This window comes from Eublepharis macularius, chromosome 6 (genome assembly GCF_028583425.1).
Source record: "Eublepharis macularius isolate TG4126 chromosome 6, MPM_Emac_v1.0, whole genome shotgun sequence".
NCBI classification, from domain to species: Eukaryota; Metazoa; Chordata; class Lepidosauria; order Squamata; family Eublepharidae; genus Eublepharis; species Eublepharis macularius.
The window spans coordinates 35,012,720-35,073,667 of NC_072795.1; the positions used below are offsets into that span (position 1 = coordinate 35,012,720).

Genomic DNA, 60,948 nt, shown 5'->3' on the forward strand with positions numbered 1-60,948 from the left:
ACATGCAAAATTCCTCATCCTCAAGTTTAGAACAGGCCAAGATGGAAAAGGAGATTGAAGATCCTGTATAGCATCACCCTAACATGGCTCATGTTGTGACACGAGCAGACTGTACTTTTCATGTAAGGAAGCCACAGGGGGAAAATGATTATGTATGATTTACAAAAGGGAGCATATGGAACGAACAGTAAAAGATAAGGATGGAAAGCTGTATTAAAGATTGGGGATGTGCTGGTTTACCACATAGGAACTTGCCCATAGTCAAAGCTATTTGAATCTAGCAAGCTTATACTCCCCAAACTCTCATTGGTCTCTGAAGTGCCACCGGACTCAACTCCTGCCGTTCTACTGCAGACCAACATGGCTACCAACCTCTGTTCTTTCACAAGGACTATCCTTCTGCCCACTAAATCTACACAGGCCTTTTTCACTATCTCCATCTGAAAGAGTACTTTCATTAAACCTCAGAACCGAACTTGGATGGACAGGCAGCATCTTCACAACGCAATTTATAATCTATTGCTGACCAACTGCCACCTGTCCAACCCTCCAATGGACAACACATTGACCACCAATTAGTATTATTATTATTATTAACAACAACAACATTCAATTTATATATCGCCCTTCAGGACAACTTAACACCCACTCAGAGTGGTTTACAAAGTATGTTATTATTATTCCCCCCCCCCACCAACAATCACCCTGTGAGTTGGGTGGGACTGAGAGAGCTCTGTAAAAGTTGTGACTGATCCAAGGTCACCCAGCTGTCTACAAGTGGAGGAGTGGGGAATCAAATCCAGCTCTCCAGATTAGAGTCCCGCTGCTCTTAACCACTACACCAAACTGACTCTCCCACCCAACGATATAGGAAGAAAGGCTCTGTATGGAACCTGCCTCCCAATAGTTTCAATGTCACATTAGATCTTTGCACAGAATTTTTTTGCCACCAAACCCAAACTGACATGATCAAGAAACATCATCTCCCACAACATAAGCTCACCCACATGGAAAGAATTGCAATAAACAGCCTTAGAAATAATCTAGACGTCATGAGTAAACAAGCTCACAACGAATGAGCAGTTGTCATCATGGACAAATCTGACTACACTCAGGAAGCCGAAAGACAACTCTCCAGTACTACTTTCTACAAACATCTAACCTCAGACCCCAAACAGGATTTTAAAGGAATTGCGTACACACCTGTATCTGAAGAAGGGATCTTTGACTCTTGCAAGTCTATACCCCCAATATCTTGGTCTCTAAGTTGCCACTAGACTCAAGTCCTGCCATCTAGTGCAAATATACTTATATCTATCTATATGTGTATATTTATATTTGTATAGAAAGTATAAATATATACAAAAGAATAAATGGACATAAATATGGCAATAAAAATCATAACTCTCAAAAGCCAGTGGGAAGACAAGTTTAATCTTACAGGATGGTCCATTGCTGACTTAAGAGTGGTGGTCCTCAAACAGAGAAGCTTCAATGGAAAATAACAATGTGAGATTGCTGAAACTGGGTTCATGCACAAATTCAGAACAATGGACTCCCAGGGCTGATAGGGACATCAAATTCTTCTCTCACTACAGATGCTTATTTTCTGCATTTCCTCCCCTGCTCTAATCAAGGTAACTACATTGCATATTGTAACTCCACATCCCATCTTACTTCTTTGCAACACCCCTCATAACTTCTGACTGGGATAAAAAGACTCAGAGATCTCCATTCCTACTCGAATCTGATGAAGAGAGCTTTACTCTTGAAAGCTTATATCCCGGCAACTCTTTGTTGGTCTTTAAGTTCCTACTGGGCTCGAACCTTGTGCTCCTGAAAGGGAAAATTATTAGTCCCTAATCCAAAGGAAAACTTGCATAAAGAGTATCAGCAAACTATTTCTGCATCTGTAGCTTGCTAAATAGTCTTGTCTTTGCAGTTGCCTGTTACAGACGCCTGCTTTAGCACTCTTTATCTCTTTTATAGTGATTCTTCATCATGCCATGTAGGCATTTGCCCTGAAAGATATTTCTATTCTATTCTCTCAAAATATAAGAGGATTTACTGTTTCATATCGCAAGAGCCACATTTTGGGGTCTTTCTTCTTTATACTTGAGACTTGAACATTTTGCACATACTTTACTTTTAACTTTGATATGCTTAGACTGAAAAGGAAAGCCCTAAACCCACACAACATTTAGAAGCACTTTTCACATGAGATTCTTTGTGCCTGCAGTTATTATAGAATCCTGTGGTTTGTTTCTTGATAGAACAGGAGTTATTTTTATTGAAGCACAAAGGTGCTAAGTTGTCCTAAGGGGGTGGACCATACAGTCTTTAGGCACCACTGCCTTGCTTATTTTATCGGCAGTCAACAGAAAGATCCTTCTTGGCACTAAACATGGTAGATATGCCACCTGCTAGCACCACACTGTCCACTAGATGGCATAAAAATAACACACAACTCTGTAATATCAATACCAGTAGAAAGTGCTGGGGTTTCTTTAGCCACCACATCTGATTAAATGAAAAGAACAAAAGCTAGAACAGGAATGACTTGTTCATAACGACACAGCATGAGTTCACGTTATCCATGGCTGAAGCAGATAAAAAGTATAGCCTGATCAAAAGTATAATAGCGATGTGGGAAAGTATCAGTTATGATCAATAAAATGAAAAAAAGATCATATTTCAGAAAGTACTAAATAAGGAACCTGAAAATGAGAAGACGTCTTGCAAGAAAGTTTCTAGTAGTTAATTAAAATAGTATTTAATACGTATGAGCATGAAATGATGCTGATAGTGCCTATAATAAAAAAATTAAGCACCATTATTTGCAATATGCTTGCTGAGAGATAGTTCATCTTAATTGACTGTGGACAGAATCTGAAGTTTCTCTTACTACTTTTGGCCAGTGTCAAATCATGGCTGATTTTATGCAATTGCATTTTGGTCACTTGCTTCGCAATTATCATTAGAGGCTGCTACGCAGAATGCAAGTTTTTGCTGATAAAAAACATCGTATTTAAATTGTTCACCTTGCGCCATTTTTGTTATGCTTACATCCCCCTTCACAAGATTGTTATTTTTCTTCTGTTCACATTCTCTTTTATTTTATTTCCTTTTCTTAAGGTTGGTTGCTAAATGCTGAAATAGTTCTATATGTTAAAGCTCAAAGTTAAAATAAAAAGTTATATTAAAAGGGGGATACTTTCCCAGTTCCACTCTTAAACAACAGTAATGCCAGCAGTAACTTCAACAATCATACATTTCACTTTAAAAATCATTCAACTTTATTCAAGCTTGATCATTAGATCACACAGGAAAAAAATCTTTTTAACAGACATTTCAATCCACTTTATGACTTCCTTCCCACTTCACCCATTCTGTAATGTACCTGTTCTCCCATTTCAAATTTCCAGTGTAGCTGTTATCTCATTCCCTCCTCCAGCCCATAAAGGTTTAAAAAGTGCCTGAACTAAGTTTTGATTGTAGCATAACTTTTTCAAACAAGGCTAATGTACAAGACCCCTATCACCTATTGGATCAATACTTTATACAGTACCAAGTTAGACTACTGGTCCATCAATCTCAGTACTGTCTACATAGTTTGCAATGGTTCAATTTGGTACGTACTCTGCCACTGAGCCCATCCCATAGGGCTTTTTCAGAACACTGAAATAATTATCTTAGCTAACATGATATGACTAACTTGAATGGTAGGTGAGCAAAGACATCTGACCTATAGGTCCAATACATAAATTTGACACCTGGAATAACCAGAAAATATAATTTCTTTGATTTAATTTTTTAAAGAAAAAATTCAATTAACTACACATTGTTGAAGCTTTTTTTAAAAAAAATCACCCAAACAGAAGAAGAAAGGTATTCTGTAATTTCCAAACAATTACAATGTCAACATTATTCACAGAAAAAGTAATTTCTTTCTCTGGAAAACAGCATAAAACCTAGCCCAAATAAATCAGAGCGGAAGTCGTTCCATCCATCTGGTTTCCTTCATAAGTTCTCATTCAGCCACTCAATGTAATTGTTTTCTATCCTCTGTCCCGCAGTTAGGATGAATGGGCTCTCAGTGAACGCCATGGCCCCATGAACAGTATCCTCTGCGTGTTCGTGTATCACTGGAACTCCTGCCTTCTTAAGTCGAGAGACATACATAATCCCATCATTTCGCAAAACGTCGTACTGACACGTGACGATGTATGTGAGAGGTAAGCCTCGCAATTTGACGTCATCAACCAAGAGTGGTGCTGCTCTGGGATCCAGGAACCCTGGGTATTTCTGCCCAACCTTGGAACTTCCATGAGATGGTGTGGTATAAATATGGCCCCTTTTAAACCTTTCAGGTAGCCAGTTACTCCAGTTTACAAACTTAAACAAATCACTCGACTCTGCAGGAACATGTTGGTTGGTCTCCATTGCTATTTTCAGAGATGTGTCAGTTGTAAAATATTCACTCCAGAATCTGACCACTAAAGACTTAGGCAGAAATGACAGGTGTCCATTCTCTTTATAGGATGGCAGATTCAGATCAAGGGTCTGAAGGGCAGGGTAAATTAAAACTTGGATCTTGAGTTTAACTTTGACTTCAGGGTCATGGAGAAGCTATAAAAGTATAGAAAATGTTGTGAACACAGGTATTTACCCATTGGTGGAGGAGATAGCTAGCCAGAAAATGTGTTTTAATATATTGCAATGCATATAAAATCAAAGAAATAAAAAAATCCAGGTTTATAGACTAAATACTTATTTTATTTAAAAATAGTTTTGAAGGAAATGCTGATCACCATTGTTTATACTATTTTACAATGATTGTAAAATCAGTTCTACAATAATAAATATTTTCAATTTAATAGTTGATCTTAAATATCTATTAATTTGGTCTCGCTCAGGGATGCATGATCAAAGAAGGTTCAAATGCTCTCCAACCTTCTTCCCAGAATAACTTTTACAACCAAACTGAAGCATCAGAAGATTTCCAAGCTTGTAACTTTAGGCGTTCAGCAACTGTTGAATGTGAGGTTTCCTAATTTTCCCAGTAAAACCCAGGTTGAGGGAGGAGCATGCTCCTTTGCCACCACTTTCCTTTTGATCTTTAAGCCCAGGTCAAGAGAAACCATGATGAAAGCTAGTTGAGCTTGTAATGGTAGGTAATGTCATTGCAATGACTTATACTAATAAAAAAGGTTACTCTCTCGGAGCACACACAGAATGCCTTTCCCTCATGCCTAAGTAACTGCAACTAGTCTCTGGTGCAACTGAGAGTGGGAAGGAGTCTAGGGCAAACTATACAACTGGCATTTGCACAACTCCATTCCTTCTCACACAGAAATCCACTGCAATCTTGTTGTTACCCCCTTCCAATGTTTCTTGATCACCAGAGGCTGCCTCTCATCCAGGCCTCTCTTTAGGTAAGAGAACCTCACTGGCATTTTTGCATTCTTTGGTAATAAAGGTAATAATTAATTTCACCTTTACTAGTGAAAGCAATCCCTTCCCTGGAAGCGGGCTGTTCCTGTAAGACCTGAACTTGAAGCTTCATCCAGCCTTGATCTTCAGAAACTGTGGGTGGGAGAACTCAAAGCTGAAGGAGGGAAGGAACTTAACTGTGCCAGGAGTGCCTGCAGATTCTTCAGCTCCCCTCCCCCAGACAAACAGAAGCCCACAGAATTTTGTACCTCTAGTCCCCCGTCTCCTGGGAGCCATGTCTATCCCCCAACTTCTGCTCTAAAAATTGGACTCTTCTCCACCCCTTTACATACCTGATGGGTCCAGATTTTAGTAGGGTTTATGTTAGATCTAGCCTCACTTCATTTCCTGATTCACCCTCTTGGATGTGTAAACAGGAGGAGCTAGCCCAAGATAAAGATGTCTGCATTGAAGGGGATGCTGGTGTTTCATTTTGGCTCTGCTTTCAAATGTCTGCCACTCACCTGCTGTGCCACAGCCGCAGCTAAATTTCCTCCTGCACTGTCTCCTGAAACACACACTCTGCTTGGCTCGACGTTGTATCGTTCAAGAACTTTGCTTTGCAGGAAGTACTTCACAACTGCATACGAGTCCTCAAACTGAACTGGGAAACGGTATTTAGGTGCCAGTCTGTAACTATGGGGAACAATGAAGAGCACACTTTTAAGCACACTTGCTGCTTATGCAAAGCAAACCAAAACATCTTATGAAATTTGACACTGGTGAGTATTTTTCCATTGGCCAAACTGACTTGCTTATAATACATTATAATCTCTTACAGGACATGCCTGACCTTCTTTACCTTCAGTAGATATCCCCCTTTTCCCTCACTGAACTACAAGACTCACCACAGTTTAATTATCTCTGTGTTAAATGTCAGAACTTTTTTACATATTATATACTACAGAGTGCCTGCCTCTGCTCACTCTCCAACCGAGAGGCTGGGTAGCCTCTGGTAGCATGTGTGGGTAGAACTTAAAGAGTTCTTTTAGCCCCATTCTTAAAGAAAATGTATACATATCCCAGCCCAGATATTTAGTAGGGGGAAATCAAAAACCCATGTCTTCTCCTAATATAATGGCACTAGAGGCTAAGTAAAGTTCAGAAAGATAACAGCAGGTTTATTTAACAGGCAGGGTTAGAAATAAAAAGGCAAGGAAATAAAAGGCAAGGAAATAAAAGCGGAGGTGAATTTTTGCTGAACAGAATACTTCAAAAGCATGAAGCACAATAGCCTTCTTAAAGCTTAGTTGCACTATTTACAGATTTGACAAGTGAGAGGTGGTTTCAGACTTTAGCTACTTAAACAAGGTTCCTTTATATATATTACATTACAGTTTAGGTATTTTGAACTCAACACAGCACTCTCTTCCTTATACCCAAGACCCAGGGTACTCCACCAGAGCCCAAACCCCCTTTTCAGACACTGGGCAGGAATTCTTCTTCTTCTAAAGATGTAACCTTGTTCTCTGGAGAGTCTCCTCAACACTACCTCCTTCCTCTGCCAACAACAAGCTCCCCAAATTAGTGTTGGTCTTCCCCCTTGAGTTCAACAACTAAAATCTTTTCCACAACCTTAAGCTGTTCCTGTTAAGGCAAACTTTCCCCTTTTTCTCCTCACTCAGAGGATTCCCAGTCTGACCCTCTCTGATCAGACTCCAAGCTTAAACTCTCTCTGACAATCCCGTCAGCCCCAATATGTTGCTTTTTCTCTGGCCAATCACAGAGAGGGGGGAGCAGCCTGTCAATCATTATCCAGGCAGTTGCTTTCAACCGTTTCCCTTTCTTGGTGGAGCATAGCAATCCTTCCTTTTAAAACCCATTCCATCACATATACACATATGGAGAAGTGGGTTTAATTTGACATTTAACAATTTCGCCATTAATGGAACGTCATTCTATCAAGATAATGCTGCCCTACTAACTAAATAGAAATCCAGTTGCACCTTAAGGGGCCACTGCATTTTTGTACAGTTTGGACGCAGCAAACCTACACAGCTATCCCTTGGAAATTATCATTGCAGGTTGATAATCTGATGGAAGCAAGGGAGGAAAGCTCTGCAATAATCCTTAGGGTGTGCCACTCCTAGGATAAAGGCAGCCATAAAAGACTTGTGGCAGGCTTCCATTCAGTGTTACAGGTAAAAAAAAACCCTGACTGGAATACAAGATAATTAAACATGGACTTTGCCCTGACCTGCACTGCCCAGGCAGTTAACCCTGATTAGTACTCGGATGGGACACAACCAGGGAAGTCCAGGTCACTAGGCAGAGGTAGGCAATGGCAAACCACTTGTGTTTCTCTTGCCTTGAAAACTCTATTGGGTCCCCATAAGATGGCTGTGTTTTGATGGCACTTTATACACACAAACATGGGCTGAGTTATCAGCTTAGACCACTCTATATTCACTCACCCTTGCTACTCGTCATACATCAAGGGGAAAGTAACAGCCATGCCCACCTCATTTTCCCACCCCCCAGCCTCTGCTACACAGGGGAGGGGGAGGGCCAGCAACACTGTTACTTCATGATTAGTTTTTTTTAAAATGGAGAAGTCTTCTCTCCCTTCTCTTTCCCCTTTTCCAGGAGTGGAACATGACGTTCCATCAGACGAAAGCTACTGGGCACTTTAGCAGAGGCTGCTGGGTACCTTTTGTGCCACTGAAAACCTGAGGAGGCATTCAGAGAAGTAGTCAAGCATTCTCTGCCACCCAGCAGCAGACATGGCCCACCCACCCTTCCCCCTTAATGGTAATAGAGTGCTAACTACTCACTGACATCAGAGAAGCGTATGGTATTGCTGCCATTTCTACCTGCTTCAAACTTTTAGAAAGGGGAGCAGTGACTGGTAAGGCCCCCTAACTAGAGTCACAGAGACAGTGCAGATTTTGGTCCAAAGCAAAAGAAAATTGACAAGCATCAAAACTTGGATTAAGGGACTGGCTTCACCCTAAATCTCATAACCAAATGGCCAGAGGAACTCCATGAAGGTACCCTATTGGGACTTGGCAGCATCACTTGAACCTTAATGCTGATGAGCGTGGCAGAATGAAGACAAAGTAGGGTAGCTGGGCAACCAATGGAAGAGTTGTGGGGGGGGCAGCATCAAAGGAGAAATGTTTTTAAAATTGCAGTCTCATGAACTTATCAAAAGTTCTTAGTGGAAGTGACAAAGGGTAACTCTAGGAATTGTCAGAAATTCTAGACCATGGGAACAAAGGTAGCTTTAGGAATCCTACAGCTACCCTTTGTCACTTCCAGTAAGAACTTCCAGTATGTACATAAGGCAGATCTAAGGCGAAGCTGGGCCTCTCTCAGCAAGTTTGATATATAGGCAATGAGAAATATGACTGTGGTGAGGTTTGCACCAGGATGAGGTTGCCCTGACAAACCAAGGGTCAACACTGAATTGGCAATGAAATCAGTAAAATGGTGTTACTGATCAACTATGGTGTTGCCAAGGAGCCCCCCTCTCCTATTCTAAGGCCTGCAATGAACTGGGTCAGTTTCCTGCGTTGCTGTTTAAAGATACACTAAAGACCTGTCTCCTGATTACCCTGCACATGTGAACTCTACTACGCGTGTCTGTTTCCTGCCTATTATCTACAGACTATGCCCATTTCCTGTATCTGCTATGGACTATGTTGTTTACTATTCCCTGCCTCTATGGACATCTGCCTCACCTGGGCCCAGAGCCATGCTGTTAGCAGCACGGTGCCAGCCAGGGAAAGCCCTCAGCGAGCTTGGCCAGGCACCCCCTGGTCAGTTCCTGCTGGGAGCCTCCCGCGGGCCAGTTACCAAGTCTGCCCTCGCTACCGGGCAACCTGCTAGCAAGCCCAAGCCATGCCAAGGGAGAAGCCATGCTTCCCAGGCAAAGAAGAACCACTATGGACTGTGTGCTCTGCGGCAGCCATTTCCAGACCAGGCTCCTGTCACATCCACGGAGCCCAGCCTCACCCTGATATGCATATCTCTGGAAGCCGCCCTGAGATGGAAGCTAAGTGCCAACTGTCCAGAACAGCTAATGGACGCATCTCAATGCAGCCACCGCATCCCAGGACTGATAACATCAAGACAACACCAGCTTCCTGGAAGATCCAATCAACCCGCCCAGCACTCCCCTCCCCTCCTTTGTCCCCACTTCCCAAGGGGTCACAATAACAATCAGATTCTAAAGTGGCCCATTAGCGATAGTTATAGGACCATCAAGCTTTTGTTCCCCCTCTTGAGAACCACATGGAAGGCCCCCACCCCAGGGTACATGTTTGGCTATTTAAGCAGGCTCTGCCTGACACTAGGTGCTCGGTGCTGGGCGCCATGCCCAGTGCCTGGCACATGCTCGGCCAGGCGCTGTGCCCCACCCCCAACCCAGATGGCACTGTACATCGCCCCCCAACCTCGCTGCTGGAATCACTGCTTCTCACCGTGATCCGGTAATGTATTGCCTCTATTCCATCGATCTCAAGTGGGTTCTTGCTCATGCAAATGTCTCTGTAACACTTTCCAACCTTTATTTCTGAGTTCTTGTATGCCTGCTGTATGTAAGTGCTATGTCAGGCATATGCCACACTTTTAGTAAACATTATTTATTTGAATATTAGCCTCCTCTTTCTTGTCTGAGTAATCTGATAGACTGACTCTGGTATAGTTGGCTAAAGATCCGCGCTAGCTCAAACCCAGACTGCTAAGCTAATTCCCCATTCAAATAGAGCAGTTCTGGTAACAATGGTGTAGCGGCAACAGAATTCTGGACATTTTTTAAAGTATTCTCCCAAGAAGTTATCTTTGGATGATGGGTTGTTTGCCAATTATTATCCAGTTTATCAGTCAGTTTTCCAAACAGTGGACCATAGGAAAACTACCGCAGATAGCTGGTGGAAAATTGTGTGATTGAATGCCCGTCAAGTCACTGCTGATTTATGGTGACCCGTTAGGGTTTTCAAGGCAAGAAACATTCTTCAAAAGTGGTTTGCCATGGCCTGCCTCTGCATAACAACCCTAGACCTCCCACCCAACTACTAATCAGGGCTGTCCCTGCATAGCTTCTGGGATCTGATAGTCATGTATGCCTGATTGCATACCTGCCATTAGTGTGTGTTTCCTTTTCTATGCTAATCTATATTGTACATCATACTGTGGTTTTGAGTGTGTGTAAAATGTTGAACTGCAATGTACTCAGCCAAATCGGGGGGGGGGGGGATTGTCTCCTATCTGCTAAAGGTATTTACTTTCACTTCTACAGCAAGTGTCCTTGACGGCGAGCTACAGCCAGCTCAGAATGTATCTTTTCCCAGAGAATGAAATAATTTCATCCTGTACTATGTCTAGTCTAAACTAATCAGTTCTCATGTAACTCTTTGGGGTTTCATGCCAGAATGCCAATGGACACTACCCTGAGGGCGGGAAGGTTCCCTATAATTAACACTATGCTTTTTTTTTTAATAGTCACTTCTACCAATGCATTCGTATAGATCACTTGGACTGTATAGATGTCTAATAAAAGTTACTTCAACCAATGCACCTGAGTGCTTGCCATGAGGGACTTTGGGATCTACCTGCCAAGGACTGACATTGATGAGATCAGGCTAGCCTGGGCTAGTACACAGTAATACAGAATACAAGATGCTTTAACAGCAGAGCTAAGTGACTGCTGGGGATGGAATAATCCATTGGCAGTTTGAGTCATACCTATGAGACTGAAGCCTGTCTGACTGTAGGTAGTCTGTGCATCATCCACAGTTGCATACCTGCCTTTCCATAGCAATCCAAAGCTTCCTTGCTTTCCAAAAGCATTTTAAGACATTCTTGTTTGGGCTGGCTATTAACACCGAGTATTAAGCTGTAGTGGGATCAGTTTCATTATATAGCTGCCTTAAACCAGCAAAGAAATATAGGGTAGGTCAGTCGTCTTTGGTTACCATTCAGAATAGAGTTTAGAGCTCTTACACAATTAAATCAGTGGGCTTTAACATCTCCATGAATTCACTGGATTGTACCCTTTTCAATTATTTTCCTGTTTGCGAGCAAACACTATTAATAACAGTCAAAAAGGCTATAAAGGAAGCAGTTATAGAAAAAAAGTTAAGTTTCCACCATCCTCCCTTACTCGACTGATACAACCACAGCATTCAACCGTTCTGAAGTCCTTCTTGACAGGTGGTCATAAGATTTCATGCCTGCAACAAATTAAGTGATAATGTGTTTTATTTCCAACAGAAATAAACAATCCAATGTTTCTCTTGGCAGTGGGCTTTTGGAACATTTCCCATGACTTTGTGCAACTTGGTGCTTCCTTGGAGGAATAATCCATTTTCTACACAGATGCTCTATTCAGCACTGACTCAACATCCCACTGTCTTCTCCCTGTCCCCTTGCATCAACGTTATCTTAATAGTATTCATACTTCAGGGAATAATCTTATTCTGCATTACATACCTCCCAGAAAGGGACATTTTGCAATCTGCATTTTAGTTTCACAAAGAATAGCTTACGAAATAGCTACCATACCATACCATACCATACCATACCATACCATACCATACCATACCATACCATTCATGTCTGCATATGCAAACAAAGCAGGGAATAAAAAGCAAAATGTGATGCTGGAAAGCAAAAACTTACCCAAGCAATGTTGTACACTTGCCAACTCAGGAGGATTGGAAAATTCCTGGAGATTTGGGGGCAGTGCTTGGGGAGAATGAAATTTGGGTAAGGAACGGTGATTAGGAGGGATGCGATGCTTTAGAGTCTGGCCTCTGGAAGTTCAATTTCCTCTGGGAAAATGGACCTTTGTAGTATAGAGATCAACTATAATTCCAGGAGAGCACCAGACCCCATCTGGAAGTGAGGAATCAATCACTGCATGTGCAGTGATAGTACAGCTGTGATCCGAAGCCTGGGCTGGCATTGCATCGATGTGCAGGAGTGAGGAGTAGAGATGGGCACGAACCAGAGAAACCCAAACCATGTAGTTCGTGGTTCATCAAATTTCATGAACCATGAACTTTCATGAACCTGCCCCTGGTTCACAAACCGGTTCGTTTGGTTCATGAAAACGGCACATCCAGGTCAGAAAATCATCATTTCCGGGCCAGCAGAAGTTCACTTCTGGGTCAGCAGAAGGTCTGCAGGAAGTCCATCCCCTGTTGCCTAAGAAACTCATTGATTGGCACCAGGCTGTCTGCAGTGACAAACCAAAAAATGAACCAAACGAACCAGCCTAAAGTTTGTGGCAGTTTGTCAGAAATGGGATCTGACGAACCGCTGGTTCGCAAACCACGAACCAGCCTGGTTCGTGCTGAATTTTGGTTCATATTTCAGTTCGTGCCCATCTCTAGTGAGTTCTTGCTTGCCATCCTCATGATTAAATTGGGCTTAAGGCACTGTATTTATAAGTAAACCTGAGCCAATAATTCCCACCATTCTAGCAGCATTGGAATTTGCCCAGCACAAAACATAATTCCATCTGTTAGATTTTGGGGGAACCAGAGGACAATATCTTCTCTTTTGCTGCTTTCTATTATTTGAACAGAATAGAAGTTCACATTACAAGTCTTGAATCTTCTTTTGCTAAAGTGGGGAGGATTGTATTATACATCATATTTTAATGTTAAACATATGACCAATAACAAGACATATTTTTCACTGATAACTCACACCAGTAAGTTTTGCTTACTTGATGCTCCTAGACACCATCCACCTCCATGAAGGAAAATCACTGCTCTTTTCAAGGAATCAGGTTGCCCTTTAGGGACATACAAGCGAACTGGAACATTATTGAATCTGGTGTCTGTCACAATGACTTTTTCGTCTGATACTGGTGGGGTATAGTCCATAGCTGTAATCTTCATAATAATATCCATGTAGTGTGCAAAGCCCAGTTTCTCAGCAATTGTAGCCTAGAAAATTAAGGATATTCATATCAATGTACTATGCAGAGCTCAGACTGTATAATACTCAGTGCCTGTTTTCTTTTACATAAAAATCCTTAAGGATGCATTATTATCATCCCCATTCATAATTTAAACTCTTATGTGTTCCCCTTTTTGCCCAAGAAATGAAGTTGATTAGCAGCAATACATGTTTTATTCTTCACTAGAATGGCTGTAGTAAAAATGATAGTAAAGAGTTAACTGGAACTTGATTATGCGATGGTGATAAACTCCACCCCCTATACTGTTTTCTTACTTACTTTTTTTTTCTGTGTTAGTACGTTATCAGTTGAAATAAAGCATAGAGCTATGTTCAGCAACTCCCATGAGTACAGTGATTAATCGCATTACCACGGTGCAATTACAAAATTGGCAATGCAGGTGGGATACTACGCATGATCTTGTATAGAAAAATTGGGGAATTTAATCTAGCAGAGGAGGATTGCCAGCAATATATTGAAAGACTGGGCCACTAGTTTCAGGCAAATGAGATCACAGATGAAGCTGAACAGAAAGCAATATTTCTTACTGTCTGTGGTAGCAAAACCTATGCACACTTGCAAGGCTTATTGCATCCCGAGAAACCTGGAGACAGAAGTTTTACAGATTTGTAAAAAGTTTTGACTGAACATTACATTTCTAAACCTAATGTCATTGTGGAACATTTTAAAATCCATAATCGAATGAGGAAAGATGGAGAATCTATATTAGACTGTATAGCGGAGCTCAAAAAACTTACAGAATGCTGCTCATTTGTCAATGTTTTGGAAGATATGTTGAGATAGATTTGTGTGTGGAGTACAAGATGAAAAAATTCAAAGACATTTATTGTCAGACAGGAACCTGACTTGGGCCAAAACTGTAGAAGTAGTGAAAACCATGGAGGCAGCAGTGGAAAATGTTAAGAATTTACACCTAGACAGCAAGGACATTCAGGTGAACCCCTTAACTAAAATACAAAACCAGAAGCAAATGATTCCAGCTCTAGAAGAACATTTCAGGTGTGGAGGAAGTCACTCAACCTTGGTTTGTCGAGTGACTTCCTCCTTGGTTTCAACATAAAGGATCCCAGTGCCATAAATACTCAAAACTGGTATATTTAGCCAGAAAATATAGAGGCAGTTTCAAAGAGTGCAAAAAGGCCCAGAGAGAGAGAGATTCTTCTAAAGACAAAGGAATGAAGCTGGAAGCTTGCTGTTTGGAAAAGACAGATTGGGAAGAAGGCCTTGTCCACACAATGTATAAAGGCAAAAAGAGTAGAACCCTATACAGTCACTGTGGAACTGAATAATGAACCTATACACATGGAGATAACTACAGGGGCTTTAGTGACTGTGATTAATGAAAAGGCTTACCAACAGAGTAAAGTAGGCCCTAAGGCCCTGGAAAATGTGAAAGTAAAATTGCAAACATACACTGGGGAATATATTCCAATGGTAGGAGCAGTGTGGATTCCTGTGAATTATAAAGGGCAACGGTGAGATCTACAAGCTGTAGTAATAAAAGGTGATTGTTACTGGGCAGGAACTGGTTAAAAGAACTAAGATTGGGAAAAAATATGTCACTTGGACTTGAAGGAAATGCCAGAAGTACAAAAAGTTCTGAGCACTCATCTGGTAGTGTTCCAAGAAGGCCTGGGGACCTTAAAGGGTGATAAAGCTGTCAGATCCAGTGTATATCTAAACTGTGCTGACTCCATTTTCTAATGCTTCTAGTGTTTAAGCGCTTTCTTCCCAGGTGCACCAGTTCCCAGGCAGCGTTCCCACCGGAGGCGACTGTTTTGTCTAACACCGTTCCACCAAGCATTGGCCTTGAAGGAGAGCAGCTTCCCAGGACTGAGAGATGTTGTTTTGAGAACTGTGGGGGGAGGCAAATACAGATGGGTATTGTCACTCTGTACCTAATACTTTGCCCTTCATTGGTAACAATGATCATGTACCATCCTGAGTCTCCTATTCAAGACAGTGGACTATAATGGACCTTTTCTGCAGTAAAGTTTCCTTTTCCAAACAATGGACTTGTGTTTGCTTCTAAAGGGAACCCTGTAGTGAGAGCCTTATTTAGCCACAGTCTGACAAAAGCAAGGATATATATAAAGAAGGGGACTCAGCCAAAATATTTTTAACCTAGACCTGTTCCATATGCTATTCAGGAGAAGATGGGAGGGGGGACTGGATAGGCTGGAGAAAGAAGGCCTGTGCAGGTTTCAGAGTGAGCAATTCCCATTGTCCCTGTAGCCAAACCCGATAAACCCTTCTTAATCCCTGAACCTCATTAATTAACAAACTGACGACTCTTCACTTGCCAATAATATGGGCAAACAAGCACCTGAGAAACCTAAATCGCATCCTAAACCTTCTAAATAAATTCAGGACTTCTTTTCACCATCACAGATATCCAAAAATCAAGGCAGGAAAGAGGAAAAAGAAACAAAATGGCGATTGAGGAAAACAAGGTAGGCCTGAAGACGACTTCCCTATCTGACACAGAATTAGCCTCGTTATTAACAAATACGGAGCAAAGAATTCTAGAAAACATGTCTGCTCTTATTAAACCTTTAATTGAGCAATTAATCTCCCTGAATACTGTCAGTCAAAAAGCTGACTGTGAGTTAGAATTAGGAATGACCTTACAAAAAGAGCTATGCACACTTCAAAAAGAAAATGACTACCTTCAAAACAGAGTAATGAATTTAGTGGCAAACCAATTTAAAATGTAGGGGCTTTGATGAACAACTAACTGCCAGTGTGGACTTATCAATCTTCCTTGCAAATTGGCTGGCACAAGAGCAACACTTAGAAGATAAAGTGGTCCCCTTAATAACTAAAGCTTTTCATCTAGGACCCATAAATCAGCCAAAGTGGAGGGGTCCCAGAGATATTCTAGCAACTTTCCCTAACCTGAGAACTCAAAAGAAAATATTAGAAACAGCCAGGTCCCAAGGCTCATTTTACTTTAAAGGCAAACAGATCTTGGTATTTCTTGACTTTTCCCCACAGGTCTTGTACAGGTGGTGAGAGATAAGAACAGTCATGGAGGCACTAAGACAAGCATATATAGAATATAAGTGGATAAACCTAATGGAAGTAAGATACAAGGACAAATTCTACTATGTGATAGATCAAAACCTGAGACTTCCATTACTGCAAAATATTCATGTCAACTTACCCACACATCTCATCAAAACTTCTCACAAAAGAAAGATGATGCAACCTTCAATCGCTCTGAAAGGTAGTAAAATACCTGTCCTTCATGCCTGATTGCTCCATTATTTCATAAACACTCATTTCTAGTTGCTTTTGAGTTTTCACTAACGTAGTTATGGTCAATATTAGTATTGTTCATTTTACTTTGCTGTTTGAGGTTTGGGGAGGGGAGGGGGGAGAGTTTATCTAGTTCTGTTTCCCTGTTTCCCTAATTAGCCAGGCGGTAAACTCTGAAATTGGCAACATCGTATGGTCCGATCACACCTGGGTAAATTACCTATTTTCAATGGACTCCATATCTACAGCTGACAGACACTGGTCATTGAACAGATCGCTCATATATAATGAAGAATATGCTAAGGAAACTGAACGCCGTATTCAGCAATATCTGAAAGACAGTTGTTCCAATATGACCTCCCCATCCACGAAATGGGATGCACTGAAGGCGGTGCTCAGAAGCCATTTAATCTTTATGTTGTTATACTTGAAAAAGTGTAGAAACGCTACAAATCAGAATTACTGGAAAAAATTCACCATCTACACAGACTACACAAGAAAGAGGAAGCAAAAAAAGTCTATCATAAACTTCTAACCAAACACAAGCTGTTAGAAACTCTGGAAAACAACCAAATACAAAATAATCTTTTATTTCTGAAACAAAAGTATTGGATTAATTCACCTAAATTGCTCAGAATGCCCTCTTGGAAGTTGAAAGACAAGAAATCATTTAGAACAGTAAATGCAATTTGTGACATCAAAGGCTGATTAACCACCAAATCAAAGGATATAGCTCAACTATTTGCTAATTATTATCAATCATTATACTCATCCAAAAATATGAACTCTAAACTCACAGAGGAATATCTGCACTCAAATAAACATATTAGAAGACTAGAAAACTTTCCGGTTTGGGATCCATGGAGGTCTAACGCAGCTCCAATAGTGGAGCTGACCGGGCTGCCGTTTCCAGCGGCCGGTGGGGCAAATTCAGCCTGCGGCCACCTGCTCCCAGGCGGGGAACAGGCAAAGAACGCTCAAGTACCTCAGGGCGCGTCGATCTCGGGCGAGGGGGGGTTCTGCGCTAAGGATTCTCTCTCGTCCCTTGAGGTCCCACCCTAAGACAGGTCGGCATAAATCTCTGCGGCAGATCCGGGGCCAGTGCGACTGGCATAAGATCTTCATACCCAAGCTTCAGCAGGGGAAATTAATTTCGGAAGAAAATTTGGAATCGAAGCAGTGATTACAACCCAGAAAGACGTGTGAAAAGGTAAAGATCACTATCTCTCAAACCGGGACAGACTGTTTAAAGTAATGAGGCTTTAAAGTGAACTTTTAAACTGCAACAGTTGGACTATATTGAGAAAAAGATCCGGCAAGAATTTGATTAGAAAAAGGACTAAGTTAAAGAAAGTTATTGAAGAAAATAGATAATTGTTTACCATACCTGTGGTTATAAAGTGATAGCAAGCTGTGAGAAAACTTCTACCATCGCGAGAGCTGCAGTGGAGAGTCAGCAAACAGGAAGTGCGTAACAGCGATAGAGGTGCCTGTGAGAGAAGGTCCCCATCGAAGGACAGGAAGAAGGGAATCGCCATTTTTGAAAAGGGAAGGGCATTGACTTCAACAGGAGCGGAAGTAGGACATCTTGGATTATAAAAAGACTATAGAAAAACCATAGAGAAAAGTCGCTCGACATTTTGGATCTTGTAAGTGTCTCTTGTTTATTTTAAGAACCGGGACATTTAAATTATTTCAAAGGGACATCAATTTAGACGCCACGGAGCTAAGGAAACGTGCAGACTCGTGGGAGCGAGGTAAATCAAGCCCCACGATGTCGAAGAAAGAGTGGCAAACAGCTATTGAGAATTTGGACAAAAAATTCCTGGAAATGTTAAAGGAACTGAAGGAGACAAAACAGGAGTTGGTGAGAGAAGTTAAAGATGTTAAAGAGACAGTAAAAAACGAATTGGCAGAGGTGAAGAAGGGAATGGAAACAATACAAACCGATTTACAGGCAGCGCAGCAGAAAGTTAATGTTGTGGAAAAAGCGATGGAGAATCTTACAGAGACGCAACGAACAGATATGAGAGTGATAAGGGGGAGAATGGCGGAGAATGGCGGAGAGTAAATATATGGAGAAACAGCTGAGGTTTCGAGGTCTGCCGGAAATAGAGACAAAGACAGCACAAGAACAGGTGACTGAAGTGTTAGCTGAATACCTGGGAAAGGAGGAGGAGGAAGTTGTGGCTATCCTGGATGTTGTGTACCGAATAAACTCCAGATTCGCGGCCCAGAGGAAATTACCAAGGGACGTGATTGTGCAATTCACGACAAGGAATATAAGAGAAATGATAGTGAGTAAACAGTTTCAAGATCCATTGGTAGTCGATGGCAAGACGATTATCATCATGAAGGAGCTACCCAGATCGGTGTTGCTTGATCGGAAAAAATATAAAGTGCTTGTGCAGAATTTGAAGGATATGAAAATAAGATATAGATGGGAATTACCGGAAGGGATATCTTTTGAATTTGGAGGAATGAAAAAGCGCATCAGATCTGAATTTGAGATGGAAAAGTTTATGAGGGACAATGAAAAGGACTTACCAACAACAAGGCTATGAATATGGAGTGCAAAGTTTTATCTTGGAATGTAAATGGACTTAATTCACCCAAAAAGAGAAAAAGTACTTTCCACTGGCTAGTAAAACAAAAATGTGACATTGTATGTTTGCAAGAGACCCATATCAGAAATCAGGATGTAAAATATCTCAAAGTGAGTAAGTTGGGCATTGATTTTGTAGCGGCCTCAAAAAAGAAAAAAAAGGGAGTGGTACTATATATTAAAGAGGAGCTACAGCCAAAATTAATGATTAGAGATGTGGAAGCCAGATTTATAGCAGTGGAATGTACATGGAATTTAAAAAAAGTGTTGGTTATCGGAATTTATGCACCAAATGGTGCTAAAGAAAGCTTCTTTGAGGATTTAAGGAAGCAACTAGATGAACTTACGTATGATCAGATAATCCTTGCAGGAGACTTCAATGGAATTACAAATTTGGAACAGGACAAAAAATCAGTAACTGCACAAAAGAAAAGAGGATTTCTGCCAAAGACATTCTTTGCATTAGTGCAGCAGGAAACTTTGGAAGATGTATGGAGAACGCGGAATCCCACAAGTAGACAGTATACATTTTTCTCCGCAAGACACTCTACTCTATCACGTATTGATATGATCTGGGCCTCAAAGGATTTAGTGCTTTGGACTAAGGATGTTGAAATAATGCCCATGGTAGGCTCAGATCATAATCCAATTATGTGGAAGTTCGGGAAAAGAAATAAAAGGAAAGGATGGAGAATAAATGAGGATTTGCTACAGGAGGGAGAAAATATGGAGATGCTGAGAAGGGAAACTAAGTTCTTCATACAACATAATATGAATCGAGAAGTACCAACCAATAAGGTCTGGGATGCATATAAAGCAGTGATTAGAGGCATACTAATGGATTTAAATGGAAGAGCACGAAAGAAACGAGAGGAGAAGAGACAGGAGATTATGGAGAAAACAAAAGCCAAAGAAATACAACTAAAGAAAAGACCAGGTAAGAAGAAAATTTATCAGGATATTAAAATTTTACAAGAGCAGTTGACAGCAATGAACAATAGAGAATTGGAATGGAATTTGAAAAGAATGAATCAAAAGTCGTTTGAAGGTGCAAATAAACCTAGGAAATATTTGGCATGGCAACTGAAGAAGAGAAAAGAAAAAAAGATAATAAATAAAATATGTGAGGACAATAAAGTGCATCTGGAACAGACTGCCATTAGTAGAGCCTTTTACAAATTTTACGCCAAATTGTATGGGAAAAAAGAAGTGAAAAAAGACTCAATAGCGACATATTTGGGAAAAGTAAAACTCCCAATAATCTCGGAAGACTGGAGAGTTAAATTAAATAGTGAAATAACAGAGGAAGAAATAAAGAAAGCAATACAGTCAACAAATTTGGGGAAAGCGCCAGGGCCTGATGGACTTACAGCAAAATTTTATAAGGTAATGGCCAATGAGCTGGCGCCATTTCTAAAAGAGGTGATCAATGGGGTCTTGAGAGACCAAAGAACTCCAGATACTTGGAGTGAAGCTAATATATCATTGATCCCTAAAGAGGGACAGGACTTGACAAATGTTAAAAATTACAGACCTATTTCTTTACTTAATAATGATTACAAGATCTTTGCGAAGATCTTGGCAGAGAGACTAAAGGGATGGCTAGCTGAGGCTACTGGGGAAGAACAAGCAGGTTTTCTTCCAAACAGACAAATTAGAGACAACTTAAGGACAGTTATAAATGCTATTGAATACTATGACAGGCGTTGTGATAAAGAGGTTGGGTTCTTCTTTGTAGATGCTGAAAAAGCGTTTGACAATTTGAACTGGGACTTTATGTTTGCAACTATGGAACAGCTACAAATGGGAGAAAGATTCATAAGATCAGTTAAAGAAATTTACAGAGACCAAAGTGCAGCAATTGTGGTGAATGATGAGGTGACTAAGAAACTGACTATAGGGAAAGGTACAAGACAAGGTTGTCCGTTGTCTCCACTGTTGTTTATTTTGGTATTGGAAATTCTGATGATACAGATCCGAGAAGATGATGCAATCCGTGGAATAAAGATAAAGGACTTTTCTTATAAGGTCAGAGCATTTGCAGATGACATAATGTTAATTGTGGAAGATCCAATTGAAAACATGCCTAAGGTAATAGATAAAATCAAAGAGTTTGGAGACTTGGCAGGTTTTTTTGTAAACAAAAAGAAGTCAAAGATATTGTGTAAAAATATGACTAAACAAAAACAACAGCAACTTATGGAAATAACAGACTGTGAAGTAACAAGCAAGGTAAAATATTTGGGAATCGAACTGACTGCAAAAACATAGATCTATTTAAGAATAATTATGAGAAATTATGGACTCAAATAGAGCAGGACCTGATTAAGTGGAATAGATTGAAGTTGTCATGGTTGGGAAGAATTGCAGCAGTTAAGATGAATGTTTTGCCAAGAGTGATGTTTTTGTTACAGACAATACCAATTATTCGGGACTCTAAACAATTTGAAAAATGGCAAAGGAAAATATCGGAGTTTGTGTGGGCAGGCAGGAAACCTAGGGTGAAAATGAAAGTGTTGCAGGATGCAAAAGAAAGGGGTGGAATGCAACTGCCCAACCTGAGACTTTACTATGATGCAATCTGTCTGGTATGGCTGAAAGATTGGATGACGCTGGAAAATTGCAAATTGCTGGCCTTAGAGGGATATAAAAAACTGTTTGGATGGCATGCATATTTATGGTATGACAAAGTGAAAGCAGATTCTATGTTTCTACACCACTATATTCGGAGAAGCTTCTTCACAGTCTGGAAGAAATATAAAGATTACCTACAGGAAGGAACTCCCTCCTGGGTGGTTCCATATGAAGTAATTGATCCAAGAACGGTCGATAATAAGCAACAGTGTTTAACGTATAAGGAGATAACTCAAACAGAACTTTCTAAAGCTAGAATAAAGACACAACAAGAGCTGTCCCCAAACTATGATTGGTTTCAATATAGACAAATCAGAGATCTTTATTATTCGGACTGTGCAAAGGGAGGAATAAGAATGGAGAATTCAGAATTAGAGAAAGTAATTCTACAAGGGGATAAAAAAGAAATTTCAAAGGTCTACAAAGTGTTGCTAAAATGGTATACTGAGGATGAGGTAGTTAAAGTGCAAATGGTGAAGTGGGCTATAAACTTTAACAAAGAAATAACAATGGAGGCATGGGAATACTTGTGGAAAAATACGTTGAAGATTACGACATGCACTAATATTAAAGAGAATGTTTATAAAATGATGTATCGTTGGTATCTGACACCAAAGAAGATAGCGCTAGGGAATTTGAACATGTCTAACAAATGTTGGAAATGTAGAAAACATGAGGGTTCTTTGTACCATATGTGGTGGACTTGTGAGGTAGCTAGGCAGTACTGGGGGGAAATAATAAAAGTAATGAGTGAGATTTTACAATTTCAAGTGAATAAGAACCCAGAACTCCTGCTACTGAACTTGGGAATGCAAGATATGCCAGCACAATACAGGACATTGTTATTCTATATGACAGCAGCAGCTAGACTTTTGTACGCGCAGAAGTGGAAAGTACAAGAGGTGCCAACCATTGAGGATTGGATCTACAAATTGCTGTACATGGCGGAGATGGATAAAATGACAAGAAAATTGAGAGACCTTGACCCAGGGCAGTTTAACAAGGACTGGGAGAAGCTGAAACAATATCTGGTGAAAAAATGGGAGGTGGGTGGAGAACTGTGGCAGTTTGAAAATTACTGAAACACAACGGAAGGAGAGGGAAGTGACTATACCGAGGGGGGGAGAGTTGACTGAATAATTCTAAGCAAATACCATATTGGATTATTATATAGAGTATTAGTAGTGCTATTATTATAAGAAATGTAAGGATAAAAGCTAAACTAAATATCTTTCTGACGTAAATAATAGTTGCAAAAGGGTGAATGGATACATATCAGCAGGTAAAATGTGGAAATAATAGATTGACTTATGTTAAACGAATATATGAATGGATTACTCTAGTTAAATAGCTCTATAACGGAGAAATTAGATAATTATATTGGATATGATATGTAAAAGGAAGTAAGGAGCAACATATATAGAATATAAGTCAAATTGATTGATTTATTATGAATATCTGCAAAGTTTATAGAAGTACTAGAAAATATGTATAAGGTGGGGCAAATTGTTTGTCCCATATTGAAGAGAGTAGAAACAGTAAAATAGAGTATAGGTGATCAGAATGAATATTATTGAAAGGAATCAGAAATAGCACAAATATGATAGGTAAGCTTAGAAGAATTTGAAAGTATATTATAATAAATATAGTAAAATTCATATGAGTAAAGGGAAAATAGATGAGGGGTTAGAAAACTGTTGGAAGTCAACAAAAGGGGGGAATGGGAGGGGGTTAGAATTGGAAATTTAAAGGAATGTGAGCGTAAATGATATGATACGATATATTTCTAATCCAATAAAAAATTTTACAAAAAAAAAAAAAGAAGACTAGAAAACTTTCACTGACAAGCTCTAGAAAAACCCATTGAATCTGAAGAGGTCTTGGAAATGATTTTAAAAAAATTTAAAAAACAAATCAGGAGGTCTGGATGGATATCCACCTGAATGCTACGAAAAATATGCTTCTATCCTGGCATGACCACTAGCAGAAGCACGTAACATGAATCTAGAGGCAGGGACCTTTCCACTTTCATGGAGCTCCGCACCTATAGTGGTCATCCCCCAATAGGGTAAAGATCTTACAAACCCAGCATCCTTTCATCCGATATCACTTCTGAACCAGAATTATAAAATCTGTACTACCTGTCCGGGGTCTGAGGCACAGCCCCCGGCCTCGACAGGAGGAAGCAGGGGGAGGCAGGCAGAAGACAGCAGTCCTGCCGGCTCAGGGCCGGAACCTGCCTACACCAGAGGAGGAGGGCAAAGGGCCAAGGCCCCAGAGAGCTAGAGGGGGCAGGGAGAGGCAAGCTAGCCCCACCCTCCAGGGAGAGGATAGAGGGCTGAGCAGAACAGAGGGAGAGGGCAGAGGCAGGAAGAATAGGGACCCAGCAGCAGCCCAAACAGAGCCCTTACCAGCCAAGGAGGAGAAGCAGCCACAGCAGAGCCACGCCCCAGCCTCCACCTCAGTTTGAAGACAGCAACCTGGCTCAGGAGACGCTCAGAAACCAGCCCCTTCAGGTGGAGCTGCTGAAGGCATTCTGTGGGAAGAGCTGGGCAGCCAGCCAAGGGGCCACAGCTGGGCCTACCTTCAGTAATCAGCTCAGCCAAAGAGGCCCAGCAGCCAGCCAACGTGATGCAGCTGTTACTGATCCAGACAGCCACCCCTGCTGCAACAGCTTGAGACAGCCCAAGCCAATGCTGGGAGGCCAGGGAGGGGCGTGGCCTGGCAGGCAGGACCTGCAAGGAGGGCGGGGTAGTGAGAGATGGCCCTATAAAAGCTGGCTGGGAAGAGCTCTGAGGTGGTGGGTGTGAGTAAGGAGTGAGAGCAGAGGTTTGGAGGAGAGGTCTGGGAGGAGGAGATGATGGAGGACACAGAGGGTAAGCAGACCAGGTTGAGCAGGCCAGTGAGTGGATTGAGAGGGTGTCAGGGTGATGTATACTGCCCCTCCTTCCACAGAGCAGGGTCCTGCAGCATCCCTGGTGCCCCTCTAATGTCAGGACCAGCCCAGCCGGTGCCCTGCCCAGCAGGGGCAGTGACAAGCCCTGACACTGCCATCTTAGCCCTGAAATCCTTGATAGGCAGCTCTGGCTGCTAACCAGAGAGCTCCCACTATTCATGTGAGCATTTAGGATGGAGCCACGGTTTCACTTTCCAGCTCGCAGTTACTGAGTGAGGAACTGCTTTTTGAGGGAGTGTTTTTGTATTGCTTGTCACGAGAGAGAGGCTTGGGGCTTGAGCTGCAGCAATGCTCTGGGAGCAAGCTTATTATAAGTTATTGGATTTCCTCGGCTGAGGACTCACTCTTCTGTTTTATTTTTTTCCTTTCTATTCTTATTTGCTTGTGGGGTGGTAAGCTAGGGCTCTGAGTTTCTGGAGTTAAACCTGTGTCAGCTGACTCCATTTTTAATTGATCTGTCATTTTTTAACATAGAGCTAAGAGAACCCCTCCAGAATAGGTGCACAATGGGGCAGCCCTAATTGAGTGTGCTTGCTAACTGGCCAGCTTGACCGAGGAAGATGCAGAAGGAAGACAACCTGATCTAGCTACCTCCCTCCACCCAATTTATTCTTATTGCGAGAAAGAATCTGACAGGAACTGGATAAACACATAGATCCTGCCTTTCCCAAGGTCAAATCTCCCTGAAACTTGAGAAGTCATTAGGGGACAGTTAGGAGTCGCTCCCCTGCAAATTTGGTTGATGTTGGACTTTGGAGAGGGCGTTTTAGAGCACCTCCAAGAAGGCACCCCCTTCCACCCCATTTGTTCCTATTGTGAGGAGGAATCTGACAGCAAATGGAAGTTTCCTGGGGCAGCCACTTTGGAGGTTTGTAACTTGGACCTCTGAAATGCAATCTTGGCCAATCTTAGAGGGTGGCTGGAGAACAGCCTGATGAAGACTCACTGCAAGTCTGGCATCTCTGAGTGCCAAAGGGGTGGTTCCAGGGCCTCCAGAATTGACGGACCATGGACCAACGAACAGGTTCGTGAACTAAGAAGGGTCTGTGAAAAGTTCATGGTCTGTGGTCTGTGAAACTTGATGGATCACGAGCCAATGGTCCATGGCTTTTTCCTGGTCCATGCCCACCTCTACTGTAGAGTGGAAAAAATTGCTTGTGAGCTGTTTGTAGGGTGTTAAGAAATGTTTCCACAACAAAGCAGGATAGAGTTGCCAGATGCAGCCTGGAAGGGAAGTGGGGGGGGGCATAAAAATGGCATGACACCCTTTCTTGGAAAACCCAGAAGTGGTCATGCCTCTTTAGGAATCTCAGAAAACTCTATGGAAAAAAAATGTATGGGCTTACCATAGAGTTTATGGTAATTCCTAGAGAGATGTGATGTCCCTTCTGAGTTCCCCTGGAAGTGCCATCATACCATCGCCAACAGTAATTTTTTCAATTTAATTTTTCTTTTTCCCACTAGCCATGGGAGTACCAGAAGCAACTGTCAACCCTATGGCAGAACAACAGGAAGTTTGTATTTTTTTTTCTTTAAAACATGTATGTCCAAAAGGTCTCAAGGCATTTATCAACAATTCAGACCATAAAAAACAATAAAACATAAATAACAATAAAAGGAAACTCAAAGCAATAAAAAGACTCAAAACTCATTAAAACCAAATATAATTAGAATATCTCCCACAATCAACAGTCTCCATTCCAAACAAATTGAAGTTTAATTTCCAATAATCCCACAGTTGTTTTTAAAAAAATGCCCTTTGAAAAGCCAATTCACATGTGGACTTTGGAAAGCTGGATGGCCAGGGCAGAGTCTCTGGGAGACTATCCCATAATGGGGGGGGGGGGGGGAACCAAACAATAAAACTTGTTTATTAGACAAAAATATATGAGCTTATCAAGAGGAAGACTAGGTTAACGAAGACTGATTAGCAGACCTAAGAAGGCCCACTGCACACATTTATACCAGGAGACATAGTCCGTTCTGACCCAAAGCCCTTTAATTGGATTCAGACACAAACTGGAAGCCAGTGCAGAAGTTTTGAGATAATGATAGCATGAAGATATTGACTCACTTGACTTTTGTACTCTGTATCAGAGCCAACTACATTTTTTCTCTACCTAACAGTTTAATTGAGCTGGGGCAAATGCTGGCAGTAGAACTAGTCCACGAATAAAAAATTTACCATTCAAGCAAATACAAGCAAGATTCAAAACGACTCACTCCTAGACTCACTTCTCCAACTGTCCTGTCCCTTTATTAAAGGGTTAAGGGGCTATTATGTACCAGGTAATGTTATTTACCTCCATGCAATTAAAAGCCTCAGCTGCCCAATTCCACACATTAATCCTTTATTATTAAAAGGGGGTGGACATTTTTCCTCAGGCCTGTTGACAACCCTACTTCCTCTGTGGGGCTGCCTCTGCAGATGTTCACACCTTTTCTGAAGGCCTAGGCTTCCACTGGTCATGGTTTATAAACAGTAACATTTCCCCCCCCCCAAAAAAAGTAGAGAAAGGTTTTTTTTTAAGTTTTTTTTTTCTGAAGTTCAAAAACTGTAAAATAAACAACTTTTTTCATTTTCTAAATGAAAAAAAAATGATTTGGTAAAGTGATTTGGCATAGCATTATAAATTCTTTTTGAAATAAAAATTATTCCGTGGGATTAAACAACAACTTTTATGTCAGCAACTCACAGAAACAAAAATTAAAATTGCTTCCACAGCCAGTCTACAAAATTGTTCTTTTAACCAGCCAGTTGCAACAGAAAATGAATGAGAGAAAAGTGTCCAGTTTTAGACTGTGGAGGTGACCACTTTCCTTGTGTAACTGCTTTCCTCATATCAGTCGTAAGTAATCCAAAGGGAATACTTTCTCGGGGAAGCACCACAATGTCAGAAACAAAATATTACCATTAAAATAGAGCGGTGGCTGGAGATCTCCCAGAATTAAAACTGATCTTTAGGCCATTGAGATCAGTTCTTTTGGAGAAAATGGCTACTTTGGAGGGTTTTAGGAGACCTTGAGGCAAAAGAAGTGTTTTTCCCTCTTGGGAGCAATAAAGCCCTGTTGCCCAAGTCTCCTATGTGCTGACTGTCTGGATAGGCAAGACCATTCCTACACACTTGACCCCAGGGAATACTACACTACCAGTGATTGTCTCTCCCCCTTTCCTCCACTGATCTTATCACATGCACAATATGAAGAAATATTTTAATGCCCTGTCTCTAGAATGCTGAGGAACAATCAGGCATGGCATCAAACAAACATATTGAAAAGGGACTTTGGGCAAGGATTGGGCTTAGTATTTGCTTAGGGCAGTTGTTTCTTTTCTAGCAGGGATCTTATTACTTAACAGCAGGTTGACAGGAACAATCAGAGGTGAAGGAGAAAAACTTCACCTGCATAGATTCAAGTCCAGAAGCACATTAAAGGCCAACAAGATTTCCAGTATAAGCTTTCAATAGTCAAAGCTCTCTTTGTCAGATACCCTTCAGATTCACTTGCATAATTTCTGTATGTACGCTCAAGCTGCTGTTTAAAACATGGGGGCAAAGCCAAAGAAATGGTGGCAACCCTACATCTGTTGGAGTGATTTGCTTCCACAATTCAAAACAATGTCATTTTTTGCTTCATTCCTAATGCAAACTTCTCCTTCTCTTAATTTGAATTGTACTTTGTACTTTTGTACTTATCTTCCTTGCTCTACCAGACTATACCTTTCTATGTTATTTGTTTCTTCTCTCCCCCCCCCCCTTTATAAGTATATCTTCATGCCTTTCTGGTGCATGGGAGCCACTATAGGTTTGAAGGCAGCCACATGAAAGCAGGTGCCACACTAAAACCCAGGTGTGGAACACTCTTTTGGATACCTCAGAAAATGCTGAGAAAGCAGTTCTTAAAGGAGAATGCTGAAAGCTGATCTGTGTTCCTGGCACTTGCTTGAAATCACTGAGTAGCTGTTATGCCTCAGAAAGGTATGCAACGACCACTTCACTTGGGGATTCCCATGCCTGTCATAAAGCAGCTGATAATGGATATCAACTAAATGCAGGGATTAAGGTCATCTTTTTGCAGACAGGAGTTAGGGTCATCCTGCAAGCAGGAGTTAAGTATTTGTCTCTTTTCAGACAAATGCAGCAATAACACAGTTCACAGACATTAACATCTGACAGCTTCTGTGATTTGCCACAATCAGAAATGAGTGCTCAAGATCATGGAAGTTGGTGTAGAAGAGATCCATGAGGTGCCAGAAGATAGTTCATTGCTCCCCGAAAGATGGGCTCAGGAATGTCACCCCTGTATTATAGAAATGACTTATGGAAGGCTATAGAAGCACCTAAATTGATCCCTTCACATGCCTTGCGGACCTTCCCTTTTCTTCTGTTCAAGGCTACTCAGGGCTCAGATAGCCTTACACTTCCAGCCATCATGGGTCATCAATCATCATTTACACCTTTAGTTGCTTTCAGGTAGACACTACCATTATTTTCCAACCATATTGTCTCACCTCCGGAGACGACCATTGTTCCACCTCTGGAGACAGTCATTAAGCATTTGTTCATGGGCAAGAGGCTCCATACTTCCTCAGGGAATGTTTCACAGTATAATTGGAGTCCCAGCCAGTGTGTGTATGCTCTGAGATCCTGCACCTACCTGCAAATGCATCTCTGAGCCTCCTATTTCCCAGTGTGAAAGCACTGGCCACTGAAGTTGCTCTCTTCTTTGGACATCCCCCTGCCTCTGGACTGAATACCACTCGATCCTAAACCTCTCTCCAATTTTCCTCCCTGTTTTCCATTTAGCCTCTATGTGTGTGTTGTGGACACTCCGTGTGTTTGCTTGGTTATTTCCTTTTAATAAAATCTACCTTTATTTTCAGCATCCATTTCGTTTATTAAGAGTTTTCTTGAGGAATGATCCTAGTATAAACAGGTACAAAAGATCCTAAGTTACCCCTCCTCTCACTGCCTCTCTTTGCATGCTAATTACCCCAACTCACAAGGAGACCTATTAGGGTAACAGGTTAGGCTGACAGCATATGACTGGCCCAAGGTTACATTACCCAGTAATTTTCTATGGCTGAGTGGGGATTCAAACCTGGGTCTCCCAATTTTGTAGTCAAACATTCTAACCATTACACCATGCTGGTTCCAACATGCAGATTGTAAAAGAAGTATGATTGAAGCTGCAGTAGCCATATAATTCTCACAGAGATCCAGTTCAGAGTCCTGTTTGTAGTTCCTTTTCTTTTGCATACAACTGTATTAAGAAATGGTGTTATTACTAAGGGAAACCTAGTAGAAAATTCTAAGAGCTGTATTAAGACTGGTTTGATTATTGCTCAAAATAGCACAGTTTATTTATAATGACATTATGCAGACTAAGCAGTATGTATCAAATATGAATAGTATGCATATCAATGCAGCCACAGCCGTATATTTTATCAAAGAGTGTGCCTCATTTTTCTGCCGCAAAGACAGGTTGCTAATTAAATAAATAGCTTAGAATGCAAAAAGAAAAAAAGGCGGCACCAGCTTTCTACAGCTATACATGTTAAGTAACGGGCAATTCCCATTCCATTTATTCACCTGTTAACATTTAGTAAATTTATATTAAAGAATTCCATAAAGAGATACAAATATAAATTCTGTTTCCCCATTCCCTTTCCCCTCTGTCATAGTTTCTAGGAATCTATCTTCTGAATTTTTTAAAAAAATCACAGAGAGGTACTTAGAATAAGCAAATATTTAAACTTACCACATCTCCCACAGCTTTAAAGACAGCACCAATTAACATCACCTTCCAACGATTCTCAACATTCTCTGGAATGGGACTGTAAATATAGTAAGCAACCAAAACAGAAGCGACCAGAAAGCCCCAGAACTTGATCCCCATGTTTCACTGCTACCAGCTTGTTTCAAGACTGCCATTGAACGTACTTCCTTGCTCTGACAATGGCAAGTCAGCTGACGGCAACAAAGTTAGTCTGCATTTTATTCACAGATCACACCTCGGAGAATGACCCCACTTTGATCACTATGAAGGGAAAGGTTCATGCAACTATACCAAAGGGGAAAGTGCTGTGTACTCAGCTCTTAAGCTTTCATTTACCCACAACTGGATTAGAATACTTGCTTGACATTATTTTTTACAGCTTAGGTTTCAATATCATAGCAGGGGGTGGGGGACGTTGCTGCTACTGATTCTCTCAGGCTATTTCTGCATCAGCTTTCTCAAAGGCTTGAGAAACTTATTACTTGCAAAACTAAAGGGGCAGAATGCATCATAACGAGTCGCAGCACTTGCACACACATTAGCAAGTAAACAATTTGAAGTCACTGATAAATAACGTTTTTCATCTTCATGAAGGAAAAAGCTAAATCACAAAAGCAGAACAACTGCTGTCATCCCAATGGGGAAGAAAAAAAGTTTTCAGATTTTTGGCACATTAGGACCTAAATCTCATTTAGTATAATTCCTGGGCACTCAGGTCAACTGATTGGGATTTACGCCTAATTTCTTATTCATTTGTTTGTTTAAAACATTTTTGTGCTGCATTTCCACTCAAATAGGGTCTGTAAGGCTGGAAACATTTTTATTGTTTATTTGGACATTCAGTGTTTTATTGGACATTCAGTGGCTTACATCTTTCTCCTCTCTTCTATTTCCCCTCACAATGACCCTGTGAGGTATGTTAGGCTGAGAATGTATGACTAGCCAAGGTAACCCAGCAAGCTTCCATAGCAGAGCGGAGAACTGAACCTGGGTCACCCAGATCCTAGTCCATCACTCTAGCCACTGCACTACACTGGCTCTCATATCAACATCAAAACATTGAAAAATTTCAACATTAAAACAACATTTAATATAAAGTATATATAAAATAATCCAATAAAAACATAAAGAGACAAAACACCAAAACTACAGACGAGGGACAGTAAAAATTATTGGGAAATGCCAAACAAAGCAAACCCACCTTCACCCGCTGGGAGAAGACAACAGTAGAGAGAAACAGATTAATCTCCTTAAGGAGGGAGATCCAAAGTCTTGTCGCCACAGCCTAAAAGGTTCTTTCTGAGGTTACTGGTCAATTAGCCTCACATGGCAGGGCCCCCTGAAGCTAGGCCTCTGAAGAAAATCAAAGTGGAAAGGTAGGCTCATATGGGAGAAAATGGTCCTTAAGGTATGCTGGCCCCAAATCATACAGGGCTTTAGAAGTCAATACCAGCACCTTGAATTGGGCCCAGAAGTAAATTGGAGCTTGAACAAGACTGGAGTGATATGGCCCCTACTTCTCACACCAGTCAGCATTCTGGTCACAGTATACTGTATCCACTATATTTGCTGGGCAATCTTCAAGAGCAGTTCCGTATACAGCACATTGCAGTAGTCTAATCTAGATGTTACCAGGGGCAAACATTTGCACCCCAGGAAGAGCTGCAGCTGGCTCGCTAGCCAAAGCTGGTGAAAAGCAAACCTGGCACATGCTGCAACCTGTTTATCCAACAGGAGGCCAAGGTCCAGGAGCACCCCCAACCTATGTATCTGTTTCTCTAGGAAAGTGCAACCCCATGCTGAAATGGTACTATCCCATTTCCGGGGTTAAGCTTTCTGCCTACCAGTAGCACATTTTTGGGGGATTAATGATCAGCTTGTTAGCGCCCTCATTCATTTCAAAACTTCATCCCAGCACCCATTTACAGATTCCACAGATTCCCTGGGATCTGCTGGAAACAAGCTAGAGCTCAGCGTCATCTGCATTTTGGTCGCAACTTAGCGCTTTCCCAGTGGTTTTATGTATATGTTGAAAAGCATAGGGGACAAGACAACCAGAGGCCAAGGAGCAGCAGCCCCCCAGCACCACACTCTGAAACTTACCTTCAAGTAGGACTGAAACCATCGTAGAACACTACTAGTTCCAACCACAAAAAGTCGTCCCAAAATATACCCTGATCAAGGATATCACCAACAACCAAGAGGTCCGAGAGAATTAACAGGGTCACACTCCCCCTCTCCATTTCCCAGCACGTCATCCACCAGGGTGACCAAGAACTTTTCAGTCCCATAGCCAAACCTGAAACCTGATTGGGACGGATCCGAGCAATCTGCTTCGTTCTAGTATCCCTGAAGTTGCCCAATCCTCACTCATTCAATAATCGCCTTTTCAAGAATGGTACACTTGAGACTGGATAGTAGTTATTCAACACTCCTTGGTCCAGAATATGGTTCTTAAGGAGTGCTTCAAGACAGGGGCGACTTTCCCCCTTTCTCATGGAGGTGTTTTCTGTCTCCTGAACCCAGTCTACCATCCCACTCCCCACCCTGGACAGATTTAAGCAACCAATAAGGCCAGGGGTTGTACAATCAAATGATAGGTCTCAAATTTCCAAGAATCCTGTCTGTAAGGACGTCAGGCAACTCTCAAGAGACTTCACTTCGTGAGTAAAAGTTCTTTATTGATAAGATGCCAGTATCATACACTTCTTCATACTCTTCTTCTATCATACACTTTGCCTTCTTTGATAGGACTGGCAACTACAGGAAAGTATCAAGCAGATATAGGTCCCCCCCTTTTTACCTAATCCCCCCCCTTTTTTCCTAACAGTTCTCTAACTTTTCATTCAGGAAAACAGGCTGTGTGATTCATGGACTGCTCAATGTCAAGTGGGCTCATGAGAGATTACAGGCTCGGGAAACATTACAACAGGAACAAACACCTTTCGTTCTCAGTTTCTCACCCCGAGTTCAAATAACAGAAACACCCCAACAACATCAGCTTCAGCTGCAGGGGAGTATTGAATATGACAGATGATCCTGAGTAGACATGGGCACGAACCAAAAAAATTTAACAAACCAGCGGTTCGTGGTTTGGTGCCGACGATGATCCTGAGATCGCAAACTGCAACGAACATTTTCCGTTGCCGAATCGGTTCATGGTTTGCAGTTTGTTGGGTGTGGGACGGCCCCCGTGGCACTTAGAGAGCCCATATTCCCGGGGAGTCTTTTGCAGGCTCTCCTACAGCCATCACCCAAGTTTGGAACCAAATATCGGGCACACCGGAAGGGATAGAAACCACAAACAGAACAGATGCCGGTGTATATGAACTACAAAGTTCCACACTCTCCTTATAGAAATTTTTTCTATTTATACTCTTTTAAAGTGCAAAGTGCTCATAGTGTACATCCAATAAATAATGATTAACACACAACCAATTTAACTAGTAAAGTGAAAACATATATAACTGAGCCCAACTTGTAAAGTTCAGCAGTCCATGAGCATATAAGGAAGAAAGCCAGTATATTGCACAATTGCCAAAATGGTGGCTTCCACATCCAATGTACAATGCAGACGCTGTAGCTGAGGGGTTTCTTCAGCAGCTGTATATTGCAATTGTGCAATGTACTGGCTTTCTTCCTGCTGAAATCCTGCTGAAGAAATCCTGCTGCAATATACTGGATACTTTGCAATCCTGCTGCAATGTACTAGACTTTGAAAAAAAAAAAACGGCTGGGCTGTTCCTTGCCATTCCTTTGCTTGCAAAATTCAACCCCCACACTGTATAGACCCCATAGTTTTCCCCATAGGGAATAATGGGGATTGGAGATGGTTAGGGGTACCATCTTTGGGGGGGCGTAAAGTGGACCCTGGGGTCAAATCTTCATGGGACTTGGGACTTGGGGGAACTTTAGAGGACAGTAAAGAGTAGATGCCTGGAAAAATTGGTGAAATTTGGTTAGAAAATGACCCCTCCACCCAGGGCAACCAGAAATTTCCGAATTGAGTTCCCAGTAGGAAAAAATTGCTGTATTTTACCAATTTTTCTCTGTATTATCGAAATGAACTGGAGAATGAATTCAGTATTTGAGAGATAGCGAATTTTTTTCCACTTCACATTTCTGAACCCAAACTGTTTTGTGCAAACACAGCAGTGTGCATATTTTCCAGAGTTGATGCACACAAACCTTCAAAAATCTATGTTTCCAACTGCATGGACCAAAGCTATAACAAAAGGTAATGTTGCCTGTTCACTCAAAGCAGAGATTGTGTGTGCTGAGAAGATCTCACATAGCACGCTCTTCCAGGACACGAGATAGGAGGACCGCCAAAATCATAATGATTGAAGTGTTACAGGAGCACTTGGTGATGGTGGAAAATGCTGTAATGTCATAGCCTGCTGGGCTTTGTAAAGCAAGAGACTAACAAAGGTGGTTTCCCATTGTCTACCTCTACAACCCTAGTTTCTTTGGAGGTCTCCCATACAATTACTAACCAAGGCCAATCCAGTTTAGCAGCCAAGCTCTAATGAGATCAAGCTTGCCTGGGCTATCCAAGTTAAAGCATAGGAGCGATTGCATTGCTGAAATTATTTGAGAAATAATGCTGCAGTTACAGTGAATGGGATTCTGTAAGCCACTCTTCAAAAAGGTACATATTAGAGCAATGTTAAATCACATGACAAGAGACACATCTGACGTATAGGTTCAATACATCCATTTGACGCCTGAAATAACTATAAAATATAATTCCTTTGATTTAATTTTTTAATTGTTGAAGATTTTCTCAAAAAAAATCACCCAAACAGAAGGAGAAAAGTATTCTGTAATTTCCAAACAATTACAATATCAACATTGCCAGCCACAGCTGCTGGCGAAACGTCAGGAACTACAATGCCCACAGCAATACAGCCCGGAAAACCCACAACAACCATCAATATCAACATTTTTCACAGAAAAGGTAATTTCTTTCTCTGGAAAAAACAGCCTAAATAAATCAGAGTGGAAGTCGTTCCATCCATCTGGTTTCCTTCATAAGTTCTCATTCAGCCACTCAATGTAATTGTTTTCTATCCTCTGTCCCGCAGTTAGGGTGAATGGGCTCACAGTTAACGCCATGGCCCCATGAACAGTATCCTCTGCGTGTTCGTGTATCACTGGAACTCCTGCCTTCTTAAGTCGTGAGACATACATAATCCCATCATCTCGCAAAACGTCGTACTGACACGTGACGATGTATGTGAGAGGTAAGCCTCGCAATTTGACGTCATCAACCAAGAGTGGTGCTGCTCTGGGATCCAGGAACCCTGGGTATTTCTGCCCAACCTTGGAACTTCCATGAGATGGTGTGGTATAAATATGGCCCCTTTTAAACCTTTCAGGTAGCCAGTTACTCCAGTTTACAAACTTAAACAAATCACTCGACTCTGCAGGAACATGTTGGTTGGTCTCCATTGCTTCTTTTAGAGACGTTTCGGTTGTAAAATATTCACTCCAGAATCTGACCATTAAGGACTTAGGCAGAATTGGCATGTCTGCATTCTCTTTATAGGATGGCAGATTCAGATCAAGGGTCTGAAGGGCGGGGTAAATTAAAACTTGGATCTTGAGTTTAACTTTGACTTCAGGGTCATGGAGAAGCTATAAAAGTATAGAAAATGTTGTGAACACAGGTATTTACCCATTGGTGGAGGAGATAGCTAGCCAGAAAATGTGTTTTAATATATTGCAATGCATATAAAATCAAAGAAATAAAAAATTCCAGGTTTATAGACTAAATACTTATTTTATTTAAAAATAGTTTTGAAGGAAATGCTGATCACCATTGTTTACACTATTTTACAATGATTGTAAAATCAGTTCTACAATAGTAAATATTTTCAATTTAATAGTTGGATCTTAAATATCTATTAATTAGGTCTCCCTCAGAGATGCATGATCAAAGAAAGTTCAAATGCTCTCCAACCTTCTTCCCATAATTAGTTTTACAACCAAACTGAAGCATCAGAAGATTTTCAGGTTTGTAACTTTAGGCGTTCAGCAACTGTTGAATGTGACGTTTCCTAATTTTCCCAGTAAAACCCAGGTTGAGGGAGGAGCATGTTCCTTTGCCACCACTTTCCTTTTGATCTTTAAGCCCAGGTCAAGAGAAACCATGATGAAAGCTAGTTGAGCTTGTAATGGTAGGTAATGTCATTGCAATGACTTGTACTAATAATAAAGGTTACTCTCTCGGAGCACGCACAGAATGCCTTTCCCTCATGCCTAAGTAACTGCAACTAGTCTCTGGTGCAACTGAGAAGTGGGAAGGAGTCTAGGGCAAACTATACAACTGGCATTTGCACAACTCCATTCCTTCTCACACAGAAGTCATTTCTGTGACTTCTGTGACTCCAATCTTGTTGTTACCCCCCCTTCCAATATTTCTTGATCACCAGAGGCTGCCTCTCATCCAGGCCTTTCTTTAGGTAAGAGAACCTCACTGGCATTTTTGCATTCTCTGGTAATAAAGGTAATAATTAATTTCACCTTTACTGCTGAAAGCTTCATCCAGCCTTGATCTTCAGAAACTGTGGGTGGGAGAACTCAAAGCTGAAGGAGGGAAGGAACTTAACTGTGCCAGGAGTGCCTTGCCTGCAGATTCTTCAGCTCCCCCCCCCCGAAAAACAGAAGCCCACAGAATTTTGTACCTCTAGTCCCCCCTCTCCCGGGAGCCATGTCTATCCCCCAACTTCTGCTCTAAAAATTGGACTCTTCTCCACCCCTTTACATACCTGATGGATCCAAATTTTAGTAGGGTTTATGTTAGATCTAGCCTCACTTCATTTCCTGATTCACCCTCTTGAATGTGTAAACAGGAGGAGCTAGCCCAAGATAAAGATGTCTGCATTGAAGGGGATGCTGGTGTTTCATTTTGGCTCTGCTTTCAAATGTCTGCCACTCACCTGCTGTGCCACAGCCGCAGCTAAATTTCCTCCTGCACTGTCTCCTGAAACACACACTCTGCTTGGCTCGACGTTGTATCGTTCAAGAACTTTTCTTTGCAAGAAGTACTTCACAACTGCATATGAGTCTTCAAACTGAACTGGGAAATGATATTTAGGTGCCAGTCTGTAACTATAGGGAACAATGAAAAGCACACTTTTAAGCACACTTGCTGCTTATGCAAAGCAAACCAAAACATCTTATGAAATTTGACACTGGTGAGTATTTTTCCATTGGCCAAATTGACTTGCTTATAATACATTTTATTATAATCTCTTACAAGACATGCCTGATCTTCTTTACCTTCAGTAGATATCCCCCTTTTCCCTCACTGAACTACAAGACTCACCACAGTTTAATTATCTCTGTGTTAAATGTCAGAACTTTTTTACATATTATATACTACAGAGTGCCTGCCTCTGCTCACTCTCCAACCGAGAGGCTGGGTAGCCTCTGGTAGCATGTGTGGGTAGAACTTAAAGAGTTGTCCTACTAACTAAATAGAAGTCCAGTTGCACCTTAGGGGGGCACTGCATTTTTGTTCAGTTTGGATGCAACAAACCTACACAGCTATCCCTTGGAAATTATCATTGCATGCTGGTATTCTGATAAAAGCAGGGGGGAAAGCTCTGCTATAAGCCTTAGGATGTGCCACTCCTCGGATAAAGGCAGCCATAAAAGACTTGTGGCAGGCTTCCATTCAGTTTTACAGATGAAAAAAAACCTGATCAGAATACAAGATAATTAAACATGGGCTTTGCCCTGACCTGCACTGCGCAGGCTAGCCTGATGTTGTCAGATCTTGGATGCTAGAAACACTACCAACCACCCTTCCTGTAGTTAGCAATGAATAGCAATCAATGGAACAATCAATTAATCAATTTATAATCTTAAAGTGCCAACAGTGCTCTTATAAATCAATAACAAACAATTATTGCACTATTCCATCTTTCCAGTACATACATCCAAGTCCATTCATTGCAAACATATACTTATAATAATATCCAACTGGTGGGGACAAAATCTCCAAAAGTCCAAAGTCTGTGTAGTAAATTCTTAGAAGTCCCAAAAGTGCTTGGATGGTATCCCACTGTATAAGCCGTCTCAACATGTTGAAACAAGTTTTCCTTTAGTTGATACAAGTTTTCTTTAAATGCTATAATGTTGCCACCGAGGCTGCAAAGTCACAAAGATACCAGTGCTGTGAAGTTTGCCTGTAGAATTAGAATATCACAACCGTGTCCATTTCATCCCGTTTTGTATATTTCACTTCTTCATAGGCTCCTTTGTACAATATAAATCGCGAAACTTATCAGTATTTCACCACCATGTTGGTTGCTAAAGACGGTCCGACACCATCTTTAGCAACTAAAGGAAAACTTGTTTTGATGCGTTGAGATGGCTTATACAGCAGGATAAGCCATCTCAAGCTTTTGGATAAGCTTCTGGAACTTCTAAGAATTTACTACATATACTTTGGACTTTTGGAGATTTTGTCCCCACCAGTTGGATATTATTATAGGTATATGTTTGCAATGAACGGACCTGGATGTATGTACTAGAAAGATGGAATGGTGCAATAACTGGTCGTTTCCACATGATTTACTGGCCTCTGGAGCGTTGCACAAAACATGCGGAAGATAGCATCTTCTCACATGAAATCATGCCAGGAAGACGTGATGTCGCGCAAAACTCCCAGATGATAGCGTCTTCCTAGAGCGATTTCACATGAGAAGACGCTATCTTCTGCGTGTTTTGTGCAATGCTCTGGAGGCCAGTAAGTTGTGTGGAAATGGCCAATTGTTTGTCATTGATTTATTAGAGCACCGTTGGCACTTTAAGATTATAAATTGATTAACTGATTGTTCCATTGACTGGTATTCATTGCTAACTCCGGAAAGGGTGGTTGGTAGCATTTCTAGTGTTTAATCATGGAGAAGCCTCTTGTGTTTGTTCCAGATCTTGGAAGCTAAGCAGGGTTAGTCCTGATTAGTACTCAGATGGGACACAACCAGGGAAGCCCAGGTCACTAGGCAGAGGTAGGCAATGGAAAACCACTTGTGTTCATCTCTTGCCTTGAAAACCCTCTTGCCTTTAAAACCCTGGCTGTGTCTTGATGGCACTTTATACACACAAACATGGGCTGAGTCTACATTCACTCACCCTTGCCACTCTTCTGTCATCGAGCCATGCCCACCTCATCTCCCCACCCCCAATCCCCCAGCCTCTGCTGCACAGGGGAGGGAGGAGAGCTGGCAATTCTCTTTCTTCATGCAGTGCCCCAAGGTGGAAGCAGCATGGCCTCCTCCCACTTCAGGCAACAGGAGGAGGAAGTGCAGCAAGCAGGAGAATTCAGCAGTGATGACGAAGTTGAAGGGCAATCCTAGGCAGAGTGAGTGGGCTTGGAAGGGGTGTAAATATATTTAGTATTAAAATATTAGAAGTTCATTCACTTGCATATATGTCTGTCTCTTTAATTACAAGGTGGGATTGCTGAACAGCTGAAGAATACAGATCAACTTCTCTTTTTATTGTGCTTCTGTCATCGTCATGAAACTTTTAGACCCAGGATTTTGGTAAGGAGGCATGATCATTTTTATTTTTTTAATGGAGACTGCAACACCAGATAAACATATGATGTTGCTGCCTTTTGAACTTGTTTCAAACTTTTGGAAAGGGGAGCAGTGACTGGTAAGGCTCCTGAACTAGGGGAGTACATGTTTTGGTCCAAAGCAAAAATAAATTGGCAAGCACCAAAACATATCCATAGGTGTAGGGTAAGCCTAAGGGTAAGCCTAACTCTCATAACCAACTGGCCAGAGGAACTCCATGAAGGTATTCTGTTGGGACTTGGCAGCATTATTGAACCCTAATGCTGACCAATATGGCAGAGTGAAGACAAAGTAGGGTTGCCAGGCAAGCAGTGGAAGGGTTTGGGAGAGGCAGCATCAAGGGAGAATTTTTTTTTAATTGCAGTCTCATATACTTACCAGAAGTTCTTAGTGGAAGCGACAAAGAGTAACTAGGAATTTCCAGAAACTCTATAGTAAAACCAATTTTTGAGAAATTCCTAGAGCTATCCTAGAAGCAACAAAGGGTAGCTTTAGGAATCCTAGAACTACTCCGTGTCACTTCTAGTAAGAACCTATGGCAAAGCTGGGCCTCTCTCATCAAGTTTGGTATGTAGGCAATGAGAAATATGATTATGATGAGGTTTGCACCAGGGTGGGGTTGCCCTGACAAACCAAGGGTCAACACTGAATTGGCAATGAAGTCAGTAAAATGATGTTATGGATCAGCTTAATAATAGCCTACTTATTAAGTCTTATGTTTTTAATCTAGGGTATGGGGCAACAGAATTCTGGCCATTTTTAAAGCATTCTCTCGGGAAATCATCTTTAGATGATTAGCTGTATGCCAATTATTATCCAATCTATCAGTATATTCCAAATACATGAAAATTACTGCAGATGGCTGGTGGAAAATTTTGTGACTGAATGCCCATCAAGTCACTATTTATGGTGTCCCCCATAAATAAACCATAAGGCAAGAAACATTTTTCAGAAGTGGTTTTCCATGGTCTGCCTCTGCATAACAACCCTAGACCTCCTTGGAAGTCTCTCACCCAACTACTAACCAGGGCTGATCCTGCATGGCTTCTGGGATCTGATGAGATCAGGCTAGCCTGGGCTAGTACACAGTAATACAGAATACAAGATGCTTCAACAGCAGAGCTAAATGACTGCTGGGGATGGAATAATCCATTGGCAGTTTGAGTCACACCTATGAGACTGAAGCCTGTCTGACTCTAGGTAGTCTGTGAATCATTCACAACTGCATACCTGCCTTCCCATAGCAATCCAAAGCTTCCTTGCTTTCCGAAAGCATTTTAAGACATTCTTGTTTGGGCTGGCTATTAACACTGAGTATTAAGCTGTAGTGGGATCATTTTAATTACGTGCCTGCCTTAAGCCAGGAAAGAAATATGGGGAAATATGTAGGTCAGTCATCTTTGGTTACCATTCAGAATAGAGTTTAGAGCTCTTGCGCAATTAAATCAGTGGGCTTTAATACCTCTATGTATTCACTGGATTGTGCCCTTTTTATTTATTTTCCTGTTTGTGAGCAAACACTATTAAGAACAGTCCTAAAGGCTATAAATGAAACAAAAATGCACAGTGATAAAAAAAAGTTACGTTTGAACCATATTCCTTACTCGACTGATACGACCACAGCATTTAACTGTTCTGAAGTCCTTCTTGACAGGAGGTCATAAGATTTCATGCCTGCAACAAATTAAGTGACAGAGTGTGCTTTAATGCTCTTCAAAAAAAATCAGTTCAATGTTTCTCTTGGCAGTGGGTTTTTGGAACTTTTCCCATGACTTTGTGCTTCCTGGGAGGAGTAATCCAATTTCTACACAGGATGCTTAATTTGCCGACGACATGTAATGGAAGAAGATGCCCTATTTCTAACACACAGAGGGCACTGACTCAACATCCCACTGTCTTTCCCTGTCCCCTTGCATCTATTTTATCTTAATATTAATCACACTTCAGGGAATAATCTTTTTCAGCATGATATACCTCCCAGAAAAGGACAGTTTGCAACCTGAATTTTAATTTCACAAAGAATAGCTTACAAAGAAGCTACCATTCATTCATGTCTGCATATGCAAACAAAACAGGGAATAAAAAGGGAAATGTGATGCTGGAAAGCAAGAACTTGCCCAAATAATGTTGTACACTACAGTTGCCAATAGGGGTGTGCAATTCGGGTTTTCAAATTGGGATAAATACCCGAATCGGACCAGATTTGTAAAGATTTGTGATTTCCAAATAGGGGCCAGTAAGGAATAAGGGAGGCAGGAGATTTGGAAATGCCAAATCAAAGCTTCCTGAAACAATTTGGGTTGCTTTGGAAAGCTTCAGGGAACTTTGAAACCCCGCAGGTGGCTTCAGCTGACCAGTAAGGGAGCTCCCTCCTCCATGAGTCAGCTGGAGCTAGCCTCAGGGTTTGAATTTAAAGCACTGGAAAGGGGCTTTAAACTTCAGCTGGCAAGTGTGGAAGTTCCTCCCACCTCCCAGCTGAAGTGCGGGGAAGCCCTGAAATGGGTGCTTTAAACTTCAGCTGAGATGCATGGGATTCCCCCACCAGCTGAAGCCCAAAAGAAGAGCTTTAAACTTCAGCCGGGGATGATCCCCCCCCAGCTGAGATACAGGGAAGCCCCAAAATGCTTTAAACCCTGGCTTCAGCTATCAGGTGAGGACTTCCCCGCCTGCCAGCTGAAGCAAGACTGGAGGGGGTTAAAGCGCCTCTTTCCATGCCACTTGTGAGCAGCATAGAAAGAGGTGCTTTAAATCCGGGCTTCAGCTGTCAGGCAGGGGCTTCCCTGCCTGCCAGCTGAAGTAAGGCACATGGTTTAAAGTGCCCTTTTCTGTGCTGCTTGCCAGTGACGTGGAAAGGAGCACTTTAAACCCCAGCTTCAGCTGTCAATTAGGGACTTCCCCGTCCACCAGCTGAAGCAAGCTGCAGGGCTTGCTGCTTCACAAATCGCTTATTTCCAACTCTTTTTCCTGCTTCAGAGATTCCAAAGCGGGAAACCCAATTTTTTTTTGTTGCACACCCCTACTTGCCAACTTAGGCTTGGAAAATTCCTGGAGATTTGGAGAAAGTACCTGGGGAGAATGAAGTTTAGGGAGGGGAGGGACATCAGCAGGGATGCGATGCCTTAGAGTCTGCCCTCTGAAAGCACCATTTCCTCTGGGGAAATGAATTTCTGTAATTCCAGTAGAGCACCAGACCCCCACCTGAAAGTGAAGCATCAACCACATTGATAGTGCTCCTGTAATCCGGAGCCTGGGCTGGCATTGCATTGGTGTGCAGTGGTGAGGAGTTCTTGATTGCTCTCCTAGTGATCAAATTGGGCTGAAGGCACTGTTTTTAGAAGCAGATGTGAGCCAATAATTCCCACCATTCTAGTAGCATTGGAATTTACCCAACACAAAACATAATCCCATCCATCTGTTAGGTTTTTGGGGAACCAGTGGACAATATCTCTTTTTTGCTGGTGCCTATAATTTAAACAGAATAGCAGTTCACTTTACAAGTCTTGAATCTTCTTTTGCTAAAGGAAGGGGTTGTATTATAGATCATTTTCCAATGTAAAACCTATGACAGTACAATAACATGACACATTTTTCACTGAAAATCCACATCAAGTCTTGCTTACTTGGTGCTCCTATACACCATCCACCTCCATGAATGTAAATCACAGCTCTTTTTAAGGAATCAGGCTTCCCTTTAGGGATGTACAAGCGAACTGGAACATCATTGAATTTGGTGTCTTCCACAATGACCTTTTCATCTGATAGTGGTGGGGTATAGTCCGTATTTGAAATCATCATCTTCAAAAAGTCCATGTGGTGTGCAAAACCCAGCTTCTCAGCAATTGTAGCCTAGAAAATTAGGAATATTCATATCAATGTATTATGCAAAGCTCAAACTGCGTGCCTGTTTTCTTTTACATAAAATCTGTATTCAAACACTTAAGGATGCATTATTATCATCGCCATTAATCATTTAAACTCTTATGCGGTCCCTTTTTTTTTACCCAATAAATGAAGTCCAGTGGCAGCAGCAATAAATGAAGTTTCACTACATTTCACTAGAACAGCTGCTGTTGATAAAGAAAACTTTTAAGAGAAATAAAGTTCCTCAGCCTCAAGAATGAGATGAGAAAAAAATGGAGAACAGCAATGACGATCCTCTCTGTGTTGTGGTAAAAAAAGAGCTAAGGGAACAGTACCCCTCCTCCTGGTCATGTCATGTTTGGTAGGAAAGCCCACTGTGTTCCTGCACAGATGACCATTTGATGAACAATTACAGATAAGTCCAACTTTGTTTTTTACCACCACGTGCTTGATCATCTCGAACCAGTCAGATTAGGTGGTAGCCTTGCTAACTATGTCTTTATCCAATCCTATTTCCTGAGAGCCTGACCTGTCACAAATCCTCCAAAATGTGATGCCTACCCAATGAGATTCGAAATCATTAATACATTATTTGGGCCCCCTATGCCACGCTACCAGATTTCTTGAATTGTACTGCCAAAGGCTTTCTTCTGCTCCTGTTTGTCTATAAAATATTTCTTTTCTTTTTCAATTGGTGGGAAGGATCTACTGTGTGATAGCCTGGTTCCTTGAGTATTCCCGATGCAATCCTAAAAACATTTTCCTGGCCACAAGCCCATTAAACAGACTTGAGTAGGAATCCAAGTAAGACCTGCTTAGGATTGCTTTCATTTCAATTGAGTAGGAGGAAAAGGTTACAAGTGGGAAAGCATTTAACATGGAAACAGAAAACAAATCGAATATTTAAAATGAGTACCTCTAAGAATGACTAGAAAGCTGAATCAAGTCTATAAAAAGAGCCTAAATTTGTGTGTTACATATACCAGAAAAATACTGGGGGAAGAGAGAGAGAGAGAGAGAGTGTACGTGAGTACAGGTTGCTAAGTAGTGGGGTTGCCAACCTCCAGGTAGGGCCTGAAGATCACCTAGAATTATCTCCAGACTATACAGATAAGTTCCCCTGGAAAAAATGGCAGCTTTGGAGAATGGACTCCATGACATTAGACCCCACTGAAGTCCCTCCCCTCCCCTCCCCAAACTGTCATCTCTCCAGGCTCCACCCCCAAATCTCCAGAAACTTCCCAATCCAGAGTTGACAACTATACCCAGCACTCAGACAAGTAATCCAAAAGACTGGCTATAGAGGACAAGATACATATAGAAACAGGGGCTACAAAAATCTCATAACTATAAAACACTGAGCAAGGAGAAAATTAGTTGGGAATGAAGACACTCCCTTTTTGCAAACAATCTAAGCAATCACTGTCATTTTCCTGAAGAAAAGCATGCAAAATTACCTCTGTTTGGAAGTGTTAGCATTTTCAGTTTGTTCCTGGAAATCACCACCCGGTTCTAGAGTTAGAACAAGCTTCAGCTAGAATGTTGAGTCAAATTCAACTGATGACTCAGATTCACATATCAGTGTTTATCTATGTCCCACTTGATGAGCTTCAACAAAACTCAGGTAGTTTCCCCATGGCTTAAAAACAGCGCCCCACTCATGGAACCCTGGCAGCTTTTTAGCGTGATTTCTGACGTCACCATTTCCAAAATGGATGCAGGCAGTTGTGATTCCATTTTTGTGGCACCATGAGAATATGTATCTAGTGCTGGGAATGTGAGACAGGATTGTATTCTGTTGGTGTACCCCCCCATCCTGCTACCTAACCATCTTTTTGCCTGAGTTGACACTAGAGGTGGGCAAAAATCGCAATACGAAGCAAAAAACCGCACAAACCGGGTCGATTCGTGGTTCATAAAAAGCAGTTCATGAGGCCGCGTTTTCCATGAACTCCATGACTTTTATTGCCCGCAACCAGGAGAAGGGGGCTGTCACTTTCACACACTCCTGTGTTGGGTTCAGCCGATCGGCTGAAGCCGGTGCAGGGCGTGTGAAACTGACAGCCCCATTCTCCTGCCGCCAGGGAAAACCCAGTGCACTTAAGAAGTCGAGCTGCATCAAAAAACCAGTTTGTAATATCTCTCTATCACTACTTGAATTGATACGCCATCCTAAAATTGCTTAGATTAGCTACTAAATTCTACCCTGTAACTGGGGCATAAACCTGGCACCTGGTTGTGTATAAACATGGCACCAGTGTGGCTGTGCTGATAGAGGGTCCAGATATGGGCATACTAGGGGAACAGTGGAGGAGTAAACAAAACTCAACTGGTATTATAAGGTCCTCAGTCCACCTTTATGGGGGCAGGGTAACATCAGAGAGAGATGCAAGCACTGGTATGTGTTAATTAATTTCTTCAATATATGGCTAACATGTGGGTGTTACCCCATAGTTGGTGCATGTTGATAGTATTGCTATGGACTCCAGTTCGAAGGTCTCAGCTCCAATGGAGTTGGGTATTTTGACATTTCTTTTCTCTACAAAGTGAGCATAAAATACTGATGAGCTACCCTAGCATCATGGCAAAATCAATAATGCACTGGTGCCTGGAGCAGTCAATTATTTAATCACTCAAGCTATATTAAATTGCACTTTGTTAATTATATGATGCAAAACTAAAGCTATGCAGTTGCTGCAGAATGCCTACTAAGCCCCAAGAATGCCAGCTGGTACTCCTACAGAATCTGCAGGTGTTTTCACATGGAAGCAGGGATTTTTCCCCCAGGCCGCGAAACACAGCCTATGTCTGCATGTGTCAGCTTTTGTAAGTTTCTCTTTAAACTCCAAGTAGGAGAATTTAATTCTTCAAACTGTGAAACCAAAGACTAAAGTTCTTCTAATCACTTTGCCTTTTATCTTATCCCAATATCCATTTTTGTGTCCATATTAGCAACATTCAGATAGCTAAAATCCACAGGCACATTCAGACAAGAGTTATTGAACAGTCTAGACTGTAGTAATCTGTTGGCACTCTACTTGGATGGCCAGTAGGCTACAACTACCGAGGCCGCCAAATAACAACTGATATTTCATGGTCAGTCTAGCAGGGCAGAGGGGAAGAGATATTTTAGGGCATGTTGAAATGACAATAATAATGTAGTACATCAGCAGAGACAACAATTGTGCAAAGCTCAGAGGAGCAAGAGCTAGCTGAGGGAATAAGTACAACTAGGAGCAGTTGTCAACCTACATGGGGGCCTTTACTTCCTTGTCATGCCAGGAATGACCTCATTCCTGGCATGACAAAGAGGTGCTCTGCAGCATGTGGGGAGCTGCAGGGCTCCTGGGCACATTCCCCGTGCCTTTCCCCCCCACTGGCCAGATAAGTGGGGGAGGCAGAGGCTGGAAATGGAGCATCCTATGCCCCCACGGGGGGAATGGGATCCGTAACAATTAGTGGGATAGTGTATACTTATCCCTTTCTCTATCAGCCATTTTTTCCACTTCAAATCACCACTAGCAGTCCCCCCCATGGTTCTAACTGAGAGTTTGTAAAGGAACACCATTGCATAGGAAAAATTGCTTGTGAGGTGCACCATTAAGAAACGTGGTTACAACACAGCAGGATGGGGTTGCCAGACCCGTCTTGGCTACCATCTGAAGACAGAGGAGGCAGAGATGGTGGCGGGGGGGGGCATACAAAATGGCATGATACAACTACTTGGAAAATCCAGAAGTGATGTTATGCCTCTTTAGGAACTTCTGAAAACTCTATGATAAAAATGAATGGGTTTACCATAGAGTGTCTAGTGATCCCTAAAGAAGTATGATATCCCTTCTGGGTTTCCCTGGAAGTGACATCACACTCTCACCAACATCATTTTTTTTAAAAAATTAAATTTTCTTTTCCCCACTAGCCATGGGAGTGCCAGTAAGCACATGACAACCCTACAGTAGAACAACAAGAAGTTTGGGCTTTTATTTCTTTAAAACATATATGTCTAAAAGGACTCAAGGCACCTACCAACAGTTCCGAACATTAAAAAAAAACAATAAAAGTAAACTCAAAGCAATAAAAGGACTCAAAACTCATCAAAACCAAATATAATTAGAGTATCACCCACAAACAAACAAAAGACTCCATTCCAAACAAATTGAAGCTTAATTCCCAATAATACGACAACTGTTTTTAAGAAAATGCCCTTTGAAAAACCAGTTCACATGTGGACTTTTGGAAAGCTAGATGGCCAGGGCAGAGTCTCTGGGAGACTACCCCCTAACAGTGAAAAAGCAAACAACAAAACTTGATTACTAGACAAAAGTATATGAGCTTATCAAGAGGAAGACAAAATTAACAAAGAATGATAGGCCCACAGTGCACATTATACCAGGAGAGATAGTCCTTCAGACACAAAGCCCTTTAATTGAATTCAGACACAAACTGGCAGCCAGTATAGAAGTTTTGAGATAGGTATAGCATGAAGGCATTGATTCACTTGACTTTTGTACTCTGTATCAGAGCCAACTACATAAAACTACACAGACTGTTTTACATAGACTGTTTAACCCAGCTGGGATAACTGCTGGCAGTAGAACTAGTCCACAAATGAAAAATTCAAGCAAATACAAGCAAGATTCAAAAGGACTCACTCCTGGACTCACTTTTCCAGTTGTCTTGTGAAAAAGCCCTGTCCCTTGGATTAAGGGGTAAATAACAGGTGACGTAATTTACCTCCAGCTGTTCTCAACAGCAGCCTGTACACAGGCTTTCTCTTTGGTGGCCCCTAGACTGTGGAACGGCCTGCCTAAGGAGGCCAAGAGGAGAGCCCCCACACACCTGGCTTTCCACGACCAATATAAAACCAAATTATTCAAAAAGGCTTTTTACTCAGATAGCAGGGCGGTATTGTAGGGAGGGAGTCTCAGATGTTTCGCTAATGAGTTAGGGACCATGGACTTCACCATTATGTTGCCTTACATATTATCTGTTGCTTTAAATATGTACTCCTGTATACTACCTGTGGTTCATGTTGTCTGATGTCAGTCCAAGAATTATGTTCTGTTTCAGCAATTCTTCAACCCCGTATTGGATCCTTGCTAATGATATGTCTTTGTAAACTTGTATTCATTTACCCTATGACATTGTTTAAGGAAATATCCTTGACACTGTATGGAAATACCTGCCCTTGTCCTTGCTACTGATTGTATTAATCTCACACTATGTAATCCGCCTTGAGTCTCAGTGAGAAAGGCGGACTATAAATAACATACATACATACATACATACATACATACATACATACATACATACATACATACATACATACATACATACATACATACATACATACATACTAAAAGGGGGTAGACATTTTTCCTCAGGCCTGTTGACAACCGTACTTGCTCTATGGGGCAAGTGGCCCTAGACAAGAAGTCTGCAGAGCTGTGCACCTTCAACACCCAGTGGGGGAGATACCACTTCAATTGGCTGCTCTTCGTCATCAAGTCCGTCAGCAAGTTCTTTCAGCAGAAAAATCATCATTCCATATTGTGTTAAAACTGCTGTATGTCCTACACTAAGGAGTCAACAGGTCTAAAGTGCATGCTAGGGCACTGATGTATTGGCCCAATATGAATGCACAGATAGAGTGGTTGAGTTGGCAACTGCCAGCCAGCCAATCACTGACAACCAATGATTCCACATGAGATTCCGGACTTCTTGTGGTTGAAAGTAACTGCTAACATATTTCAGCTACAAGGACACAGCTGCCTGGTAATCAGACTACTTCTTCCAGAATTTCTTCACCTGGCTGATAAATTGGCCATGATTGTAGAAGCAAAGCTAAAGGCAACATTTGCGCACCATGGCATACCAAAAAAAAAAAAAAATCATTTGTGACCTCATGTCTTTTGCCAGTCAAGCAATGCAAGACTTTGCCACATACCAGGGTATTGCCTTAACACACTGAGACAGAGTGCATGGATCAAACTATCAAACACATTATCTAGAAAGTGCTATAAGAAGGTACTGGCCCTCATTTTGCATTGCTAAATCTAAGGAATACTTCCATAACCAAATTGGATATTACTAAGGAGGACCCATCTTTACCTGCCACAACTCTAGACTTGTGGCCCCAAATACCACTAGGGGTGCATTCTAGATTGTACCCTCACTCCCAGTTCTGAAGTGGTTTTGATAGGTTGACAGTGAATTGATAATGCTAGCTTGAAGGAGGATGTGATGTATATATGAGTGTATGCCTTTAAGCATTCCCTCTCAAACTAGTTTCTGTTTCCCTCTTCAATGCATGTATGGGAGGGGCCTCATTAGAATTTCAGGTCCTATGTTAGCCATCACAGTCCATGTGTGCCAGTGTTCTTCCCTTTGGGAGTAATAAAACCCTGTTGTTAGAACTGCTTAAGTCTCCTACATGCTGACTGTTTGGGTAGGCAAGCCCACTCCTACACACATGAACCCAGGGAATACTACCCTTTCCCCCACTGATCTTATAACGTGCACAAGATGAAGGAGTATTTTATTGCCCTGCCTATAGAATGCTGAGGAACAACCAGGCATGATACCTAACAAACATATTGAAAAGGGACTTTTGGCAAGGATTGGGCTTAATATTTGCTTAGGGTGGCTGTTTGTTTTCTAGCAGGGATCTTACTCCTTTAAAAGCAGGTTGACCGGAACAATTAGAGGTGAAGGAGGAAAACTTCACTTGCATAGATTCAAGTCCAGAAGCACCTTAAAGGCCAACAAGAGATCTTTGAATCTCAAAAGCATATACTATAGAAATATAAGCTTTATATAAGTGAATCTGAAGGGTATTTGACAGAGACAGCTTTGACTCTCGACTTTGTCAGATACCCTTCAGATTCACTTGCATAACATCTGTATGTCCACTCAGGCTGCTGTTTAAAGCCATTTCTTTGGGGCAAGTCCAAAGAAATGGTGGCTATCCTACATCTGTTGGAGTGATTTGTTATCACAACACAAAACCATTGGCATTTTTTGCTTCATTCCTAATGCAAATTTCTCCCTCTCTTAATTAGAATTGTACTTTGTACTTTTGTACTTTTCTCCCTTGCTCTACCAGGCTATGCCTTTCTATGTTATTTATTTCTTCTCCTGTGCCTTTATAAGCATATCTTCATTCCCTTCTGATGCATGGGAACTACTCCAGGCATGAAAGCCACATGAAAGCAGGTGCCACACAAAAATCCAGGTGTAGAACACTCATTGAAAACGCTGAGAAAGCTACTCTTAATTTAAACAGAGTGCTGAAAGCTGAACTGTGTTCCCTTCTGGCACTTGCTTGAAATCACCGAGTAGCTTCAAAAAGGCATGCAAAGACCACATCATTTGAAGATTCCCACGTCTGTCATAAAGCAGTTAATCTGGATATCAATTAAATACAGGGATTATTTCAATATGAACTTTCATCATGAAAGCTCATATTGAAATAGATATTAAGGTGCTGCAGGACTTTTGTTTTAAGTCAATGAGTACCAACAAATATATTTACTTACTTCATTTATACCCCACCTTTCCCCCCCTATAGGGACCGAAAGCACCATATATTGTTCTGCTCTTTCCCATTTTATCCTCACAACAACCCTGTGAAGTAGGTCAGGCTGAGAGTATATGACTGGCCCAAGGTTAGATCACCCAGTAAGCTTCTGTGGCAGAGTGGGGATTCAAACCTGGGTCTCCCAGATCTTAGTCTAACACTTTAACCTTTATACCATACTGGTTCCAACACATGCAGGTTATAATAACAGGAGCATGTTTTAAACCTGCAGTAGCCATATATTTGTCACACAGATCCAATGCAGAGTCCTGTTTGCAGCTGTTTTTCTTTTGCATACAACTGTATTAAGAAATGGTATTAGTGCTAAGGGAAACTTATTAGAAAATTCTCAGAGCTTTATTAAGACTGCATTAATTACTACTCAAAATAGAATAGTTTATTTATAACAACACTATGCAGACTAAATAGTATGTATAAAATATGAATCACAGCAGTTATATCAATACAGCCACAGCTGTATATTTTATCAAAGAGTGTGTCTCATTTTTCTGACTCAAGGACACTGAGCTAATATTTAAAAAAAATAGATTGCAAAAAGAAAAAAGGCTGCAGCACCTTTCTACAGCTGTAAATGTTAAGTAACAGGTGGTTCCCCTTCCGTTTATTAACCTGTTAATATTTAGTATACTTATATCTAAATAATTCAATAGAGAGAAAAATATAAATTGTTTCTTCATTTCCTGTCCCCTCTGTCACAGTTTGTGCATTGTAAAAGTATTTGGTTAGGGTACTATACACTTGCATTTTAGAACCCCAGACATTCTCTATGTTCTCTTTGTTGCCTCATTTCCGTAGGAATCCATCTTCTGACTTTTTAAAAAAAATCACAGAGAGATACTTAAAATAACCAAAAATTTAAACTTACCACATGTCCCACAGTTCTATAGAGAGTATTAATCAACATCACCTTCCAACGATCTTCAGCATTCTCTGGAATGGGACTGTAAAAATAGTAAGCAATCAAAACAGAAGCCATCAGAAGGCCCAAGAACTTGATCCCCATGTTGCACTACAACCAGATTGTTTCAAGACTGATTCTCATTGAATGTTCTTCCTAGTTCTGAGTCAGTGGCAAGTCAGTTGACAGCAACAGTGTTAGTCTGCAGGCACAGATCACACCACAGAGAATGGCCCTGCTTTGATCCCTGTGGAGGGAAAGGATTGTGCAACTATACCAGAGGGGAAAGTATTGTGTACTCAGCTATTAAGCATTCATCCACCCACAACTGGATTAGAATACTTGTCATTATTTTTTACAGCTTAGGTTTCAATATCAAAGCAGGGTGTGGTTCCACACAGGTCTACATTGTGCAGATGCAATGCTGGCAGTGAAATATTGTTTCTTTGTTATCATCAGTGCCACAAAGTGGGTTTTAAAAACAAGCTCCAACCCATGTCTTGTTGGATTTGTACCAAGTCTCTCTGCTGTCCCTCTATCTGTCTCCCTGGTCTTTTCATCAACCACAGTAAACCAAAGTGCTGCCTAGGCTGTTAGACATGAGAGAGGGTGCCTAGAAACACTCTCACCCATTTTATAACTTACAAATTAAGACGTGCAAAGTCTTGTATACTTGGCACAGAACTTGTTCAGGGGACTCCCTCTGATTGACAAGAATATATGTGACAAGCGAAAGAGAGAAAGTGAGAACTCAGGATTCAACAACAAAGAGTGAATTGGAAAGTTTCACCTCAACTGAAACACTCTTGTCATGTCAGCAATAAGAGAGTTACAGGCATAGTCCTCCTGTACTGATGACTGTACACTGGTAAATTTAATGTAATATAGTCCAAATCCTATGCTCTCTCAGTGGCGAAGTCAAAAAGCACAAGAATTGCAAGAAACAATATTGTTTCTTTTTCTTTTCTTTTTTTTAAAGAAAATTTTATTGGGTAGGTTAAAATAAGTATTACAAATTACATACATCATCCATTTTCCTTTTATCTTCTACATACTAATTGTTTTACTATATACTTACTTGATATAAGCACTTCCCACTGTCCCTCCCCCTCCTTCCTTAGACCCCCAACAGCACTAAAACCTTTTTATCTCTTAACAAATTCCTTCTATTCTATTACTTCTCCCAATTCTCAAAGGTAAAGTTCTTACATATATTCTAGTTCCATTATCATATACACATCAGTAATTATCTATAGACCATAACTGTCCTTTACATCCCACTCGTTTTCCAGATATTCTTTAAATTTTTCCCAATCCTTTAAAAATTCATTTGAGCTTTGTTCCCTTAATTTTCTGGTCAGCTTGTCCATCTCCACCATGTACAACAGCTTTCATATCCATTCTTCAATTTCTGGTACCTCCTCTTGCTTCCAGTATCGTGCATACAGTAGGTCTTGCTGCTACCGTCATGTACCATAATAGTGTTCTATCCATTGCATTAATTTTTTCCATATTAAGTCCAAGCAAAAACAATTCAGGGCTTTTTGGCAAATTGCCTTTTACAATTATCAACATTTCTGCATATATCTTAGACCAAAATTGCTTTGCCTTATCACAAGTCCACCACATATGATAAAAAGAGCCTTCATGTTGTTTACATTTCCAACACTTATTTGACATAGCATTACTTATATTTGCTAATTTTTTCAGTGTTAAATACCATCTATACATCATTTTATAACCATTCTCTTTTAAATTAACACATGTAGATATTTTCATAGTATTTTTCCACAAATATTCCCAAGACTCCATTGTAATCTCTTTATTAAAATTTAATGCCCATTTCACCATTTGTGTCTTAACCACTTCATCTTCTGTATACCATTTCAGTAGCAGTTTATAAAACTTAGATATTATCTTTGTTCCCTCTCCAAGTAAAAGATCTTCTAGTTCAGAGTTTCTGCTTCTAAAACCTATTTTTCTTTTATCTAATTCAAATAAGTCTTTAATTTGTCTATATTGTAGCCATCCATATTTAAAAGATAAATCTTCTTCTCTCTTCATTCTAATATTGTCCTTTTCTATCAACAATATTTCCTTGTATGTTAACCAATCTTCTCCTTTGTAGTCTGTATATGGTTTTATCACTTTTGCCAGAACAATCCATAAAGGTCTTTTCTCTCCTACATATTTTTTATATTTTTGCCAAACCGAGAAAACATTTTTCCTTATATAATGATGTTGAAACATACCATCCATTTTGTATTTGTCATACCATAAATATGCATGCCAACCAAAGAGATTATTATGGCCCTCTAGTGTTAACATCTTGTGGTTAGATAAATTTACCCAATCTCTTAATCACGTTAAACAAATCGCTTCGTGATACAATCTCAAATTTGGTAATTGTAATCCACCTCTTTCTTTTGCATTGCATAACACTTCCATCTTAACTCTTGGTTTTTTCCCTGCCCACACAAAATCTGAAATTTTCCTTTGCCGTTTGTCAAAATGGTTTTTCTCTTTTACAATTGCTGCCTTCCAGGGATCGTTCCCTCCCTGCCCAGCCAACCTCCCTGCCCTGGTGGTTTTGCCCAGGCTTCCCCTTCCAGGGATCGTTCCCTCCCTGCCCAGCCAACCTCCCTGCCCTGGTGGTTTTGCCCAGGCTTCCCCTTCCCTGGCCCAATTGCAGCCCGCCTCCGGCTTGGCAGGGGCGTGCCTTGGCGGGAGCCCTGAGCTCTGGACTCAGGCGTGGTCAGTGTCGGCCCGGGTGGCACAGCTCTGGCCAGCTGCTCTTCTGGACGTCCGGGCGTTCCACCACACCGCCGCGTCTTCCCCGCCTCCCAGCTGTTCGGTGGGTTGCCGCTGCCGCGGGAGTCTTGACAGCTGGCCGTGCTGCATGGCGCCAGCCTCTCTGTCTCAGCCCTCCACTGCCTCCACAGGGTCTCTGGCCTCACCCGGCCTGGGCTTCCCCCGGTAAGTGTGCTCAGGTGGGGGGCAGGCTGCCATTCGTCCGGGGCTCAGCTGCGGCGGACATTCCAGACGTGATCAGTGAAGAAAACCAAACATTTGCATCTCCAGAAAGGACCAAAGCAGAGAAAAATACTAGATTAGGCTAATGCAACATTGTGAATCTTTATAGCTGCATCAGTTCAATCTGTTGCAAAAGAACAGAACTGGAAATATGCCATTCTTCAAGATAAGGAAAAATACAAATGCATTAGATTTCCTTAACCTGTGTATGTCTCCAGTGAAATTGCTCGCCCATTTAATTGTGGGCAGAGTGGTGGTGGAGAGTGCCCTCAAGTTACAGCTGACTTATGGGAAACCCTTTTGGAGTTTTCATGGCAAGAGACTAACAGAGGTGGTTTGCCATTGCAACCCTGGTCTTTGTTGGAGGTCTACCATCCAATTATTAACCAAGGCTGACACTGCTTAGTTTCTGAGATTTGACAAGATCAGGCTTACCTGGGATATCCAGGTCAGGACACGTAAAAGAGTAAATGGATAGAAATCTGACATTAAAAATCATTATATTGATAAACTAATGGGAGAAAATGTCTATCTACCAGTATGCTTTGTTTCAAAAGTCACTTTACTTCAAACAAACAAAATTCAAAGAATGACTGAAGCATGAAACTGCTGAATTGCCATTCATTAATAGGTTTCACATCATCACTACCACCCCTTGAACCAGGACTTATTATTTTAGCAAAACCAAGGATTCCCACTCATTATAGGTGTTAACTAGCTTAGCAGAACTAGTGAATTCTCTCTCTACCTTTCTTGATTAGATTGGAATTTTCTATAATTACCTTTAATCTCACATTTCCTACATTTCCAGCATGGGCTTTAGCTTGCTGTGTTTCCTTCCATGAGTTTTCACCCAAAATGGGGCCTCAAGTTCTCCCAAAATTACAACTGATCTTCAGATTATAGTTCCCTTTGATGAAAGCTTCAGAGGGCCGACTTCACCTTTCACTGATTGTACATGGCTGCATCATTAGTACTTTATCTTCCTTTCTCATGCCTTCTCTTTACAGTAGTCAAAAGAGTGTATATTTTCTGTTAGGTGACCTTCCTCAGTCTCACCCCTACCCCTGGAACATGCCTGCTTTCAGATAACCAGTATGATTGAAACCGTGTGTACAGTGGTCACCTATAAACTCTGTTGGGTTCATATTACTAAAATGTTCACATACATGAATGAATGCTTCTGTGTTCTCAGCTGTGGGACATTCCCCATGCCCTTTACACTGCAGTTTTATATATTTGATGCCATCCTTTTCAATATTCTTGTCATAGAACCTAGTGGTGTTTGTCAAGTCAACCAGCAAACCCATCTTAACCTTAAGGCTCTTTAAGTAGTTGGAGCATACTGGGATGGAAGCAGTACTCTTCAGCAACTTGATCATCATATTTTGGCCCTAACATTGTCTTCAGAGGCAAAAAAATTTTTTGCCACAGGCTGCCCACACCTTGGAGAATGCAGCTACCATGGCGGGATCTTGGTGAAGGACATAACAGGCCCAGAGACGAAAAAGACTAAAGCCGCCTGGCACGCTCACAGTGACCTTGCCTCTCGGGGCCCCAAGACGCGTGGCATGACACCAGCCGCTTCATCCACTTCGCCGCCCGCAGCAACACCGCCAGACCACAATGCCCTGTAGTAGCCAGTAACCAGTTCCACTTCCAAGATTCCACCTATGAACCCAACCAAGTTTATAGGTGTCCAATGTACACACGGTTTCAGTCGTACTGGTTTTCTTATCTGTGCATTTCTGGTTGAAAAGTTGCTTTCAGATAACAGCTGAAAGGTGATCTTCTGCCCTTGTCCATGTCCTGAAGAGCTAAGGCTTAGAGAGCTTTGACTCTTGAAAGCTCATTCCCTGGAAATCTAATTGGTCTTTAAGGTGCTACTACTTTAAGGTGCTTTTCTACTACTGATCAATACAACTAGCCATGTTGTAGCATCGTTTGTGACTGCTGAATGTGTAGATTCTGCTGTTCTACAAGTAATGAGAAGCAGTGCATTAGTTATCAAAATGAAACATTTCTGTTATTAAATGTTACTCACTAGAAAATAAACACATCTGTTCTGTAGCTGCTCTTCAGTGCTGATGTGGTTGGCTGTACTTGAAATTTTGTACAATACTGCTTGCATCACGCACACAAAATACTTCCTCAAATTTGCAAGGAAGAAGAACAAACTTTTGTAACTAAAGTGGCAACTTTCTTGGTTTGCATTTCCTATGCTTTTTTCTTGCAAACGCCTTACCAACAAATTCCTGGACTAGCTCAGACATGCCTCACTGCCATCTGTATCTCCATAAATGTGGTTTATCTTTGTGTCGAAATTTCTTCTTTTGCATTAATACAATGCAGAGAGGAGCTAGAAAATTATGGTAATACAGATCTGTCTTTGATAACTGAAGCACTAGGTGGGGAAGAAAAGGATTAAGCCTGAGGAATGGGTTGACTCCATTTTATAGCTTGCATTGTATGAGACTGGGGAAAGTGTTTCCAGATAAAGAAAGAAGTTAGTTCTAAACCTGACTTGCCTGATCTGTACAAAGCATCTTGTTTATTGTGTCCTCAATTTGCACTGATTAAAGCAGCATATGTAGAAAAGACTGAATGATGTATTTTATAAAATGAAATACTGTAACTTACTGTAAATCTCTTTGAGAAATGAATAAATAAATCCATTATTTTAATAAAAAGATAGTTGATAAAGTAATATAGGAGGGATGGCTTGAAAATTTCAGGTGTGAACATGGGAGAGAATGTCTCCTTAAATTCCTATGTGAGTCTCTACACCTTAGAACTTCCTCCACATGGAGGTTGTAAGGTGGGCAGGGCTACTTCACAACAAGTCCAAGAATTGGCCAAACTGGCCCATTAGCACAGAAAACAAAGGCTAAAAAACTTCAAAAACAATCAAAATAACTTTTTAAAAACAAATGAGGAGGTAGAATATATAATGGTTACTTTGCAAAACAAAAATATCATTTCTGTTCAGAGTTTGGAAAGCAATTCAGTTACCAAAAGAAACACTTGAAATATTGTGGCTTAAATTAAATGAAAAAGTTGAGAACTTCTTTTACATGCATATGTTTTCCTTTTAAACTTCCAGTACCATTCCTCTAACGGTATTTATTCCAATAACATTAACCATTGTCTTGACAACATGTTATTCCTGCCTCATGAAACCCCTCATGAAACGTCAAGTATCCAGGGGCAGATTGAATCCATCTTGAAATAAGATGGACTTTAGTCAATGGAAAAAACATGAGTTTGTGACATTTCTGAGAGGCGACAGTATGAATTGACAGGGTCACCAAGACCTTCGGAGAGTTTCACCTTGGGAAATCAGTTCTTTCAAGGCACCATGTTCTATAAATAAGAAAATTCTTTTGCTTTCCAGAAGACAAGATAATGTCATTCATGTAAATATTGCCCAGAACCAGAATTTCCATATATAGGAATATGGTCAGGGGCATGTCAGTGGACCTTCTTTGGCATGTCAAGAGTGCCTTCTACTGGTACTTGAAAAAGTGTCTCCAGTTTCACAGATTACAACTGCAGAAGAAACAGATATGATTGATTCGAATTAAAGAATATTAAGGTAGTTATTTTGTTTGTTTTGGATTTTCTAGTGTATTTTAAATAATGTCACAATCGAAATTAAGATGAAAATTTTTGGATTGAGATGTTAAAAGCATCTAAGTGACTTTCCCATTAGCTTCTTTAAATACAACCTTCAGTGGAAAGCTGATGAAAAGGAAAAGAGATTACTTTTAATGTTGATATTCTGCCAACTAAGTGCAACCATGCTTCTGAAGACAAATAGCTCCAAGAGGAGTTAACTGCACTGGAGGGCTTGTGAATTCCATCCTATGTCACCAAACTGGCTTACACTTGGAGCTGAGCTACGTAGAAATCACAAAAATCCCCAGATTTTTGTGATCATAGGATTTGAAGGAAAAGAACCCCCAGAGACTTCCCCCAATAGGTACCTCAAGACTAGAGGTGGGCACAGTCCGGAAAATGGACCAAAATTTTGATGGTCCAGCCTGGTTTGTGGTTTGCGAACACAGTTCATAGGACTCACCTTTTTCACGAATTTTGGTCTGTTTGGGCCAGTCCGTTGTTCCGTGGTCCGTGAATCCAGAATTTCCTACGCAACGGAGGAGTGGATGTTCCGTAACCAATCTTAGCCCTCAAAACCTTGATAGGCAGCTCTGCCTGCCAACCAAAGAGCTCTCATTCTACAAGGGGTGGACGTTCTGCAGCCAATCTTAGCCCTCAAAACCTTAATAGGCAGCTCTGCCTGCCAACCAGAAAGCTCTCATTCTGCAAGGGAGAGGTGGATGTTCTGCAGCCAATCTTAGCCCTCAAAACCTTGATAGGCAGCTCTGCTTGCCAACCAGAGAGCTCCCATTCTTCTTTATGCAAGCAAGGAGCAAGAATGAATTCCCTAGGCAATGGCTGGGAAGGTGTCTGTGTGGTGAGTGAGGGGGCTCTTCCCACACCCTTTTCTGTTTGATTTTGCCTCATTGCTACTTTTTGGTGCTGCTAGCCAATGCAAGTCAATTGGCATTTGCGACTCCAGTATCTACTGGAAGTTTCCTGGGGGTGGCCGCAATCAGAGGAGGCAGAAGGTAATGTTCTGGTTGCTACTAGACATGGGCACGAAGAGCATTACAAATGGGAAAAAAAACGAACAGGCCGCTCGGCTGCTCGCAAACTGGTCGTTCATGATGAGCCATTCCAGCCGAACAGGTGGTCAGCGCAAGCCTTGTTCGTTGCGCTTGGCCACCATCCAGGAAGCTAGACACTCAGGCGCCTTCAATCAATTTCCTCGGCAATGGAGGGGGGGAGTGCCTGAACTCTGTCTGCACTCCCTCTGTCGCCCCGGACACCCCAATCAAAGCCCAACTTAGCTTGATGGGCAGGTCTTCCTTCCGAGCGTGGAGCTGCAAATCGGTTACAATTGGTAATGTGGGAGCAGACACCAGGGGGGAGGGAGGGAGGAGGAGGTGTTCTGTGGCCATGGGAACTCCAATCTCATCCCTGCAAACCATGTTAGGCAGTTCTGATTGCCAACCACAGGCCTCCTGCATTTCTCAATGAGTCCTCAGCTTATAAAAGGGCACTGTGCTCGCAGTTCTGGTTTCACTTTCAGCAAGCAGTGGAATGGGACAGAGCTGTTAATAGCATTTTAGGAGAGAGAGAGGGAGAGTGCATTGGAGCTTGGCTTTATTCTGTTTGTGGTGGGTGGGATAGAGAGCTATCCCCTCTGGTTCCAGGGCTGTGGCCAGGCCCTG

The 60,948-nt window shown here is 41.4% G+C and overlaps 2 protein-coding genes across 2 annotated transcripts; both read right to left on the bottom strand.

Moving 5' to 3' along the window:
* Positions 1–3,297: 3,297 nt before the first annotated feature.
* Positions 3,298–30,835, bottom strand: LOC129332589 (arylacetamide deacetylase-like). Its single transcript, XM_054983806.1, has 5 exons — positions 30,646–30,835; positions 13,172–13,394; positions 11,600–11,669; positions 5,958–6,129; positions 3,298–4,629 (listed from the first exon to the last, which is right to left on the bottom strand). The coding sequence occupies exons 1-5, from the start codon at positions 30,781–30,783 to the stop codon at positions 4,021–4,023; spliced, it is 1,212 nt and encodes a 403-aa protein (XP_054839781.1). The 5' UTR covers positions 30,784–30,835; the 3' UTR covers positions 3,298–4,020.
* Positions 30,836–35,470: 4,635 nt separating this feature from the next.
* LOC129332588 (arylacetamide deacetylase-like) lies at positions 35,471–52,872 on the bottom strand. The gene is made up of 5 exons (XM_054983804.1): positions 52,586–52,872; positions 43,880–44,105; positions 41,864–41,933; positions 37,608–37,779; positions 35,471–36,303 (listed from the first exon to the last, which is right to left on the bottom strand). Exons 1-5 carry the CDS (start codon positions 52,721–52,723, stop codon positions 35,695–35,697), a joined length of 1,215 nt encoding a protein of 404 aa, XP_054839779.1. The 5' UTR covers positions 52,724–52,872; the 3' UTR covers positions 35,471–35,694.
* Positions 52,873–60,948: the final 8,076 nt, after the last annotated feature.

Coding starts and splice junctions, on each gene's coding strand:
- LOC129332589 (XM_054983806.1), bottom strand. CDS start 30,783: ATGGGGATCAAGTTCTGGGGCTTTCTGGTCGCTTCTGTTTTGGTTGCT. Junction 13,395..30,645: donor TTAAAGCTGTGGGAGATGTG/GTAAGTTTAAAT, acceptor TTAATTTTCTAG/GCTACAATTGCTGAGAAACT. Junction 6,130..11,599: donor GCTGTGGTTGTATCAGTCGA/GTAAGGGAGGAT, acceptor TGTTCCCCATAG/TTACAGACTGGCACCTAAAT.
- LOC129332588 (XM_054983804.1), bottom strand. CDS start 52,723: ATGGGGATCAAGTTCTTGGGCCTTCTGATGGCTTCTGTTTTGATTGCT. Junction 44,106..52,585: donor ATAGAACTGTGGGACATGTG/GTAAGTTTAAAT, acceptor CTAATTTTCTAG/GCTACAATTGCTGAGAAGCT. Junction 41,934..43,879: donor ATGGTGTATAGGAGCACCAA/GTAAGCAAGACT, acceptor AATTTGTTGCAG/GCATGAAATCTTATGACCTC.